Source organism: Haliotis rubra, unplaced genomic scaffold (assembly GCF_003918875.1).
Source record: "Haliotis rubra isolate DU_JTF1 unplaced genomic scaffold, ASM391887v1 Scf23, whole genome shotgun sequence".
NCBI classification, from domain to species: domain Eukaryota; kingdom Metazoa; phylum Mollusca; class Gastropoda; order Lepetellida; family Haliotidae; genus Haliotis; species Haliotis rubra.
The window spans coordinates 2,705,854-2,763,531 of NW_025766336.1; the positions used below are offsets into that span (position 1 = coordinate 2,705,854).

Here is a 57,678-nt window from a genome sequence, read left to right on the forward strand (position 1 = left end):
CTTAATACATTCACAGTGCATCTTTAGGAGGAAATAGTAAATCTGATAACCTATAACAGGAAACAACATTGTTTAATTGTCAAATGGATATCAGGATGAAGATAAGTACCCATGACAGAGTTTTTCTTGTGTTTTCCCATTACTTGGAATAGCCCATGTTGACTACATTCTCTTATTGCTGTTATGATTTTTTATCATGTTTATATTCTCGCCAGTAAGAGCATTCATAACATGCATGGTAACAGCTGAGCCTTGCCAGATGTATGATCTTGGCCATTCCTGTTACCTAACAAAACCACCTTGTGAAAATAGCAACACATAATTTATATAGTAGCGTTTCACCAGAAAAACTTAAGGACTTGTCACGGAAAAAGAAATTGCCGCAATTCACAAAGACTAGACTGTTGAGAATTAACATATGACAGCTAATTCTTAAAAATATAAAATCACAACGAATTTTAAATGAACTGCCCTTAATGTGTAACAAGATTATTCCCTACTTGAAATAGTGTCATGTGTCTTAAAGGGCAAGTGTACACGAATAAATCACATTTATTCTTATGTGAATCAAAGTGAACTGTTTTAATAAGTTAATACCAATGTTTGAAAATATACACTCATTTTTCTTACAACGTAAGTATAACCCTCAAAATAAGTGCTGAAATGTTATGCCAATATGAGGTATTTTTTTGCCGAGCTAAACAGGCCAGAGTTACCGCCCTTTGATTATGACGTATTTGGTGCCACTTGAATTTAAACTGGTCTCCTGTCTAGTCCCAAATCAAAAGATAATAATACTGATATTAATCACGTGAAAAAAAATTTCGTGAAAATACGAAGAAGCATAAGAACAGAAAATGTAAGCAGCAGGACCGGTTATCGTGTGTATTTTCATTCATAACCTCGCCTCAATGAAAATACCAAATATGTATAACAATGTTGGCGTCCATTATGACATCACTATCGAGGCGACTTTTGCAAAATGGCGTGTTCACTGACCGCGAGTTTTTGAAGGACATTTTCGTTGTTTCAAGCAACGATATGCATAAATGTGACATGTAAGTAGTCCGAAACTTCTGACAGTCTGCTGGTTGTTATTTTCTTTTTGTTTTCATTGTGACCAAGGGAAATAGTCAGAAATTAAGAGAAGTACCGTCATCGTTGTGCGCGTGAGTTCGTCAGTTATGGCGTCATGCTTTCAAAACTATAATATGTTGTGATGAATCTAGAAAATCATTGGCATACACCTGTTTTATTTAACTATAAACACTCTGATACCTTTCCCATGCATGTTCTAAAACTAATGAGCAATTGTATGCAACAAGTAGGCTGACGGATACACAGTGTAAAATCTGAGATTGGCTTTGTATACATTTCAAACAAGTATTCTTTCACAGCAGCGGCAACTCATATCTTCGATATATTTCGTTAGATTTCACTGAAACACTTCGTTATTGGTGACAAAGTCCATTTGTCAGTTTATTTTGAACTGTATGAGGAATTCAGGGATTCATGTAAGGAAGATGGTGTTGAATTTTATGGATGAAAACATAACCGACATACATGTGGCGTGATTTTATAAACACTATGTAATATGGCTGAAACTTCACTTTGGCGTTTGCGTATTTTCCAAAACATTCTCAGCGATTCTCGGTTCATTGATAATGTTTCAGAGCGAGCATTGGTGATTCGATCATACAACAACAAAACTACTGCTGATCACAATGATACATCTTTTTATTTTAAATTCAATTCTCCCAGTAAAATTTGACATTTTACCATAAATTACATAAAGCGCGGTGAATGGTGATTTAGTAATGTGTCAAAACTGGCGGATTTACGATGCATGTAATTTTCAGTAAATTTTATCTACAATCAGCGGATGCTATCATAGAAAAACGAATTTCAAACAGTGTTCAAAACTGCAAATTGCATTTATCTGCGTGATGTAGAATACTATCGATATAAAAGTGAATTAGGTGGAAGAGGAGTGACATATCGTGCGATTTATGTAAGAACTTTAGTAACAAACGTAGAATGCCGGCACATTCACCGATGGCAAGCAAGATGTAGTGCATACACGTTTTATAGGTTTCATGAAAAAAGGTACTGTTGGAAAGACGACCGACTCAGGTTGTATATGTTATACAATTTGGTTACGTGGTAACATTCTTAGTACAATGTATCGTTTTTCAAACTGCAACGTCATTACAGTGTAGAACTGACCACATAGCAAGCTGGCGGCCAAGCAACAGGTGGATTAAAACAGTAGCCTGCGCGATCGAGACACAAGAACCACACCTATACCTGCACCACGTGAAATGGGTCTAATAAGGTCTGGCGGCGTCATTCGTTTATCGTTTGGGCACCAATGACGTCATTTCCAAGGGACATAAGCCATGGTGTGTTTATTGTGGACATAGAACTCTTGGTAAATTTTGAAAATATGAATTGATATAACGCAAATAATAAATTAGTTACTTCTGATTTATGTACGGGTTTGGATATAAAACGACTTGATAAACACTTTTTATGAAGAAAACGTGCAAGACAAAAAGGTTAATTTTCGTGTACACTTGCCCTTTAAGTAAAGAAATGCATTAAAATTACATGTGTCACCAAATGAGGTAGATTCATCACATATGCAGCATATACATTTATTGTATTAATCTCATGTATTCCCAGTCTAAGTTAACTTAGGTTCAGTATTATTTGTTTTACCTGGGATTTTCTCTTCCGTGGTCGCTGACACTGATCTATCAACAAACGAAAATCTGCATAAAACACAGATATTTGACTTGCAGTATATACACTTAGGGGTTTCTAATGGCATGGTTACTATTAGCTTATATTTCTGCAAGATGACATCCTTGAATCTTGACAAAAACACTATTTTTAGCGACTGTTTACTCATTGCATCCTCCATGTGTATCACTCGGAAGCGATCGTGCGGAAAATAGCATTCGGAAGCGTATCGAGTTTTTTAGGTAAAGGTTCAAGCGTTATGTGCGAATGTTAACTCTCGCGGTTTAGTAAGCTGAGTTCTGATTGGTCAGTCCAAAAGGTTAGCTGATGCAACCTTCCACTAGGTTTGTTAGACTCAGCATAACAGTGTATCGAATAATACTGAGCCTAAGTTTACTTAGACTGGTGTATTTCCTGTCATGGATATTGTGATATTTTGTTGTGACTGAGAGAACTTTTCTGACCGATATGTAATGTTAGATGGTTGCTATTTTCGCTATTTTCGTAGTACAAGGAAGCAGTTGATACAACAAGGAGAGAATATTCTGCTGCACGTCCGAACAGCATTGTCTCGTAAATAGCTGGTTCGGTTAATATCATGTCTGGCTAGCCCGACTGCTCATGTAGATATTTTTAATGAATGCTGTTTCAAATCAGTGTATTTGTTTATTTTCATTTTTAAAAATCTTGCTCAGCGTCATCAAAGTGAGATCCTTGAATGTATGCATGTCACTGATTGAAATAGATGTTGATTGTCAATGAAAAGTTGACTATATCCCAGCTGTATATAGTCTTATCTTAACAATATCTGCAAAGCAGAATGGTTGGCTATATATCTTTCCAATTCTTAAAATTAATGAATGTTTATCATGTTAATAGCCCGATTCATTTCTTACTCATCACAAATAGTGCCAAACAACTTGTAAAGAGGGTAAACATGGAAGAGAGTTGTTTTGTTGATCTTTCATTAAGGGATCTATATTGGTAAACATCAGCCTATAATCTGATAGGGGTGGTGGGGTAGCCCAGTGGTTAAAGCGTTTGCTTGTCACACTGAAGACTCGGGTTCGATTCCACACATGGGTACAATGTGTGAAGCCCATTTCTGGTGTCTCCTGCCGTGATCTTGCTGGAATATTGCTAAAATCGTCGTAAAAGTAATCTCACTATGATCTGATAATGTCTATACCAGGAGACATTTACAAAAAGGTTCACATGGTACTGTATCTTGTCAGTGCCATACTCACCTTTTTGACTGCCTCCGTGGTGTAGTGGTTAGAGCATCCGCCCGGAGAGCGGAAGGTCGCGGGTTCGATCCCCGACTGCGTCATACCAAAAGACATTAATATATGGTACTTGTTGGTCCCTGCCTGGCTCTCGGCATTAATGGGTACAACAAGGACTGGTCGGCTCGGAGTCAGTATAATGTGTCTGAGTGGGGTATTCTCATGCTTCACTGCGGCATGGTATCTCGGCTAGCACTATAAAACCAGCTCAAGTCTGGGCTAGTCAGGGGTGGAAATAACCCATTGCCCGACGCCCCAGTCCAATGTTTTTTTCTGTCGGGGTAGCAAATTTGTATGTCACGCTGTACTGGTGTCCAGTTGACTTTCCAATGTTAATTATGTTGTTTATTTAAAAAATGAACAAGAAAATCGGCCAGTATAGTGGAAGAATTATCAGGGCAAGTGATTTTACATGTGCCACTGTACCGGAGTACACTAGCAATTTTAAAGTTATTTCCACCCCTGCTAGTAGAAGCAGCCGCACATACACATACACACACACACGCATGCACGTCATCATATGCAGTGTTCACTGAATGGTGTTTCAAAGTAACAGGACATTGGGTCCTGTAAGTTTCAGATGTCTGTCTGACCCACTGAAAAATCACAGGACCCATAGAATAAAATTAAACACACATTTCAGATTTAACATTTCTTATAATTGGTATTGAAATTATTAACAAACACAAGATATATAAACAGCGAACAAGTATCACATGTCACATATAACAACTTAAGTCAAAGTCATTGTGAAATATACAGTCAGACACTGGGGCTGGTGGGTTGTAGACTTCTATCGGACCGTTGGCGAATCTGCCGGATTTGTCAGAGGGTCAGACGCTATTTGTGAACATTGCATGTGAGTGAAATATTCTCAAGCATGAGGTTAAACCCACTTTCAACTCACCTCACTCACCTTTTTGATATGTTTGTTTACCCACATTAAGTTAACAAGCCAACTGAAATATTGTTGAAAGGAACCTAAAGCCTAACTCATTCACATAATTAAAGGAGAATACTAATGACAACAACTTTCATAGAGGTAAAGACATTCTTAAAGTCACCTTCCGTGATTAAAATTGAACAAAAAGCTTGCAAAATTGCAATTAACGCACAAAAACTTGTACTCATATTTCAGCCTATTAAAAAAGTATTACTGAAACAGCCGAAAGTTAATGAGCAGAGGAGGTATCATGTGACTTGATGTCATATGTGCCTGTTGCTCATGGTTTTCTCTTTGTTTTTACCTCACAACTTAACAGTGTCCACGGATTCTGAAGCAGTAAATGATGTTCCTGATGTCATTTCTGAAATGGATGTTAGACCGTATCAATCCGATCCGATTTTACATCTTGCAAGACAATCTTCCACTTAAGATGAAGAAGAAGGATCAAGCGAAACGAAGGCAGTCCCTGAGAAAATATTTTGTTTGAAATGTGATTGCAGTTCCTTTTGTGTCAAATGGGTGACTATAGGGTGTCTGGGAATTAAAAATAAATAATTATGCTTCACAAGGGGGTAAATAGAAATTATCTGCTACAAAAATTTCACTGGAATTATTTTGTTGAAAAAATATTAGGATCCTAGTTCTCATTAATAACGTATCAAGTCTCCATACAAGATCCAATGCAGCCTGGTCGAGCAGAGATAATATAAGCGACGCAGATAAGTTATTCCCCGAAAAATGGTGAATTATAAAATACTAGTCAGGACAATGTATGTTTTCCTAGTTTTTGCTTTAGTTATGGTGCTCGGTCATAACCTTAGAATGACATCTTGTCAGCCAATGAGACTACAGAACAAGTTTCACGACACACACTACTGAATAATAGCGAGTCTGATGCCGACGTGCGTGATTGGACAAAATGGAGAACAATGAAGGCAACAAGTACATGTACTTCATGATTTAGTTGTTGTATGTTATAGCAATTTTCTCATGTGGGAATTTGAGACTAAGCATTTAGGGTTCCACAGGTCATTGATTCTAATTTGGTCAAATTTATTTAAATGTTATATAAGCCATAAATGCATTTTTTGTCAAGCTCATATGAAATCTGATTTTGAGAATATATATCAGAAATATTACATGATAAGCTATGTATCCGGGTAAAATACTGATAGAAAAACTGCCCCAGCTACAGATGCTCCATTTAAAATGTTAGCAAATTTGGTCATTGATTCACTTCATGGTCAAAAAGACATTATTTAAAATGATTAAATAGGACAAGTGTTGTAATTGTCAGTATAGGATGAGTGATTTTTTTATGAAATCATTTCCATTATATTTAAGTTGGTTTTGATTAGGTATTCACATTATGTTCTTCTCATATAAAAGTATATACATAGTTATGAATTTACTTAACATTCAACATTTAACAGAAATATTACTTCCTAATAATATTTATATGAAGAACATAATGTGAAAGTTGACAAAACCTATGCATTTATATATTTAATCATTTTTTGACTACCCCACTGCGGCAATTTGACCAAATTTGCTGGGGCATTTGGTAGCTGGGGCAAATTGGACTGGCAATTGGACTTGAATTAATATATGTTAAAAATACCACTGACAGTAAGTTGTAACATGGAATGATGGAGTATAAATGAATCTCGTGGGTACTTCTTCCTTCTTCAGTCTAGCTTTTGGATTTTCATACCCCATGTGTACATGTCTCTTTCATATGCACCCGACTCGTTGTAATCTGAACATTTCTCTTGCCTAAATCTGTCTCTTTACTTGGAAAATGGAAGAAATGGAAGAATCTTTCCATTGTTCGATGATGCTGTGCATTGCCAGCCAACGGAATACACCATCGTACCATTTACAAGAATGACAGAAACAACACTATTTGTATTGCTGTAGCGCTTGGTCTTTGGCAATATGGCCAAATATGGTCACATGACGTCAAGAGCGGAAAGGCATAATGGCCGAAGATCAGATACCAGAAACTGTTTTCGGGATTAAAACACAATAAACCATAATTTGGAAATAAAAATTTGGGTACCTGCTTCTGATGACTATCTTTCACCCAGCAAATTATTGCAATTGTCTAGTATTCTCCTTTAACACTTTTTTGCGGGGGATATAGTATTAGGCTCCGTCTGTCCGTCCGTCCGTCAATACAAATTGGAATATCTTAAGAACTGTTCACTAGATTCTTTTCATATTTGGTACCTAGGTTCATCACAGTATAAGAAAGGCCCAAGTCAGGTTTAGTGACCTTGACCTTCATTTCAAGGTCACAAGGGGACTGCATGTTAAGCTCTCTCAAGAAGCATTCCCAGGATTTTCTTCATATTCAATGCCAAGCTTTATCTAGGGAAGGCGCGGGGCCCATTCGATTTTGGTGACCTTCACATAATTTTCAAGGTCATGATGACACTGAAGATTTCAGCGTGTAAACCTGCATGTTAAGCTATCTCAAGAAACGTTCACTGGATTTTCTTCATATTTGACACCAAGCATTATCTGAGGAAGGCGCAGGGCCCAGTCGATTTTGGTGACCTTCACTTAATTTTCAAGGTCACAGAGACACTTTGAAGATTTCAGCATATTAACTTGCATGTTATGCTTGTCAGCGAGTTGCCTGAAGAACCATTCCCTGGAGTGTCTTCATATTTGACACCAAGCTTCATCCAGGGAAGGTGCAGGGCCCAGTCGATTTTGGTGAGCTTCACATAATTTTGAGGGTCATGGCAACACTTTGAAGATTTCAGCTTGTTAACCTGAATTGTCAGCATGGTCAGCAAGATATTTCAAGAACGGTGCGCTAGATTTTCTTCATAGACTTTCAAGACTTCCCTTGAATGTTTTTCAATAAGCAATTTCTTTAGAACTATTTTTGCATATTTCAAAAACTATGACATTCATGTCAAGGTCAAAGTCAGTCTTGAAAATATGTGTGTGTTTGAACAACTAAAGAGCAAGATATCAAGAGAGGTTGACTGGTCATGTTTTTGTCGACATTTAACTTCATCTTTCATTACTTTATAAGAAAGATTTGATAATTTCGGCCGGGGGATTATGTCACCTTAGTGACAATGCTTGTTCACTAATAATTTCATATTAAATAACCTTAATACAAGCCTTTAACATCTAGATAAATTCACCTTCCAAAATATGATACTAGTGTCTAAAGCATGTTAAATATTGATGTTTATTGTCAATGTCCTTCTTTGTTCAATGTAGTTCATGTTTTAAATAGTTCCAGTCAGCAGGAGATGATTACAAGTACATATCTAAGCACGATTCCCTGGCTTAAATGTTTTTCAGCCAGTCGAAGACAAGTGGCTCTATATGTCAGTGGCAAGTGACCTTGTGGCCTTGATCTATATTAAACGAGACATTGTTGACACTTTATTTTCTCATATTGGTGAAAGTAGCTGCGTTACGCTGGTTACCACTTGAACTAGCATTGTATTTCCGAGTTAACCATACATATGTCATGTGTATATTGATTCGGTGATTTTTTGTTTGTATTTTTTTTGCATTTGAAATGTTTTTGGTATTTATACATATCTGCATCGTGTATATATCCAGGGCTTGAACTTCAGTTAACATATACCTGCCTCAGAATCCATTCCCCTGTTTGTTTATCTTGAATTACCTGCCCTTGCCTTTCGCTAATAGGTCCACTGATCAATGAAATATTGATGAGGAAATAGGTAATAGGGGTGGGGGTAGGAGGGATAACTTGTATTAATGTGTTATTGGTATTGAAAATACAGCATTGAAGCTGCTTTGTAACTCGCATTCTAATTAGTGCTTTTGAATGGGTAGCATAGCAAATGAAATTGTTGCTAGGACTGAAGAGTGGGTAGTTTGAGACTGTGATAGGGCTGGCTATCAAGATCAACATTTTTCACATCACTGGTGAGTGATGACATGTTTATGTGTGGAATTCTAAGAAAACAGTAACCTGAACGTAATCTACAAGCAGCCTCAGAATAAAGACCGAAATTTGTGCGAGTCAATCGAAACTATTCTTCATAACAATACTTTATGTACCATATGGTTGATGATACAATTCTCACTTGTGAGGATCCCGCTGGTTAGAACTGGTCTTCAGTAACCCATGCTTGTTGTAAGAGGCGACTAACGGGATCGGGTGGTCAGGCTCGCTGTCTTGGTTGACACGTATCATCGTATCCCAGCTGTGTAGAACAATGCTCATGCTGTTGATTACTGGATTGTCTGGTCCAGACTCGATTATTTACAGACCACCGCCATATAGCTGGAATATTGCTGAGTGTGGCGTAAAACTAAACTCACAATTTTCATAATGATAACTTGTGATATTGCTGGAATATTGCTAAAAGCGGCGTAAATCTAAACTCACTCACTCACTCACCCTATTTCTATGTGTTTAGCGTGCAGGATGGTATTCTGTACTCTGTGCATGATACCAATATTCCAATGCACTGACATTATCTTATACTTCAGGATTATTTACAATGGACTTCGATTGCACTAATGGACTGTCAGGTTCTGAGCATATTTGATATCAAAAGACACACCAATTAGATCTATTTATCATCACAAATCATTCTTTCAACTTTTTCTGTTTGTATTGGTTTGGTTTGGTTGTTGTATAACTCAACACTCAGCAATATGGAGGCGGTCTGTAAATAAACAAGTATTGACAATCCAGTGATCAACAGCATGAGAATCGATCTACGCAATTGGGATACCATGGTGTTTTAGTCAGTGTTTTCTGTTAGTTATCAGTAAGGATCAATGTCATTTATGTAAAAAGAACAACTGACTGGTTTCAGTGGCACCTATTCAGAAAACCTATTAAATATGTAACTAGTACCAAACTAAAACTGAAAAATGTCAAAGTTCAGTGAAATTGGTATAATTTCTATGTACTGTGGGGCGGTGGGGTAGCCTAGTGGTTAAAGCGTTGTCTCGTCACGCCAAAGACCCGGGTTCGATTCCCCACATGGGCACAATGTGTTAAGCCCATTTCTGGTGTCCCCCGCCGTGATATTGCTGGAATATTGCTAAAAACGGCGTAAAACTAAACTCAGTCAGTCAGTCTATGTACTGTGAAGCTGTAAGTTAAGAACATAAACACAAATTTATAAGAACTGTTAATTTCAAATGCATGTATCCATTGAAAGGTTATTTGTTTGTGTCTGCATGTCGTGTGTATCTGCAAAATGTCATTTTAATGGCAGTCTTGGCTATATTAGGTTTGATGTATTGGTGACATTTGATGTATTGGTATTATAAAACTTTATGGATTATTTATAACCCTGTTATTAGCCATAGTCAGGGCAAACAGTAAAGTTTAGGGCTGTGTGTTGTAGTGTTGGGAATTGGTTAAACTCTCATAATTGATGATTGGTTCATTACTACCGATCAATCATCGAAAATAATTGGTTAGTGTCATTTATGAAATTTGTAATGCACATAAAAATAAGGGAAAGAAATGTAGTTCTTTTGGTTGTTGTTTTTTTGCAAATTTTCACATCTTTAAAGGATGACTATTATGTTAGGAACATAAATTTCTTGGAATCTTTAAGATAAATTCAATCATGACTTGAAACAAGCTTGTAGTGCTTACGAAATGTAACAAAACCAACCATGTGAAAAATATTGTTAATGAAAACAAGTGTTCCAGAATTGTTTGTGTTCGATTATGAGAAATTATGATCCATTGCTTGGTTGTTTAGTCACTACGACCAATCTTCGATTATTTCAATTAATCGGACCACCACTAGTGTGTTGGCAAATAAACTGTATAGCAATTTATTGTGATTCAGGTTCCTGTATTGCCATACATATTGCAATATATTGGGAGCTGAAGTGTTTCACAGTAAGTGACACTGATTGTACTTCAGATCCTATTTTGTACTAGACTAACGCTTAGTCTCTGATTACATATAATAACAAATAAACTCATTTAAACTACAAAGGTGGCCTAGTGACATGAGAGATTCAGAATCTGAGGAAATCTAACTTGCTTCATAAAGGGCTTTAGGGTGGCAGGGCGGGCTGGGCAATAGGGAAAATAATGTGGTTCAGGGACTGTGAGACAGACTAATTTTGTACATACTTAAAAACTGTAATAAATGTTCCCTTTCTGATAACAGTTTACTAAAAATTAGGTTGGAGAGTTAGGGATTCTGTTTCTTTTTACAATATTTAGCATGTGAAATATGCTGACTTGTCGATTAATTACAATGTGACATATCAGTTGAGATCGAAAGTCTATAGATTATTTCTTAAACCACAGAGATAATTACAAAACTTCATGTATGTTTTGCCCAATATTTCGATGTGTCTTGTTTGAAATAGCATGTTGCGGTATACCGGTATACCATGCAGTCCTGGTAAAGATACCTGGCAAAAAAGTTGATCTTGGTTGTTTTAACAACAGCCGAGTGAGCATGCTGAGACTTATTGATTTTTGTTATTAACATGATTAAGCAGGTAAACATTAACTCTCCACAGCATTGACCTTTGAGTATTGTATGAGTTCTAAAATAAAATTACTTCCTTGTTTTTAAAGTAACAGAAATAGGCTTACAAAAATACACCTGCTTCTCATGTTGACGTGACCTTGAATAGCCTCATCTCATCTATATTTTCTCCGTCTTAATCATACTGTTGCATTGTGACATGCTCGTGGCCTTGTACTGATTCTGATTGCTCTAATGTTGCCATGGAGACTGATGGCATGTGTGAGAGGAGGGCAGTTATTGGATGTGTGACAGCATTGGTTGTATGTTGTGTGACCATGGTGATTGTTGGTTGTGTGATGTGTGACAGCGTTGGTTGTGTGATGTGTGACAGGGTTGGTTGTGTGATGTGTGACAGGGTTGGTGGTATGATGTGTGACAGTGTTGGTTGTATGATGTGTGACAGTGTTGGTTGTATGATGTGTGACAGACCATGTGATGTGTGACAGTGTTGGTTGTATGATGTGTGACAGTGTTGGTTGTGTGATGTGTGACAGTGTTGGTTGTGTGATGTGTGACAGTGTTGGTTGTGAGATGTGTGACAGTGTTGGTTGTGTGATGTGTGACAGTGTTGGTTGTGTGATGTGTGACAGTGTTGGTTGTGTGATGTGTGACAGTGTTGGTTGTGTGGTGTGTGTGACAGGGTTGGTTGTGTGATGTGTGACAGGGTTGGTTGTGTGATGATGTGACAGTGTTGGTTGTGTGATCTGTGACAGTGTTGGTTGTGTGATGTGTGACAGTGTTGGTTGTGTGATGTGTGACAGTGTTGGTTGTATGATCTGTGACAGTGTTGGTTGTGTGATCTGTGACAGTGTTGGTTGTATGATCTGTGACAGTGTTGGTTGTATGATCTGTGACAGTGTTGGTTGTGTGATGATGTGTGACAGTGTTGGTTGTATGATCTGTGACAGTGTTGGTTGTGTGATGTGTGACAATGTTGGTTTGGTTGTGTGATGTGTGATGATCAGTGACAGTGTTGGTTGTGTGATGTGTGACAGTGTTGGTTGTGTGATGTGACAGTGTTGGTTGTGTGATCTGTGACAGTGTTGGTTGTATGATGTGTGACAGTGTTGGTTGTGTGATGTGTGACAGTGTTGGTTGTGTGATGTGTGACAGTGTTGGTTGTGTGATATGTGACAATATTGGTTGTGACAGTTGGTTGTATGATGTGTGACAGTGTTGGTTGTGTGATGTGTGACAGTGTTGGTTGTATGATGTGTGAGTGTTGGTTGTGAGATATGTGACAGTACAGTGTTGGTTGTGTGATCTGTGACAGTGTTGGTTGTATGATCTGTGACAGTGTTGGTTGTGTGATATGTGACAGTGTTTGTTGGTTGTGTGGATATGTGACAGTGTTGGTTGTATGATGTGTGACAGTGTTGGTTGTGTGATGTGTGACAGTGTTGGTTGTATGATCTGTGACAGTGTTGGCTGTATTGTGTTGGTTGTGCGGATGTGTGACAGTGTTGGTTGTGTGATGTGTGACAGTGTTGATCTGTACCAGTGTTGGTTGTGTGATGTGTGACAGCATTGATTGTATGATCTGTGACTGTTGGTTGTGTGATATGTGACAGTGTTTGTTGTGTGATGTGTCACAGTGTTGGTTGTATGATGTGTGACAGTGTTGGTTGTGTGATGTGTGACAGTGTTGGCTGTATGATCTGTGACAGTGTTGGTTGTGAAATATGTGACAATGTTGGTTGAGTGATGTGTGACTGTTGGTTGTATGATCTGTGACAGTGTTGGTTGTATGATGTGTGACAGTGTTGGTTGTGTGATGTGTGGCAGTGTTGGTTGTATGATCTGTGACAGTGTTGGTTGTGTGATGTGTGACAATGTTGGTTGTGTGATGTGTGACAGTGTTGGTTGTATGATCTGTGACAGTGTTGGTTGTATGATCTGTGACTGTGTTGGTTGTGAGATATGTGACAATGTTGGTTGGTTCACATGCAATGCCTTCATCAGCTACTCCATCACTTTTCTACTGGTGCTTCATTACATCAGTGGGCGAAGGTGCTTTATTCCGCTGCTTCATTGCTTCTGAGTGCAGAAGTGTCTCCTTTAGGTGGTTATGATTGCTCCAGAGTGAGTTGTCACCTTAAACATCTACGTCAGTAAACTGTTGAGTCTTCAATGTCTTCAGCACCTCCCATATGTTTTGGCCCTAGTTATCTTCCAGTATAGTGCTGCCTTCTTGCAAGTTGTGTGCATCCGTCTTGTGAGTACCCTCCAGTTATGTTGCTGGGGCTGAAAATACGCTCCCTCAACTCCATCATCCTTGATAGGTTTGTCATCACCCACGCCTTCAGAGTCTGTGATGTTTTTGTGACTTACACAGATCCACTTGTGAGGACCCGTGAAATATTTTTGTACACAACTGAAATTATATAAATAATGCTCACCATGTGTCATTTAATGGAAACTGTCATAAATTTGACCAACTGAAATGATTGTTTTAAGCCGTGAAACTCGGTGCCACTCTCAGTCTCACGTACACATAGCAGGATATCCTGTTTTGGATGATAGCATAGTTTGTGGGTTAGTTTATTGATTGTGTTTAGGGAATGCAGGTTTACATGACGTTTACTGATTTATAAAACAATAAATTGAAATGACATAATTTATGTGGTGATTTAAAGGCCGTGGTGCAAACCTAAAAAAACCCATGATCCTCAGCAGTGTAGATGTTATCTGCCCATGAGTGACAGGGCTGTAACGGCTATGGGGGCCTGGCAAGGGTCTGGCGATGTCAAAGTTTAACCTTGGAATATACTACTGGAATAAACATGTGCCTTATAGTAAGTGTCCAAGAATCCTTTTACTACATATTTTAACAACTAAAGAGTTTAATTTGATTAACATATATGAAAAATTTGGTTTAATGAAAAGGTATGGGCACACTCATTTTCAAAAAGGTGTGCCCAATGGCACCCATCGAAACATTGCATGACTCCCTATCAATGTACTTCAACATGTACAGGTAACACTAACAGCTACTCAGCACATATGGATGGGTTGGTAGTTTTGGTTTTGTTTTCCAAATAAATTTTTCCATATTGTTGAATGTGTTCAACGGATGTTTTGTGTTATTGTGTAAGGACCTGACGTCAGTTGCAGTGTTCAGGGCATTTGTTAGATTCATCTATGATGGTCTGCGAAAGCTTGCAATCAGATTTTCAAAGTGTTGAAAATATTTTTCTGTTTCCAGCTGTGATGAAAACATTTGCCTTGAAGTAAGCTAGGTTACCTGAACCACAAGTAGATATTTCTCCTGCCTAAAAGGTAGGGGTGGGTATTACAGAGAATTTTCATATTGTGATATATTGCATTCCGAAAGCATATACTGTGATATGTATTGCAATATATTGTAACAACTTTTTTAACAAAAAACTACTTATAATCGAGTTAATGCTTGATTTATGAAGCAAAAACACAACAAAATCACTATGCTTGATTAAGCTTTCATAAAAACTTTTAATTTACTATACCATTGCATGTTTTACATACCGCGTTACTCTTATCAATAGTTCCATTTACCGTGAACTTTGTCAACCCCAAATGCTGCCATACTAAAGCCTTTGCCCTAGTATTTGGCACCACAATAAGTTGTTCATTGTTGGGGTTGCCATATTACAACAACTACACATGATTTCCGGTGTGAAAAATGGAAATTTCCGAATGTTATGAAGTTTTCCGAATCCATGTCAAAATACCGGTTTTCGATCAGTGTATCGCAATACGTATCGTTTTCAGTCTGAACCGGTAAATACCGGTTAACCGGTTATATTGCCCAGCCCTACTAAAAGGTATAGAAGAGATAAACCCCCTGTCATAAGTTCAGCATTTGAGTGTAAGATTTTGTTTGTTAATGGATGATTGTCACATGAAGTTTGAGACATGAAGCTGACATGTTGTAATGTATTGATTCTGGCATCAAGGTGATGAGCCAAACTAGGGCAGGAAGGAGAGCTCACTGTGTCTGTAGCTAAGCTGCCTATGTGGGAGGGAGGCTAGCAGCCTAGATACAGGATGGCATTGAGGCAAACAGATTGAATAGTCTCAGTCTCCAGACCAGTGCAGTCTCAGTAGACCGTTCACGTTAATGAAGCTATTGCCAGGGGTTAAGTTTAATAGGCCAACTTGCACACAAGGACTTCTGGCCGATGCTTCTGGGCAGGTAAGATGAGAGGGTTTAAATGCTTCCTACTAGAAAAGGTTTCTTTAAGTTAAGTGAAGTCATAAATATGTTGAATGTCGTGGTCAGGGTGTATTGTTTGTCATCTGTTTTTCATTTTGCTTTGTTTTTCTACATGATTATTTTGCAAGTTTTTTAGATTTTTCCTTTGTCATGCTTATCGCTGATTTTCTGGTTTTAATAGATGAAAAGAAAGCCATGATGAAGCTATTGATAACAAGAAGACATGGTCACCAGTATCCCCTGCCATGGTGGTCTCTGTAAAGAATCGTAACATGGTTTCCGTTTTCGAGCTCCATCAAGGCATTTGTGTCCTGAAATTTCATACCGATACCACATTTGGTTTCCCTATTTGTAACAGTTTTTGAGAAAGTCTGTCCTCATTGGGGATAGCGTGCACTAAGTAAAGTAACACATTACAATGGCCAGAACTCTGTAACAAATTGTAACACGGTTTCGGATTTCAAACTCCATCAAGGCATTCATGTCCTGAAAACACGCAATACATTTGGTTTCCCTATCTATAACGGTTTTTAAGGAAATCTGTCCCCATCATCTCCCACGGACGGAGCCCAAACCTATATCCCGCTCCCACTTCGTGGCGGGGGATAATAAATAAGACGCCATGTACAAGGGCGTTTTTTTATGTTTAAGAAACAAATATTTTAGACTTGTTTATAATCATGACAATCGTGTGATAATTATTCAAATCTCCAATAGGTAATCTGTCAATAAGATATCTTTACTATGGCTTTGTAGGCCTTGGCGGGCATATTCCTAGTTAATCAGAGTGTCTTTGTGAGTGGTGATTAACTGGTAACTAGTGTGACTTTTGTTTAGCAGTTATACCATCTGTCGCCAACACTCTATCATGCTCTGTGTTGCCATTGGTGTCATTGTAATCAATAGTTATTGAGAGTTATGTCATTCGAACATCAGTGGGTCATATTACATCATAACTGTTGCCATCTGCTTATCCATTGTTTTGTCAATTTCTTGTGTATGTTTCTGCTGTATGATGTTTGGTATTTGGTATTTTTCCTTCAGAGCAGTAGGACCAAGCTATGTCATCTCCACACAACATCCCTCAAGCTCAGGCTATGAACAATGATGTCATTTCGAAATCTTCGTACATGGCCACCGCTTCTTGATTCCAAGTCCGATACCTACCCGTCGGTCCAGGACCTTCTCAGCGTGAGTACATGCAGTTAATGGTGGGGCGGGTAGGGGTGAAATGGTATATCGTGGTATTAGTAGAACCGCGGTATTTTGCCGTCAGTTGGCATACCGTAATGCAATAAATTTTTTTCGGTATTTTCATTTTTTGTAGGGGGCGGTGGGGTAGACTAGTGGTTAAAGCGTTGGCTCGTCACGCCGAAGACCCGGGTTCGAATCCCCACATGGGTACAATTTGTGAAGCCCATTTCTGGTGTTCCCCGCCGTGATGTTGCTGGAATATTGCTAAAAGCGGCGTAAAACCAAACTCAGTCAGTCAGTCAGTCATTTTTTGTAGCGTTCATCTATCTAGTCATAAAATGACAATTTTGTTCTTTCAAAATAACAATGATTATGCTTATTTTTATTCATGTTATTAAACAATGTAAGGTTTGGCTCTTGCTGTCAATTTTCTGCATTATGATTATATCTCATATACCGAACCAAAACGGACCGAACCGAAGGCCTTGTACCGCAATATGTACCGTACCGTGGGAAGAGCGTACTGTTTCACCCCTAGGGGAGGGGTAGCCTAATGGTTCAAGCATTCGCTCGTCACGCTTAGGTTATTGCCCAGGTTAGATTCCCCACATGGGAATGTGTGAAGGGCATTTCTGGTGTCCCCTGCCGTGATGTTGCTGGAATATTGCTAAAAGCGGCTTAAACCCTAGTCACTGACTCATGGTGGGGAATTTGGATGTACCCTCCGTTCATGCTGTTCTGAAGGACGCTGTCATATATGTATGTGTTAGGTTTTTGAAACATTGTCCCGTCACGTTTCCACTTGATGTCCATGTTTCCGCTCAGCAATTTTAACATCTGCTATTAGAAAAATTACGTGGCTTGTGCAATGGTCAGTGGACTTCAATAGCAGGCCAATGAGGTGAGCAAAAACATGTGACGTCATTCCACAGTGACATGGCCACTGAGTTCATAAACATCTGAATAAAATATTATTAACCATATCAACTTTCATTACCATATTATAACTATCCTAATATTTGTTTGTATTTTATGAGCCCATGTATGTTATCTGAGTGAAAATTGATGATGCCAGGATGCTTGAAAAATAACCCTCAAGCCACAAGCAATTAATTTTTGAGAAGCAGGGGAATGACTTCTAAGTTGGTTTTGTGTGTAACTTCAATATTAATTCTAGCACGACATGGTGTGTTACTCAATTCTGATTGGCTGAGAGCTCATCAAAACCGGTATGTTTAAGACCGCTAATTAAAGTGAATACCGCGTATGAATACAACAAACTCGTTGACCCAATTGTTTGTAAACAAACATGTCAGATATTTGCAATTTCTATCTCGGCAGCATCTTTGGTGTTTTGAAGTAAAAAATCGAATGGTTTGAAGAAGAATTTCTTGACCCTTATCCAAGTGAAGAAACTAAGAAACTGGAAAATCCGTCAGCAGTGCAAAAGTGACAGTATATTCAAACCGGGTCCAGATCTACGTGTGTTGACGTCGACAACACGCGTCTGCCCACACGTCCTAACCTTACCGCTTCCATCCCGGCCATAATACCCAGTCCTTCCACTTCCACTGTCCATGTATCCCACATGAAACGTGGCATGTCAGGTCTTTTCCAAATTGGGAATAGTAGGGTGGTTATCAACAATTATTTCCGTGAATACAGTTAGTGGCGACTAAACTTAGCGAGTTCACAGCTTGAATTTGGACGAGTCGATTGTCATACAGTAGGGGGGGGGATAAAATCAAATAATTGCACTAGCTCACAGTATAAACTGTATTTTTTTTATTTATGTATGCTACTTGTTACAAATACAAGCATACTGGTTCCTGAAATAAAGCATTTATGTTGTTGAAAATGTCTTACTTTGTTCATTACAAAACCTGTCCCTCAACGGGACGATTCCAAGCGATTTCCAGGAAAAAGGCCCCTTCGCACCTTGTGTTCTTGCACGCCAAACAGTTCGGTTTTAAAACGCTTATCAGTCGTGTTAGAATGAAGAGGTTAATTTAGCGGTCTTAAATCAACGATAAAGGACAGCAAAATTGAAAACAGAGTAGCTTTATCTTCTAATTCAAGAGACAGAAATAATTTGTGATTCTGAGTTGTGTGTAGGATATTAAATTATGACTTAATGTCTTTTTTCAGTGTGAAAGATGAGTTTCAGCTCAGTTTATTCATATTCAACTTTAATATACACCAAGATGTTCATAGGTCATATGCCTCTTCACAAACAAAGAACAATAGATACAAGCTTGACAGGAATCAGAAATGATAATGCTCTAAATAAAAAATTATGGACAATAATTCTCTTATGTCCATGTCCCAGTGGGTAATATGTTTGTATAATTATAATTATTCCTGTCTTTATGTTAAAACATTTATTTTGATCAATATGTAACTACAAAGTAGCGACCATATTCCTGTTGGTGTCTTTTACGTGTGTTTTCTGACTGATATCTGTAGAATTCCATTCAAGTGCTACTGGGTTAAGCCCAGTATACATGTACAAGTCTCTAATAAGTAATATTTTTATTTTTTCCTTATCCTGACTCATGCTCTTTTGCTTGTCTTCTTCTTCTTACGAACATAGTGGAACACTTGTATCTCCTTAATTGAAGCTCCTTCAATGTAAAATCACTAATTGGTACTCACCACGAGTTGCCTCCCTTGCCCTTTTAAATCTAATTGCGGGAACAGGTGTAATGCCCACCCTCTGGCCTCATGCTTCACTCTCTCCTTCTTAGCCCAGTGAGCAGGATGTGAGGTGTAGCCTGTGTCTCCTTACACACAGTGAGCTATATCCTTTGCTTTTCTTAGTTTATTACCTCTTATAGGTTACTATAGAGGTATAGCTAGTATCCTTCATTAATTTGCATTGATATTTAATCATTATTTCTACTGTTTATTCCGTGAGTTAAGTGATTGTTCAGCTAGTATTCGTTGATGAAAATCTGTACTATTTGCAATTTCACGTTTTCAATTGCTGACCATGTATTATGCCCTAGTTGTGCTTTCGCCTTGTGCGTTTGATACGTTGCAGTTACTGCATTAATCTATCAATTCTGCTTTTCATAAATATCTTTGCGTGCGTGAGGCGTACCGCGAATAGAGTCCAGCAAACAAAGAGGGTTAGACATGGCGATACATCCAGTTCCCCTTCCAGTCAGCTGCTGTCGATAGACCCCTCCCGTCTGGTGTTTATAGAGACTCCGTCGGGAAGATGAAGCGTGGGATGCAGTCCGCCACCTCTAAGAAGCGTCCTGCCTCCCCAGGCGTCCGTCATCGCCAGATAAAGTCCAAGAGGGCCGCGGCGTCTTCCCAACGCAGACTTGGACCCCAGGGCAGCGTCGACATCAAGGGGAAGTCTGAAGTCGTCAAGAACTTTCTCAGCGAGATTGTTCCAGCCGCCCGAACTGGGCCTCTACGATGATCAGCCGATCATCATCCCTGGCGTCGCCACAAGAAGCGACCGGTGACAGCTACAGTGACATCAGCAGAGATCGCCATGCAGCCTGATGCCTCTACACTGATGTCAGGCGACTTCCCTGAGGGTCAGCAGCTGTCATCGCAGAGAGGGCACCCGACTACTTAAATCGCAGACCATCCCAGGCGAGCTGTTGCGGCAGATCATGACCATGATGGAGGCCACTACAGTCGGGGAAGCAGCCAGCCCAGGGCCGAGCAGCATGAGGCGATACCCCAGAGGCAACCCCAGTCAGCGTAGCAGCCACGGCGAAGCAGCCGAGAAGGAAGTCACAGACCACCTCAGCGAAGGGCGCAGATGTACAGTCGTCGCGAAGGCCTTCGGCGAAGGCGGGAGAGATCGTCATCATCCTCGGCCTCGTCCTCAGATGCAGACTCAGACCACCAGGCGTCCGCGGAAACCGTCCGCGGAAGTCAAGGCGCCGCTCCCCAGGTCGGGCGCAGAGGCTGCGAAGGCCGTCACACAGATCGTCATCGTCGTCCAGAAGGGCGTCGAGGGACTATTCAAGAGCTTCCGCGAAGCCGTCAACATTCTCCTCGCAGATCTAGGTCTTCCCATAGGCGCCAGATCACCTAGAGCGATCTCCGCGCCGTTCACCCGCGCCCGATCTCCACGTACATCACCTGCGCGGGGTCATCACACAAAGTCGGCACACAGGTCTACACTCAGGTCTCCCGAGTGTCACCCGACATAGAGATAGCAGCCCAGAGGTCACCATCAGAAGAGCATCAACCTCTCATCTCCGATGCTGGTACAGAAGATGATGGAGGCATCATCTTCTCAGGCGCTGAGATAAGATATTGGATGGTAAACAACCTAGATTTATCTTCACCGTCCAAGAGTGGCAACTCAAGCGCAGACATACCTGATGAAGGAAGGCGATGCAGGCGCCATCACCTTACCTCCGATCGACCCGATTGCTGCGGTGCCACATAATCTAGATACAGCCTTCATTAAAGCTCACGAAAGTGCAGACTCCACATCTGCGAACTTTCAGCTAAGAAGTTCTCCACGCACAACATGGACCCCTTCCTGAAGGCACAAGACATCGATGAAAACTACAAGCTGATCAGCGATGTTAAGAACAAGAACTACAAGATTGGCGATGCGCCAAGCTGGTGCAGATAGAAAACATGGCCGAGGCGCATGTTCTTTGGCCTAAATAGATCTAGAGCGATCAATGAGACACTTATCACCAGATTTACGTATCGACCTCTGAAGATGATAGGATGATCTACTCGGCCCTACTGATGCAAAGAAGGACCAGCAGTTCCTTACAGATCATCTCACATCTGTCTCAGCAGCACTGACCTTAGCTGCGTCGTCAAGGCCTCCTCGCTTCCTGCAGCTGGGGTGAGAACTTTACAGCTCCACTCTATACAGCCCGTGGTCATCCCCAAACATCTTTGGCGGAGGAATAGACAAAGTCTCCAAGGGAAGTCACTAAGGACTCCAGAGAAGTCCTTATGATCAAGTCGATGGACCGCTAGCAAAGCGTCATCAGGCAGACTTCACAAAGATACTCAGGGAGATCTAAGTTCGGGACTACAGAAAGCGGGATAGGAAGATAGCCAGCGCCAGGGAAAGATTCTTTTAAATTAAGCCCATATGGCAACTATAGAGGAGGGTCAGGAAGAGGCAGGACACCCAGAGGTTCCGCATAACTATAAGCTGAAAGACAGGTTGGAGCGACTGGAGTCTTCCACCCCAGCCGTTCCAGTACAACCGTCACAAGTGGGTGGGCGCCTCCAACTACACTGGGAGAACTGGGGAATGTTAAAAGACCCTTATGTCTCCAACATTCTTCAACACGGAGTTTAAATTATCCCACTACAGGCCGCGCCTCCGCTGACAGTCAACCCTTACAAGTTCGACTTACAGGCACAACAACTACCAAAGTTAAGAGAGGCGGTTACATCACTCATAACCAAGCAGGCCATAGAAGTACTAGATCAAGTAGACATCGAACCAGGCTTCTACTCCCCAGTTTTCCTAGTACCCAAGAAAAACTCCAAGGAGAAATACAGACTCATTTACAACATGAGCTTTTCAACAGGAATTATCTCGCCAAACCACCAAAGTTTAGCATGATACACCTTCCTCAGTTCACGGCAGTTGATTAAGCCCCATGGATTACATGGCCAGTATAGATCTGCAAGGCGGCTTATCTACATATCCCGATACATCCCGAATCCAGGAAATATCTAAGATTTACACTAGGCGGGCTACATTACCAATGGAAAGTACTCCCATTCGGCATATCATCAGCCCCTGGCTATTCCGAGGATAACGAAACCGATTGTCACCTATCTACATCGTCTAGGGCTACGCCAGTCGCGTTCTACCTCGACGACGGGATACAAGTAGATCAAGATCCACAGCATCTCAAACTACAGTTAAACTACATCATAAAGCTACTAACACAGCTAGGATGGTTAGTAAACTTACTCAAGTCGGACCTAGTACCATCGCCAAGATCTGCAGTTCCTAGGCATTGATTTATCACGAATCACAACCGTATCGTCGTACCAGAAGACCGTTGGCTCAAGATCCAACAGACCATTCCGTCAGCTCTACTCTCTCCGTTACCACTCTCGACAATGGCAGGCGTGTTGGGTCTCCTCACATCAGCCCAAGACATGACAGTCTCAGGCAGATTACAGTTCGCCCATTACAGGTCTTCATCAATGCACATCTCGGCGACCTACAACCATTCAGTCTACGAAGCGTCTCAGACCTCATCTACTATGGTGGACCAGGAGGTCGAATGTTTCTGCGAAGGTATTTGTTTAGAAGAGCAGGAATTCAAAACCCATCTATATGTAGGCGCGTGCAAATCTCCAAGGTTGGGGAGCTCATCTGCGCCAACCAGGACGGCATCAGGGTTATGGAATCAGCAAGAAAGCAAGCTCCATATAAACATGTTAGAGATGAAAGCTGTAATCAGCGCCATACTTCATTGGAGCAACATTCTACAGAATCGCGCCAATGATTCATACCGACAACTTCGACAGTGGCGTTCTATGTGAACAAACAAGGTTCAACAAGATCACTGAACCTATTGACTTTAAGCTTTCAACTGTTCGATCTAATACACGATCTAAACCTACATGTCAGAGCATGTCACATTCCCGAGCCAAGAATGTACTAGCAGGCGCTCTCTCGGCCCACATCAACCGTCACCGACAGAATGGATGCTCAATACAGAAATATTTGCACAGATAATCAAGCAAATAGGGCCCGCTAGTAGATCTATTAAGCAACACGCTTCAACAATCAGCTACCGACATTACGTGTCACCAGTCCCAGACCCACAAGCATGGGCAGCGGACGGCTCTAAGCATATCCTGGGAAGGCCTCAATGCGTCGCCGCGTTTCGCGCCAGCAATAATACCTCAAGTGTTACAGAAAATCAGACAAACACAGAGCCTCCAACTCACTTTGGTGGCCCTACTGGCGGCCAGAGCGTGGTTTCCCATTCTAATTCAAGAAATCGGTCAACCAACACTAGAGCTACCCAAGCTCAAATCTATTAATACATCCACACACCAAACAGGTGCGCGGAAGCCCAGAAGTATTCCAACTTCAATATGGATTGTATTAAAATGTGTTTAAACAAGAGGGTATTCTACCAGAGTGACAAAGCGGTCAACGCTTGCCTTACGCTATTCTACCGTAACTTGCAATGCGGCGACAAGTGGCACAGTTTTGAGAATTACGCGGTAAATAAAGGGATTTACAGCAAGAGATGCTACTCATCCACAAGTGGCAGATTATTTGTGTTACTTCACGGCAAAACAAACATTTAAAAGGCTCGACATTGTCAACATATCTTGCGGCGCTTAGTTCTGTCATTACCATGAGAGCGGGTGTTAGATTAACAAGAACTCCAGAGTTACTGGCCTTACTACGGGCTTTCCGATTGGAGGACCAAAGCGGAAGTTCCACGCCCAGCTTGGGATCTGAATATAGTGTTACAACACCTCACAAGTGAGGCTTATGAACCGCTGGAATCGACAAACTTTGAGTTTCTCTCTCACAGAAAACGCTTTTCCTGTTATCTCTAGCCACAGCAGCCAGGATGTCGGAAATTCACGCACTAGATTATGAGAGGATACAGTTTGATGACAATCAAAACACAGCACACCTGGGATTAAGATGGGATTTCATCGCCAAAAATCAACTACCAGGTCAACCAGACAGGTTATTTCATATCCCTGCATTATCCTCCATTCTCGGATCTCAAGATACACTGGACTTATCTCTATGCCCAGTCAGAGCTCTCAAAATCTATTTCTGACGTTCCAAAACAAAGCGAAGATTTCTCAAACGATTATTCATTCCCTTATCGGCAACAACTCAGACAGAAGTCTCTCATTACCACCATATCTATATGGATAAGAACTGTCATGCCAGCCTTACAAGGCAGCAGGACTGGACCCTCCAACAGCATCAAATCCCATGAAATCAGGGCTTAGCTTCCACTCTCCTTACTACGGTAACTGTTCTTTGAATACAATTATGGAAGGATGCTTTTGGAAATCTAACATGGTGTTTGCTAATCACTACCTGAGAGATATCACCACCGAGGGCGTCTCAGGCATTCACCATTTCGGTCCCTTGGTCCTCGCACAGCAGTTGACAGTCCCTAAGTAAGCGTTAACCGCGTAGTCTTCACGAGATTTATATGCATAATTGTTACATGCATTATCTAGCTTATAACTCTCGGGAGTTCTAGCGGTATGTATATATGTTCAGTGGTATAGCTTCTCTATCAGAGTAAACTTTGATATTGTTGTTTATAATATCTCAGTATATTATTAATGTAAATACCCCAGTATGGCATTATAACCTATGGCTTATAATAGAGGAATTATCCTAAGTCTATGCCTTTATGAAGTTCCCCGTAGGGAGTTATTACAGTTAAATCTATATAAATCACTAATTCTATAAATCCAAAGTATTCTGTTTTGCCCACCTCCGTTTCGGTAGGATTCTACAAACAAAAGAGCATGAGTCAGGATAAGGAAAAATATGTAATTTTTTGAGTAAAATTGATATTTTATACTTATCCTGACTCATGAGGTTAACCCTCCATCCTCCCCCACATAACACTTTGGATTTCCCTGTAAATTCAAGTGTTGGGCTCATAAAATCAGGAGAGAGTGAAGCATGAGGGCCAGAGGGTGGCGACACCTGTTCCGCCAAAGGGGCAAGGGAGGCAACTTCGTGGTGAGTACCAATTAGTGATTTTACATTGAAGGGGCTTCAATTAAGGAGATACAAGTGTTCCACTATGTTAGCAAAAGAAGAAGACAAGCAAAAGAGCATGAGTCAGGATAAGTATAAAATATCAATTTTACTCAAAAATTACATTTTTACAAACTGTTGAGTACAAAGAGACACCATTAGCACCAACCTTCTCACATCTCAATGTCTGCTTTCGGTAAACAAATCTTTTCATTCACAAGTGGAATATTAGGCATTTTCAATTTGCTGAATCAGTGAATAAAATAATCAGTGAGTACACAAAATGAAATGGTGCATTTAAAATATGATTTTCCCCGCACTTCCCTTATATCCACGAATCAAGGTTACGCAAGTGTACCCCTTCCAAACAAAGCCTTGACATTCTCAGGGCTACAGATAAGGGGCGTACAGGCGTAATGTACGCCTCAAAATCAATTAAGTACAACATAATATAAGATTTCAAGCGTATCGTGTACGCACATAAATACCTTTATACGTCTAACATTTAATTTCCGTGCGTATCGTTTAAATGGAAATCTATTTCGGATAAATACTTGTCAAGTTTCTTTTACGAAACACGATTTTGACACATGAGGAAACCCCGACAGTAGGAATCACTTGCGTTGCCATGCAACAATATTTGTCACTATTTTTCGATTGGCTAAAAACTACACTGTTCCTATTTATATCCAGTCGGACCTGACATTTCGCGCATCACACGGTCGCTCAGTTACTTCTCACGCGTCTTCAAATACAAATACAAATACATGGTTGGAAATAGTGATTGATGAATCGTCCAGACAAACCACATCACCAACTTGCTCACACAAAAACATGTCAGTACTCCCTTCAAAATTCTCAGTACACCTCCACTTGCAATATGATGTGTAAGTACACTCGCACCCCCAAAAGTTATCTGGAGCCCTGATTCTTCTTGTTCATTGTAGTATGGGCATGATGGCTGATGAGTCTTTGTTGTATCTGATATTGACACCTTAACCATAACAGTATAGATCAATAAGTAATGTGAATCTTCAGTGTTGAACTGAAGTGAATCATCAGTATTGGTCTCCCATTACAAATTGAATTTTACCAACTTCACATCTTCTGTTAGGTGAACAGGCTTCTCTTAATATTGAGCAAGTTGTTGGCCTGGATCCACATGCTCAAAGCGGCCTTAGTGCTAAGACGCTCGTAAGCCTATGATAAAGTATAGGAGCTGTGATTGTCTTAACGCTAAGATCGCTTTGTGCAAGCGAGCCCTGCTGTCTATTTGTGGCCTGATGTCTATTCTATTTAATGCAGGCAGTGGCAACCCACTACCTTACAGACTCCTTAATTCTACATCCATACAAAGGGTGCAGGAAATGGTCGTTGTTGATCACCAGCATATCATGGTGCTAGGTACCGGACATCTGTTAGAGACTTTGATATATATTCAACTTCCACTATTGGCAAGATGGGAGGTTATTGTGATCTACTTACAATGCTGTCAGAATGTTTCTTTTCTGTATCATTGATTTACTGGTACTCAAATTGACATGAACATTCTGGAACATTTCTCAGAAACTTCTGTTTGATACAATAGTGACAGAAAATGTTCAAACTTGTGTCAAACTAAATCTCTTTATGAATTTGGCTTTTGTATGTTGTTCTTGTATTTTTCCAACCACCTTCCATCAGTATCCTTCCTGGGACATCTAGGGGTTCTGAACATACCTGTAACATGGAGATATTTTGGATATGTATTTAACAGAAATTTAGTTGTTAGATGTTCGGATAATCTTTTCAATTTTGTGATGTCATTTAGACAAACTATCGTTAAAAAAGTCTTGGCATCAAAGAATTTGTTTAACATCTTCTTTAGGAGAGCATTTGGGAAAATCTGTTTGTGTGTTATTGGTGTGATTTTGTCTGTTATCAGCTAGACATCGTACATGCTGTGATATTGATATCGGTTCTTTGTTTGAACAAGATGACTGCAGTAGTTTGATTTCATCATGGTGGTGTGTTTTCTGTTTGTATTTCACCCACTGTTTCCTGTGTACAGTGTGTGATATAATTTCAAAATGGTACTGGCAGGGGTGAGGTGGGTGGGTGGGGGTGGGTTTGAGGACACGTTTCTATTTCTTTTACTTTACAGTGTATTAAATCCAGTTTTTGCATATCAATAAAAAGAATTATCAAATAGTAGAATTTAAAGTGTCTCTTTCTTTTATTATCTTCACAATATTGTACAAAGGTTTTCAGTAGGCTTTCCTGCCTACATGTTCTGTACAAACAACATAGTACACACTGCAGTGTTGTTGTGTGTTCAACAACAGAAGAAACAGTTGTTGTTGCAAAATATGACCATGCCAATAAATACAGAGTAAGTGTATGAAATAGCCGTCTGCCTGGTGGCACGTGGCTAGTGAACTTTCGGGCTAGAGAGAATGAGAATCTGAAATCTTTTTAGTCCGACTGATGAATATTTCATGGCGATTTCTTCCTTGCTACATACAATGGGTAACCTGTCATACTCTCTGCTTCTATGTTTCTGAAATTAAGCTACTGTCAGTTATTTACTTATTGGTGCGGTGGGGTAACCAGATGGGGAAGTGTCCGCTCGTCACGCCGAGGACCTGGGTTCGAATCCCCACATGGGCATGATGTGTGAAGTCCGTTTCTGGTGTCCCCTGCCGTGATATTGCTGGAATATTGCTAAAAGCGGCGTAAAACCATACTCACTCAGTATTTACTTGTTATCTGGACTTGTCTATGTTTACATGTGTGCAGTTTACTCTGACTCTCTGACTGCAGATCTGAATCAGTTTTGTTTCCTTGATCATTTTGTTTCCTCTATTGATAACCATTTGACACATGATTTCCAGTTTATACTTATTTCGTTGATATTGCAGCATCAACAGAATGAAATTTTAAATGCTGATTCGAAAATTCATCAAATAATGGTTAATGTACAAATTGTAACTAAACCCCAATGCCTTAACTTTAAAAAGATATTAACAGTGAACTCAGGATTCAGTGTCTCAAAATGTTAACTGGGAAATGGAGGAGCTTATGAATATTTACAATGATATAGTTGAAAATTCATGTCTAAAATTCAAAACATGAAACATGACTAATTCATGTCGCTTTTAATCTGAATTGCTCTGCAAAGTTTAATATTTATGTTATGATTTACCAGGGTTTCAAGAAGACAAAGTGAGTGCTTAAGGGACAGATTCCATGTCCATGAGCAACTATATCCCCTTAAGTGCTGACATTACTATATGCACAACAGTAGAGGAAATATACTATATGATGTTGCCTTTCTTTAATATAACTACTGGTGATGCCATATGACATAAAGCTAAAGAAAATGGAGCTATAAGAAAATTCTCATTATTCCTTGTGTCCATCTTGAAAGATGTAGATGTATATGAATTGTGTTAGTGTTCATGGTCAGTGTTGTCGCTGTCATTGTGACTGGCCATGGCTCCGATACTGTGTTTGTGTACAGATACATCATAGCGTCATGATATATTCTACCATGGCTACGTGAAATGCTCGATTTTGATTGGTCAATCAATAAAATTAGACGCTATCAATTTTGGATTGAAAATTCGTCTGATTTCATGACTGCTTCACTGCGCACGTATACAACACTGCCGCATCAGCTTGACCACCAACATGGCTAATATCAACACAACAGACGTGATGGAAATGCTGATAAAACATTTATTAAAACTTGAAAAGTACAATTATTATATGATTTTTCCTCCACAATTATTAGGGAACCTCACTATCATATAGGGGCTGTGGGGTAGCCTAATGGTTAAAGCGTTGGCTCGTCACGCCGAAGTCCCGGGTTCGAATCCCCACATGGGTACAATGTGTGAAGCCCATTTCTGGTGTCCCCCGCCGTGATGTTGCTGGAATATTGCTAAAAGCGGCGTAACACCAAACTCAGTCAGTCACTATCATATAACCTTCTATAATAAAAATATTCAAACTCAATTACAATACACAGCCCCAAACATAAACAAACAATATCTAACATGTAAATCAGAAAGCCTTGTAAATTTCATCCCTATCTATACAAAATGTGCAGCAAATCCTTACTAAACATTTACCTACCTGTTAAATGGTATATTTGTTTCCGTTTAGAATCATAAGAATGGGAAATTCGCAAGATAACGGTCAAGATAACGGTCAGGCGAAACACAGAACTTATGCCACTCACACTCAATCATGTCCCGCTGCATCGTTCAAAAAATACATGTCAAAAATTGAACCACCAGAATTCTGCTCTCTGCCAGCTTCCCCACAAGGCTGTCACTGCTGGTGATCTATGTTCGTACACTTTGAAAAAGTTCGGCCACAATCCAGTCCCAAATGATGAAACAATGTTCCAAGGAATCCCGAGTTAGTCGCATGTACACAAAGCAGCACTGTCACTCTTTTTGTCGCATGCCGGGGTGGAGGCACCTACAGCCTATGTAAGCAAAATCATGATCTACACTTGCTGGTCATACAAATCTTTGAATAGTTACAGGTCGTAGGTTGATCAGAAAAGGATCTATTCTTCCATTCTGCAGGGTTCAGATTCGACAGTCAGTGAAGTATTTTCCACTGTCACTCAAAATGTAAACACTGGCTGTCCGCCATTTCAAACTGTTACGTAACTGTCAACAACTAGATCTACAGACTGCACTTCCAAGAAAAATAAGTAGGTCAGACGATTCCATTATAGTGTGGCCAGGGGGTAAGAGTAACACGGCACGCAAAACAATAGGCTGGTTTCGGTCGTGTAGAGTTGGGATTATATAAACCAAGCTCTTAGGTATTACATTATTGCGTTGAATAAACAGTAGTTAGTTTTCTTTGGACAGAATATTATATATGTTGCAATGTTTAAAAAAATACGAACGGCACCTTCCACTCCCTTCACAGACGAGTTCAATTCGCCTCTCGCACCATGCCGGATTTCGCAGTGTCTTCCGTGGAAGGAAGGAGTTCGATTTTAATTTGGTTATGGTAGAATGGAGATAAACGTATTGTGTTGGAAAATTAGATGAATGTTAGGCAGAATTGATAGTCTCTAAATTAATCATTTGAAACCTCACGCTATACACGTTCGGTTCCAAATGAAATTTAGAGACTATCAGTTCTGCCTAACATTCATCTAATTTCCCAACACAGTACGTTTATCTCCTAAATCTGTAATCCCTTCTCCCGGAAGGTGAAACTGAAAGATGTAGAACAGTTTGTGTTGTGATGCTTAACAGCGTAATTATGGCTATTCCTGGGTATAAACCCTAAATAATATGATTGTGACGTGACAAGGTTGACTTTATATGCATATGCACTTTGGGGTAACCTAGTGGTTAAAGTATTCCCTTGTCACGCCGAAGACCTGGGTTCGATTCGCCACATGGGTACAGTGTGTGAAACCCTTTTGGTGTCTCTACCCTGATATTGCTGAAATAATGCTGAAAGAGACATAAGAGTAAACTCACTCAGTTACCTGCAGTGTAAATGTTTCAGTGCTATACCAAAAATACAATACCCTTTACTGTTCACCAAATACGTCTCCATTGTATTAACTAATTTACTTGTATTTGTATTAATACAAAATGCATTTTAATAATTCATTGCACCATCATTCAGATAATGTGCTGAGAGAAAGCTTTCATAAACATAAAAAACAACAAAATGTTTTGTGGTAAATCTGTCCAATCTTATGGCTATAATTACAAGGCTCAACAAGGAAGTTTTTCCTGAAGCAGTTTTCTTGTACCGATTTGCAAGTCCATATTGATTCCGTATTAGCGTTGATGATCTCCAGGTGAAGGTGTAAAGTGTGTAATTTAGGCCTATTGTAATCCATCAAGATGGCAGTGTTACTGTTGGCGGTTAGCTGCTTGAGATGTCTTTGCTTGACCCCAGAACAAACCTATCTGTCTTGTCTCTGGGCAAATATGTTAAGCCAGAAGAGAAGGCTCAATAATAACACAAGAGGTAGTAATTCAGCTCCAGGGACTTATGGCCTTCTATACCAGTTGAGCCGCTCATCCAGGAATTGATTAAACTGGACAGGCTTTCTCTGTTTTGTACAATTATCATATGTCAGGCTTCCATCAGATTTGACAGCACTGTCCTTATGTTTCAGTACACTTGAACTTGCTTGGACAGTTTGTGGAGGGCATGGCAGCAAAGCCCTTGAATATTTGACAGAAAAGCTCGACTGCAATTCAGGGACATGTTTGTGTCATGTGTCCTTTTGTCTATTTCCAATGGTTACCATGACATTTGCAGTAAAAGAACTTCCACGAACATATCTGGAAACACTCATTTGGTAAATTGGAAATCAGGCTGTTCAGTAAAATTACTAATGTAATACTAAAACTTGTAATGGAACAAACAGTGCGAGTCTGTGTGTGTGTATATTTGTATGAATGACTTCTTTTTGAGGCAGTAATATTCAAGCTGTATCATGATGGCTGATTAAAAATGAGTCAGGCGTATCTGTTGTTGAAATAAATATCAGTGATTAAATTTTAGAATTTTGTATACTGGTTTGTATTGCAGAATAATGCCATTAACATTTTGAAGAGTATTTTGGTATTTCTTTTGTGCAACATTACAGTGATTATGTACTGCTATGCTTTATGCCACTTCGAAACTGCCATTCTCAAAAAAACCAAAATATTGAGATACAGTGGATCAATTGCCATTAAATAGTATTAATATATAGAAAATGTCCTGTCTCTGTACTGGAGATATGCAGCATTTTGAAGAGATTTTCAATGACTTGCCTTATGATTGGATGAGATTTTGTTATGTTCTTTGCAATCAGCCAGGGTGTTATAGACATATATGTGATCAAGGATCTTAATTTGAGTCAAAAACGTTAGTTTGTAAAATAGGAAAATGTCCCGATAATATGGTTAGTGCAGAGTAGTTAATGATTTGTAGATTCAGTAAAGTTTCAATTTGTTTTGTATCAATGCATTGCTTACATGTATAAAATTAAATAACAAGGAAAATGTTCAGTCATGAGTTGATCCAAAACCATACCTAGAGTTGGTGGTTATCGGTTATAGTCCAAAAGAAAGCAAATATGGTGAGTCGGTGAAAGTCATCTTATAACCAGTTTTCTGTCTTCACATTGGATGCAGTTGCCATGGTTAATCCAGTGTATCCTATGTCCATTTGTCATGATCAGTACCCAGTGCTATCAAACAAACGTATTTATTGAAAGGTGAAGATCCTCCATGTTGCATCCCTTGTGGTGAGAGAATCACGGTCAAGCATGTACTGCTTGACTGCATTGATTTTTCCATCACAAGGGATAAATATTTCAATGTCAAAACAGTTCAGGATCTGTTTAACGTCAATTATCACTTAATTATTGCATTTTTAAAAGAAATTGAATTGTTACATAAATTTTGATAAAAGACTTGTAAATAGATACATATTTTATTAGTAGTAATTTGATTAGCAGCTGAAATTGTTAGTGTCTGTATCCTCACAGGGGGTTGAAGTATTGTAAAATGATTGTCCTCCTGTGGGGGTACGTAAGTCCCTAAACATTCTAGGTAAATATAACTTACGAATTTTTAAAGCGCAGAATTCTTGTGTTTTTAAGTTATGGCTAAATTTAACTACAATCACCAACGGCTGAAGGGATGATATAAATCCGCTTAGAGTCTATGCAGGTAGCCAAAGTACTGTAAGTCCCCATGGTCTCTAGTATGGTCATCTACCTTCAGTTGCTGGTCATCTATAGCCCGTTTCTATATTGTATTGTCTTGCATTATAGTATAAGTGTTAGTTACATGCTAGGTTTATATCTGTATCTGTGATACACTAGTAGTTTTACTGTTTATAGTAAACAGTTTTATAGCTCCTAATCTTATTGATCTTAACTGATAATTAATTGTTCTCATCACGATATGGCCGAAATATTGCCAATGTGACGATAAATATTAACTCACTCACTCACTTTAAAAAAAAAAAAATTATTCAGATCTTGTGTGAGAGAGTTTCTGGGGAAGGAACAGATATGTTTGGATGTCAGTGTCTATGTGAAGCTGTGATCATGACAACAAATTAGTCCAGTGTGTTTCAACATTATATGAGGGAGAAGTGTTTCACTTGATGATTGAGGATGAAGTAGCCCAGCATGTCAGTGATCTTGTTGGATGGTTTTGTTGATTGCATGGCACTTGAACCCTGTTGTGTGGAATGTTGCTCGGTTACTCAAGGATTTACAGAACACGAATTCCTGTGTCCTATATGCATAAATATGGATGCAACAAAATTTATTAGTGCATCCACAGGGACGCAGAAAAAGTCCAAATACTTTTTTTTAAAATTCCAATCAAGTAACAATCAGTTATTACTGAGTTTGCTACCAGCTGGGTTATGGTATCATTTGCAATTTAATTACTGTAACAATGCGATGATCATGATACACAATACAATAACAGATTTAATAATAATATTTAAGTGTCTGGGACCCCCATTTTGTTGTCCAGGACCCCCAATAATTAAGAGTATGAGTCCCAGAGACCCTCAAATACATGACTCCAGTAAATCCCTGGTTACTTGTTTGCCTCGTCCGGACAGAATTATATACCGTCCTCATGATACAGCTGGGGTATAGCTGAGTGTGGTTTTAATGAGCATTCACTTATTCACACAATGGATGCATGCTGTCAGTGACAGATTAATCTGAGTAAAACATTCTGGTACTACACTCTGCAACACAGCACATTGGCCTCAGTTATACAGGGGGCGGTGAGGTAGCCCAGTGGTTAAAGCATTTACTTGTCGCACCGAAGACCCGAGTTTGATTCCTCACATGGGTTCAGTATGTGAACCTCTTTTCTGGTGTTCCCGCCGTGATATTGCTGGAATATTGCTGAAATATTGCTGAAAGTGACATAAAACTTAACTCACTCACCCACTCACTGAAATCATGTTCCAAATTTAAGGAAATAACATGGACATGGGCATCATATATTTTAAGTTTTGCTGGAGAACTATAATATGTCAGAAAAGTCTTTCTGGGTATTGGCATCATAAGCATTCCGTTGCAGTGCTGTCCCTGCAAAAATATCTGTACACACAGACAAACTGTGGTGGACAATTCCCAGGAACTAACTCCACGTATACTAGTATCTTCTAGTAACAGATCAAAACAAGCAAGTTCGTCTATCTAGCTCCTATGTGTGTCAGTGTGATTAACAGTATTAAGTGAATTAGCTGTTTGCCGGGGAATATCAGATCCGAGGTATGGCTGAATTGGTGTGCCATTAGACACCTTGATGGTGGATCAGTGTTCTTTAATGAGCCAATCAGACAAGATTATATTTACACAGCAAGAATATTAGCTTGATCAGTCACATTGTTGATTATCTAGTGTATTAAATCTCCATTGTATAATAATGAATGCTCTTTTTTGCTGATAAACATGTTTTCTGGTGTATGAAGATAGGGTAATGGAGTTATTTATGTTTATGCTTCAAGATATATTTATATGGCTTGCAACAAGGTGACTCGTGTACTGATGTTGTTGCTGTTGGCTTTAATGGGGACAGAAATTTGATTTGATGGCTGTTCTTGTCATGTCTCAAAATAAAGCGATATCATGCAATGTGACAATTGGGTCAAGGATATATGTCACAACAGATTGTGATCCACTGCTTACTTAAGGTTGGACCGCCTCCGTGGTGTAGTGGTTAGAGCGTCCGCCCGGAGAGCGGAAGGTCGCGGGTTCGATCCCCGGCCGCGTCATACCAAAAGACATTAAAACATGGTACTTGCTGGTCCCTGCCTGGCGCTCGGCATTAATGGGTACAAGGACTGGTCGGCTCGGAGTCAGTATAATGTGTCTGAGTGAAGTATTCTTGCTTCACTGCAGCATGGTATCTCAGTGAGCTAGCACTATAAAACCAGCTTAAGTCTGGGCTAGTACAAGCAGCCGCACATACAAATACACACGCATGCACTTCGTCATATGAGCGAAATATTCTCAAGCACAACGTTAAACCCAATTTCACCTCACCTCACTTGTGGTTGGACAAAACTGTTATCTACCCTGTTGTCATTGGTGTGATGAATATCTACGGAACATGATAGTAACTGTATGTTTTTCAAGCTGCTAAATTACTAACACTGGAAATAAAGAATATGGGACTATTAATTGTAAAACTGTTTATTGTTTTAAGTCTATATGTGCGTTTTATGAATTTCAGGTCTGAGAGGGCAGAGAAAGGGCCATTATTTCATGGAACAGTGAAGACATTTTGTCGCCAGATAGGCCACGGGTTTATTCAACCGCAGGATGGATCGGAAGCCTTATTTGTACACATATCAGAGTATGTAACATATTATCTCTCATCGTTCTTCTTTCAGAGTGGGGGCGGTGGGGTAGTCTAGTGGTTAAAGCGTTGGCTCGTCACGCCGAAGACCCGGGTTCGAATCCCTACATGGGTAAACTGAGTGAAGCCCATTTCTGGTGTCCCCCACCGTGATATTGCTGGAATATTGCTAAAAGTGGCGTAAAACCAAACTCAGTCAGGCAGTCTTTCAGAGTGTATTAAATCTATTCTGCTCTGTGGTCACAATCTGAAGATCTCCTTGGTGTTTGTGATGTGTGAGCAGTAATCATGTTTGAATCATACTGCCTTGTTTTGTGTGTACATCTTCAATATTTAACTGTTTCTGTATTCACTACCATAAAGCCTGACCAGCTGATGCATTAGGTCAGCTTTTACTAAAAAAGGCAAAGTTAGTGGTCATTAAATTTAAAATGAAATCAATTGCAATAGTGTTGGATTTCGTATTTAAGACATATAGTTGTAAACGTTAAAATAGAACATTTTTTTGGTCTCCTTATTTTCTTCTGAAGCAATAACAAAAAAGATGTGAAGTTGTATTTAGGTTACTGAATTTTACAAGACATGTATTTGTTTATTATCAAGTTTACTACGGGAAATGTGGTGACAATGGAGTCAGATCAACACTGGAACTTGAAATTCCCACACAGCTTGGTTTATGAAAAAATGTTTCTCGATATATATTTTCTTTCGTGGTATTGCGGTCATCAGCAGGATCATGGACAAATGTAGTTTCTAGTGGAGCACCTTGTGGACCTACCTAACAGAAAGCAGGATTCTAAAGGTCATAGTGGATTTGCATGTAACTGAAATATTGCTCAGGTAGCTTTGAACATCAAGCATGCTCAGTCAAAGATAAACATTTCCTACAATTTCTGTTTCAGCATTGATGGTGAATATGTTCCAAAAGAGGGTGATGAGGTGACCTACAAGACAGTTCTGATTCCTCCCCGAAATGAGAAGATCCAAGCTGTGCATGTGAAGATCACTCACCTGAAGCCAGGCGTCTCTCACGAGAGATGGGACTCGCCTGCTCAGTAGAAGCATCACTGGCTTGTCAATCAGAATGGGTTGCAGCGGCCTCTGTTGCCTAAGAGACATAGTAACCAAAGAAACAAGAAGGAAACCTACTTTCCTAGAAACTGATTCCCAGTTAACACCTGATGTTATTGTGTGGAATATGCTAGAGAAGATGATGAGGATGATTACTTTGTTAGAAATGTATTGCACTGAAAATAGACGTATGTATTCATACTTTTCAGTAATAAGTCACTTGACTGAAATATATCTGATACATTAGTATTTGAATCTTTGTAAGCACTTCCTGAAGAAGGAAAATTTGAATATAATTAATAACAAAAGGATTTAGGGCGTTTGGACACAAGAATTATTGTTTATTATGTATGTTCATGAAATGAAATCAGTGATCCTCTGAACAGATCCTCCATACCCAGGACTGAGACGATAAGCTCTGAACACATTCTGTATCTTGATAGTAAGGGCATTGCATGGCAGAATTCCATACATATAGAAAGCAGGATTCACCCTCAAAATAACTACAGGGCTAGAATTTGGTACTAGCCCACCAGTCGTAGCATGTATAATGTTAAAGGTGTCAGTGATAGTAGAACTTCAGACCTATACCACAATTATGGCTTGTGTTCTTGGCAGTGAATGCCCACCACATCAGTATTTACTTCAGGTCATTAAGCTCACACAATGCCATTTAGAAAGTGGTCAAATGTAACATGAGAAAGTGTAATCCCAAATATAGCATATGTTACGTCATTAAAATCTATTGTATTCGCTATTTGAATCTAGGCACCAAACACTTGAACATTAGGTAGATATGGACATCAAGAGCTTCTGAAGAGTGATTTGACACACAACCACGGCATAGTTTGTAACTCCACTAGTGGTATCTAATGCAAACTGTCAGAATGTAGTATTTTGTTGTCCTACCCTGGAACATGTCCTTATTGTGTATATAGACATGTGATGATACATGACCAGCTGCTGCTACTGTAAGCGAGGCACATTGGAGATGTACCTCTACTTGGGTGAATTATCACACATGGCTCGATTTAACACAGGTTAATCTACTTGCACCAGGTGCAACCTAAGATAAAAACCTAGTTGCACAAGCCAAATTCCAGTTGCAACGTAGTATGTTAAAACGTCAGAGGTTTTTGTGCACATAAAAATATTTCCGTGATGTAGTACCTATGAAACCATAGCAACACAGACACACCTGATCCCTGTTTACAAGAGCTGTAATAGCTGAAACGGGTATATGAATAGCAATGTTTCAATACCATAGTTATTCAAAGTTTAGAAGAAAAATGAGCTGACATATTTGTGCTTATCATGTTAGATTTATTGTTGATTTATTTTTCAAAAAATGACTTGCACCATGTGCAAATTAAGACTCAAAACTAGGTTGCACTTTGTAATATTGTGTTGCACCAGTGCAAGTAACAAAGCACTAAATCGAGCTCTGTCACAGCTCTGTCAGCAAGAAGAGATGTTGTTATCATGGATGGGTCCAGATGGTGTTAACACACCCATTTTGAAACATAGTATTCATGTTGATGTATCAGAATTAAATGGTGACTTCATTCAGGATGTATATTGACATGTCTTCAACAAAATAATGATTGCAAGGACAACCTTTTGGGCATGAGGTGGGGAGGGTGTCTGGTATTCTGTTCACTTAATAAAACCTGCCTTTTCCAGAAAGTATTATCCACGATTGTACAATGTTTTTCCCCAGAAGAAGTCCATGATTATTACAGACTAGAGAACTCCTTATGACTTGTGATTATCTAAGTGGATCATTTAGCATCTGTTGATTCCCTGTATATCAGTTAAATGTTGTGTTTCAAACTGGAAAATATGTCTCCATTCATAATGGACAGGTGGTGCATTTAAGTACACGCCTCATGGATCCAGCCGACTGTGTCCCTTCCATGTTTCAGCCAGACCCCCTGTCCTGAACTCCAATGTTGCTTTAGTTCACAATATGGACATTATATACAACATTAGGAACATTTTTTATCCAAGATCATTTTGCTGAACCTTTTCTCAGCCTTCAATACCATTTCATTTGGAAGTTTTTACTTAGAATGCCAAGACCAATAAAGGATGTCATTGGAAAGAAACCATATTTGAATCTTGAGATGAAAGCCTAACTGCATGACATATAGCTTGGTTAATGCTAATTGCCACTGCCTCGACGTCACACACTTCCTGTGATGTCCTATAACACCTATTTCCTACCGTGTTGTACAGGGTTATTGTCCCTTCAATATCTGTATGTTTCAATGGTGTCTCTAAGCACTATTTATACCTTGTAGTTTTATACATGTACATAATTTTTGAATATTACCTGAACTCCCGTTTTGACATTTGTAGGTTTTGACTTGTCTAATACGTCACAGGGTAAGTCCCATGTTAAACTTGGTGATCAAATGCATGGTACCATTCGGGAATTTTATGACACCAACAGAACTAATCTCACACCTGATGTGGACTTATTGGCTCTTCACACACTTTGTCACTGCCGAAATGTACACTTGGAGCAGATATTGATTGAAGATTTCAAATAAGCTCTGTCACTTCCTGTGTTAGAATACATATTTGTTTCCTTGAAGAAAAATCGCTGATGTTCCTATTTGAAAGAAACACCATAAAAATATGTCAAAAAGCCTTCTGTTCCTTCATTATTTACCGTTTCCTTTGAAGCCCTGACATGAATGTAAGGGCAGCGTCTGGTTGCTAGGTGATGACATCTAACCACAATGTCTGTCAGCTGAGACAGTAGTTGAATGATTGTACATACATATTTTGTCTAATCATAATGAATAGCCATTATGGCATCAGAACTTTGACATGTTTTTCAAGAAGTACACAAATTTGTCTGAAATCTGTTAGCAGAACATCCCCCTGTCTTGTTTTGTGGTAGATCTTCAGGGTATTGTCTTTCATAAGTAATGTCTTGATTAGAGGATATGAATGGCCAAGATGTCTGGCACACATACCTCCTCCCATAGCAGTTACTTGTGTTTGTGATGGTCCCTGGGAGTACACCAGGGAATGAAGTCTCACACAGGTGTGTGAAGCCATTCTTGATGCCTCCTGCCATGATATTGTTATAGTATTGCTTTAAGAACATTATACAAAATTTATTCCCTTGCTGTTTATAGTAGTCAGTATTGTATTATTTGCATTCTGAAAAGAAATGTTCATAACCTGAAATAACGAGAAACTGAAAAATGTCCAACTGTTATCCTTCTATAAAGAATTTTGCAGTTCCATGTGGCATTAAAACAGCACATTTCAATGTAGACCCCAGAATTAGGGGACTGATACTGGCCTTGAATATTGTCACTTCACATAATTTGTGACGTGATAAATGTCCCAGTTGTGTAGAGCAATGCTCATAATGTCAATCAGTGGATTGTCTGGTCCACACTTTGTTATGTACAGTCCACTGTCATATAAATGGGACATTGTTGAGTGGGGCATTAAACAATAAACAAAAAACAGTCAATCCTGTTTTGGCCTACATTGAACAGTTTGTATTACAGAAATGAGTGAGATCTGGTGGTAAGAAAAAAATCACTGTCCCCAAACTTTGTCCTTTGTAGTACAAGTACTAGTCTATATGTAACCAGTTGTCATCCTTGGTATGTTGATCAGCACAGCCATGGATGCATTATGCATGCTTATACCAGACAGTCTGTAACCGTGGCAACATATGGCAGCCTGAGATGTCATCCTTGGTATTTTGACGGTCTTTATGTAACCATGGTAACACAGGTAGCCTGACTTGTTATCCTCAGTATGTGGATCATCACAGCCATGGATGCATTATGCATGCTAACCAGACAGTCTGTAACCATGGTAACACGGGTAGCCAGAGATGTCATCCTTGGTATGTGAATCAGCAAAGCTATGGATGCATTTTGCATCCTAACCAACCAGTCTGTATGTAACCATAGTAACACACGTAGCCTGACTTGTCCGGCATTATGCATGGCAACCCGTCTTGTAGTCACTCAATGGCAGCAGTTAGGGTAATTCCAACACTACTTACACTACAAGTTTATTACATATGGTTGGAGATTTATACAGTATGCGATGTATGATGATTGTGTTTGGTAGTTCTTGTGTAAATAGCGTAATTTGAATCTACTGTTGTTTTTTCACCCCAGTGCATTATTCCATGTCAGAAAACTCCATGTATTGTACATTAGACTAAACAATATTCCTGAGGGCTAACTGAATTTAGAAGCCCCGTAGCCACAACAGCTTCTTAAATCATAGGCATAGTCTTGAGTAATCTTTTCCTTTCTTTAATGCAGTTATTTGTGATACACATTTTTAGTGCATTACATTCAAGAAAAGTGTCTTCACTTTGCCAGGCTTCACAGAACAATACAGTAAGGCCTTGTGAATATTCATGTCAGTGTATTTTCTTAAATCCGTACTGTGTGGTCACAGAGTTATTAGATATGTTTTAGGCAATGTGTCGTGTTGTGTTTACATTTTGTTGGTCCATGACAGCATGCTGTAAATGTGTAGTTCACTGAAGACGTACTTTCTGTTCTGTCCACGTAGACACGGATCTGCTCAAAATGAGATCTTTTTCTTTAAAATGTTAAATCTGTGACCAAACCTCCAGAAGTAACTTTATTGCACTAAATTCGGCTTATCTGTGGTCATATACATGGAAGCATTCTGCATGCTAACCAGTGAGTAATCCCTTTGCCTCGTTTCTTTACCATCTTGAAATAACAGAAGTAAACACACATAAAAAGACCTGGTATGAAACAACTTGGTGTTTACAGCATCCAGAAGCACAGCTTTATTTTCTGGCTTTTGTTTTTGATGCATTGAGTTTAGATATTTTCAAACTGTTCCGAATGTTTTCTTTTAACACCGAGAAGCTCAGTGGTAACTGGCCAATGAAAGTTCACCTGATGCAACCTCCTATGGGAGAGATGTCAGATCTTAACTGAGAAAGGTATAACATCGGAGTAAAACATCTCATTTTCCTGACTAAACAGTTGTTTGTTCTTCTACAGATTTGTTCTTTATCCCACCACCATTGCGTTGTCGGTGTAAGCAGGTTGATGAAACAGATTTTCAAATTTTATTTGTACGGAAGAATATAAGCTGCACAAGTGTTTCTTAACTACTGGCTTGTGAACACAGATAATTGCTCAATATATAAACAAGGGACAATCATAGTGTCCATCAGGATTATATTTTTTCGGTTAGTACAGTAAATTTTGTGGTAATATATTTTGCCTTTCATGTTCATTATAGTTTTCATTGATCAGTTTTGTCACTAAGGGAGGGTCTTGAGTGGCTCAGTTATCTGAGCTGCCACAATTCGCTGTGCTGATTTGTGTCCCTAAGGGATGCCCGAAACCTATGATTTAATTCGCCCCGATTATATTGTTGGTTTGCCAGCACCATAGGTGCTCTTCGTGCATGTGGTTCTTACCGAGGAGGTAAATATCGGGAGACCTACATCACCTCAGGCTTTCCTCCCTAAGGGAACACACTGTAAAATAACTTGACTATTGTTGAAAGTGGTATTAAATCCAATTCACTAACTTAGTGGGTGTGGAAGAACCAGTTAAGACATTTGTTTGTGATGCCTGTGGTTTGCTGGGAAATGCCATTATAATCATTTGTTACCTTATACTGTAAACAGAAGCTGACATTGTAATCTTTGTTCTTTTAGTATTGATCAGATAAACGATGGGTGGAGAACGTCTAAGCCTGTTCATATATACTGGCATACAATGGAAATATATAATCAACTATAGCTCAAAGTCAGAAAAGATGTTTTCTTGTGTGCACAAGTCCATTCTCACACACTGAATGAGATTCTGACCTGTACAATGACTCTGTTGTTTGATTATCTTGAACCTAAATACCTAATTTGTTTTATAGGCTGTTTGCCATGTATTACAAAACTTAGAATTCGGTAAGTGTTTCAGTGTATATGGTAGATGATTTGTGAATCTAAAAGTACTGTTTTGTTGCTGTCATCTTACTCCATGTACTTGCGGAAATTCCTATTATAATAAATCTATTTATCTACAAAATAATTTGCTTTTTCTTCATAATTTGATGTAGAATTTGTGATAATAGACAGTGTTCACACATTGCACTGAAATTCTGCTTTCAGAGGAATCACAATAACACAATACTGGAGAAATCATTAATGACCAATTCATGAAGTTTTATGTTAAATTGTTACCTATTGAATGATCGTACATTTTATGTTATAGTGTAATGATCTGTATATACAGTCAAACAAGCTAGTGGTAGACTGTAGGTGCAATAAACTCTTTGTGTACTCATGGGTTTGATTTTTGCTTTAGTAGTTTCTATGGGACCCCTGGACAGAAAACATGTACATTACATTAAAAGTTTTATTGGAAGAGGAAGGACATACGTCCCTCTAGCATCTACGGGGTTAACTCCCAAATGAATGTTTTGTAATTTCCTCTACCAATAAATGACAGACAAAGGTTATGAAACAACCATTTTATTTCCCACATGTGGCCTGTCTGTGCAGACAACATAACAATATAGTAAAAGCACATATACATTCCTGGAACAGTGACGATGACCGAACTCAAGCCCCCCCATGACATTCTACAGTAATCTGGCTGGAGGATCAAGGACAGATCTTCATGGAAATTTCATGACACAAATAATCTGTTAATAATGCACTTCATGAAATGCTTGATGGATTGTTCAATAAATGTAAATTTGAGGATAAAATGAAATAGAAAGACACTATCACATTTCGTAAAAACACAAAACAAAAGAATGCAAAATAAATATCAATAAATGTCATGAGTGAACCAACAGAGAAATAATACCTGATCAGTTAAACTGAAAGGTTTCATAGCACTCATAATAATTTTTCTCAAGAGTTTCAAAAACTCAGCAGGGTTGCTTTCAAATGCTAACACCTCTGCATATTCGGCTATTGGCAGTATTTTGTCAGATTGAAAAAGAACTTATTTTCACAAGAATTTTTTCTGTTTTTCTGCCCATATGTATGCTACTTCAAGTATGTTTATACAGGCATGTTATACATCTTTTACCATAAACAGCATCGAGGCAATGTTACATGTAATAATAGACTTCATAACTAAACATGAGAACCTGCCATTTTAAAGGAGAAACCTGGGCACCAGTCCCGTTGAAATGGTGCCAACTAGCTCCCAGTTCCTCGTAGCATTTATAAATACCATTAACACATCGTTTGAAAGTAATGACTTTAACATTCACTTGCTAAACTTGTGTTCCCTTTATTCCTTCCCATCAATAAATAATGTCCCCCCGAAATAGTGTCTTTTCAGATTCATTATTACAATCTCAAAAAAGCCCTAATACTTAATTTCATTGCATCGATTTACTTGTGAAAATTTTTGTGTGTGAAAAATGTTTCAGCTTTGTCAAGACTGGACTTGCTGAAAATATTACAACTAACACATTGTTGACATGTTTTCCATTAGATCTCCAACCCCCAGGGTGTATTCCCTACATGGACATGTACAACCCAGTGCTATAGCTTTGTTTTCAACCCACCTGACTTCCACACATGACATTACTTCCATGACATCATGAGACATGACAGACACATGACCTATACATCATTTAAATATAAGTTCTGACACTTGCTTCCTTGTGTCTTCAGGGCTTGTGACAGTGTGACCGATCGTTCTGGGGTCGGAGAAGATTTCGTGGTCATTACCTCCCTTGAAAATAAAAAACAAAATTCATGATATTTTTCACATATAGAACAATCACATGATAAACATTTCCATGTAAAATAGTGAAACACAATACAGGCTACTGTTAATCAAGAGCAGAAGGAGAAGGAGAGGAATTATACAAGCACACAACATTTAGACTTAATTTGTGATGAACAGAGTGAGCTCCCTTACATAATCTGTAATGCTGTTTGTCTGTTGTTCAACACAAATCTAAATTCCTGCCAATGGATGGAAGTATGTACATAATCAAGTCTGGACCAGACAATCTAATGATCAGTATTGTGAACAGCAATTCTCTCAATGGGGGTACAATGACACACGATAAGTCACAAAGCCTGCCCACTGGTCCATTACGTCACTGTGCATGATATTCATAGGCTGCTGAAGACTTGTTCTTTCTGGAGTCCCAAAACTGTGGGGATGTCCTTGTAACACTGACATACTGAAAGTAGATAAACCAGCATGATGACGCACGTACCTTCATTGTCTTGTCTCCAAAGAAGTGAATTTCTCTAAAGTTATCCTTCTCCAGGAACTGCAGACAGAACCTCTTGTCCCAGCCCTGTGGGAACACATCGATACTGATCTGGCCTCCAATGGCAAACACCAGGCCGGAGTCCTTGAACTCTTCCCTCAGAACATCAACAAACTTCTGCCGGACATTGTTTTGCTGTCGAACAAAAGTATTGTGATTACTGGAACTGCACTGGTATACTGGTATAATAATACACTTTCTGAGAACCGGTACATTAATTAAAAAAAGTATTACAAGGTTTCATAATTACCTCTTCGGTTTAAGTTGTAATCTAAACAGACTTTAAATTTTCAACTTTTGTTTCCCTTCATAACTAATTGACAAGATTTCATACTTCACATACTCTTAATTCTATATAAAAAAACCCCAGAATTCCAAACTATTAAACCTAATACAGTGTATTGAGATAGCTGATATGACAACCATAAGAGGTATTTTTAGTTCCGCAGATGGAGACAAATGCATCTGCATGTACAATCAGTGTCACTCACTTTAAAAAAGTTAAGCTCCCTATACATCGTAATATGGGTGCCTGAATCGGAATATGTTACTAGGGATGTCACGATACTTAAGTTTCATGAATCGATATGTATCACGATACCTATTTTAGCAGCATTATTGTGTTAATGTAGTTACATTTTGAACATTAATATTTCATATTTTATAATTGTCCATGAAAAGATCAACATTTTTTATACTCAGAGATTAAAAAGTTCTAATTTCCCATCTTTGTGCATGAAAAATAATCATTTTTTACTCTCATAACAAAAAATCATGATACAATTACAAAATGTAAACGATACATAAACATATTTAAACTGATACTTTCAAAACTAAATATCGATACAGTTTTGAATGTATCGATACTTGTATCATCTGAGAAAAAGTATCAATGCATCGATGTATTGATGCATCATGGCATCCCTATATGTTACAATACTATATATTTGCTGATACACAGCCCCAGTGTTTACACATGGAGGTAGGAAGAATGGGGTGGGAGGTAAGTTTAACATCTCTCTCAATCTGAGCAAACCAGGTGTCCAACACACACTATATATCTTGCATGCCTAAGGGACACAACTCTGCTTAGCGAAGTGCCTTTGTTGACTGATTCAAGATGTCCATGAGTGACCATCATCGAAACATATCAAATCACTTGCAATATACATGTCCAATGAAAATTACAGAACAAATAACTAGTCATTGTCAATATAGATACCAATCCTTCATCAAAGAACACTAATTACAAAGTTAATCCCCTCTTGGCATGATCCAGAACTTCTCATAGCTCACAATTCTCTGAATATCCCTATTACTGATGCTTTGATGATTATTCTCTTGACATATGAGCACTGGGGGCTCCAGGTTTTATTGAGCACAAAATACTGCATCCCTTACACACATAGCGTCAGAATGAACGGGCTAACAGACAATCCAGGTAAATGCCTGGGAGTATTGAATTGCATTGACTACAATGTCCTCTGAGTAACTGTATAACTCGTGCAGCCTTGCTCACCTTGTCGAACTCGGCAAACTGTTGGCGTTCAGCCTGGGAACAGCTCCTGCCCACTGGGCACAGGTTGATCATGCTGCTGCGAAACTCCACAAACGTTCCTCTGGAGATACAAGGTACATCCATTACAGTACTTCCCTCGTTACACAAGCCATACTCAAGGCAGGCGGAGGATACGTATTTGGCAGGACTGTCACAGTACAATTGTATGATCCATATCTGTATGATTTGTCTATGTATGATCTGTACAGTATGTATATATGATCTGTACAGTATGTATATATGATCTGTACAGTATGTATATATGATCTGTACAGTATGTATATATGATCTGTACAGTATGTATGATCTGTACAGTATGTATATATGATCTCTACAGTATGTATATATGATCTTTACAGTATGTATATATGATCTGTACAATATGTATGATCTGTACAGTATGTATATATGATCTGTACAATACGTATGATCTGTACAGTATGTATATATGATCTGTACAATACGTATGATCTGTACAGTATGTATATAGGATCTGTACAATACGTATGATCTGTACAGTATGTATATATGATCTGTACAATATGTATGATCTGTACAGTATGTATATATGATCTGTACAATATGTATTATATATGATCTGTACAATACGTATGATCTGTACAGCATGTATATATGATCTGTACAATATGTATGATCTGTACAGTATGTATTATATATGATCTGTACAATATGTATGATCTGTACAGTATGTATATATGATCTGTACAATATGTATGATCTGTACAATATATATATGATCTGTACAATATGTATATGATCTGTACAGTATGTATATATGATCTGTACAATATATATATGATCTGTACAGTATGTATATATGATCTGTACAATATGTATATATGATCTGTACAATATGTATGATCTGTACAATATGTATATAGGATCTGTACAATACGTATGATCTGTACAATATGTATTATATATGATCTGTACAATATGTATGATCTGTACAATATGTATTATATAGGATCTGTACAATATGTATGATCTGTACAGTATGTATATATGATCTGTACAATATGTATGATCTGTACAGTATGTATATATGATCTGTACAATATGTATTATATATGATCTGTACAATATGTATGATCTGTACAGTATGTATATATGATCTGTACAATATGTATGATCTGTACAGTATGCATATATGATCTGTATAATATGTATGATCTGTACAGTATGTATATATGATCTGTACAATATGTATGATCTGATCTGTACAGTATATGATATGATCTGTATAATATATATGATCTGTACAATATGTATATGATGTACAGTATATATGATCTGTACAATATGTATGATCTGTACAGTATGTATATATGATCTGTACAATATGTATGATCTGTACAGTATGTATATATGATCTGTACAATATGTATGATCTGTACAGTATGTATATATGATCTGTACAATATGTATGATCTGTACAGTATGTATATATGATCTGTACAATATGTATTATATATGATCTGTACAATACGTATGATCTGTACAGCATGTATATATGTATGATCTGTACAATATGTATGATCTGTATCTGTATGTACATATGATGATCTGTACAGTATGTATATATGATCTGTACAGTATGTATATATGATCTGTACAATATGTATGATCTGTACAGTATGTATATATGATCTGTACAATATGTATGATCTGTACAGTATGTATATATATGATCTGTACAATATGTATGATCTGTACAGTATGTATATATGATCTGTACAATATGTATGATCTGTACAATATGTATGATCTGTACAATATGTATTATATATGATCTGTACAATACGTATGATCTGTACAGTATGTATATATGATCTGTACAATATATATGATCTGTACAGTATGTATATATTATCTGTACAATATGTATGATCTGTACAGTATGTATATATGATCTGTACAATATGTATGATCTGTACAGTATGCACATATGATCTGTATAATATGTATGATCTGTACAGTATATATTATATATGATCTGTACAATATGTATGATCTGTACAGTATGCACATATGATCTGTATAATTTGTATGATCTGTACAGTATGTATATATGATCTGTACAATATGTATGATCTGTAGAGTATGTATATAGGATCTGTACAGTATGTATATATGATCTGTACAATATGTATGATCTGTACAATATGTATATATAGATCTGTACAATATGTATGATCTGTACAATATGTATTATATAGGATCTGTACAATATGTATGATCTGTACAATATGTATTATATAGGATCTGTACAATATGTATTATATAGGATCTGTACAATATGTATGATCTGTACAGTATGTATATATGATCTGTACAATATGTATTATATATGATCTGTACAATACGTATGATCTGTACAGTATGTATATATGATCTGTACAATATGTATGATCTGTACAGTATGTATATATGATCTGTACAATATGTATGATCTGTACAGTATGTATATATGATCTGTACAATATGTATGATCTGTACAATATGTATGTCTGTATATATGATCTGTACAATGCACATGTGTATACATGATCTGTACAGTATGTATGTATGATCTGTACAATATGTATGATCTGTACAGTATGTATATATATGATCTGTACAATATGTATGATCTGTACAATATGTATGTATTATATATGATCTGTACAATAATATGTATGATCTGTACAGTATGTATTATATATGATCTGTACAATATGTATGATCTGTACAGTATGCACATATGATCTGTATAATATGTATGATCTGTACAGTATGTATATATGATCTGTACAATATGTATGATCTGTACAGTATGTATATATGATCTGTACAATATGTATGATCTGTACAGTATGTATATATGATCTGATCTGTATGATCTGTACAGTATGTATGATCTGTACATATGTATGATCTGTATGTATATATAATATGTATATATAGGATCTGTACAGTATGCATATATGATCTGTATAATATGTCTGTACAGTGATCTGTACAGTATGTATACAATATGTATATATAGGATCTTGTATAATATGTATGATCTGTACAGTATGTATATATGATCTGTACAATATGTATGATCTGTACAGTATGTATTATATATGATCTGTACAATATGTATGATCTGTACAGTATGTATATATGATCTGTACAATATGTATGATCTGTACAGTATGCACATATGATCTGTACAATATGTATGATCTGTACAGTATGTATTATATATGATCTGTACAATATGTATGATCTGTACACTATGCACATATGATCTGTACAATATGTATGATCTGTACAGTATGTATTATATATGATCTGTACAATATGTATGATCTGTACACTATGCACATATGATCTGTACAATATGTATGATCTGTACACTATGCACATATGATCTGTATAATATGTATGATCTGTACAGTATGTATTATATATGATCTGTACAATATGTATGATCTGTACACTATGCACATATGATCTGTACAATATGTATGATCTGTACAGTATGTATATATGATCTGTACAATATGTATGATCTGTACAGTATGCATATATGATCTGTACAATATGTATGATCTGTACAGTATGCATATATGATCTGTACAATATGTATGATCTGTACAGTATGTATATATGATCTGTATAATATGTATGATCTGTACAGTATGCATATATGATCTGTATAATATGTATGATCTGTACAGTATGTATATATGATCTGTACAATACGTATGATCCATTTGATATGTATAACAGATTTATGTTTAAAACTTGTAAGTAAATTACCATAAAAAGATATCACTACACAGTGGATGAGTGTGTGAGTTTAGTTTGATGCTAGGGACCATGGAAATACATAATGTCAAGCTAAATAATTATAAATATATTCAAATACAACAGAGAGTTTTGTAAGTGAAATGAAAAAAAAGATGAAAGTTGAAATCAATGAATCCATCAAACATGTCAAACAAAACCGTATGACCTTACTAATCTGACCTAATCTATCAACCAAATACATTTAGCTGAAACATCTGCCTTCCTGTAAATCGTGCAAGATGAGAAAGGTCAATAATTTCTGTACTGTACAAATCCAGCTGCAGCACAGGTAATCTCTCCATATACCTACTGTGACCACTCTCACAGCACCTGTCACTATGACAACAGTCCAGTGAGCGAAATAGTTTCAAAATTTTGCTAGCCAGTCGGGCTAGCTATGCCTGAAAGTTACTAGCCCACAAAATTATTCACTAACCTGAAATTAATGCAGAAGCTGAACAAAAGACTACAAATATAGACGAGATATTGCCGGCAAGACACAGATTTCATCATTTTTATCAGGCCATAATCTTGCATGATTTAAAAGTGTATTATAACTTAACAAATCGGAGAGAGAGATATATTTACAAAATGACCCCATGAAAATTCACAAGCCAGTCGGGCCAGTGACTGTGGAGATTTACTGGCCCGACTGGATTTTTACTAGCCATGGGCTAGCAGGCTAGTGGCTATTTCGCACACTGCAACAGTCATCTAACCTGTGCAAGGATCTGTTGTCATCTGTATGTACAGATAATGTCAATAAGTCTTTTGAATTATGTAACATGCAACATAATGATTGTGCAGTCATATTTTGCAAATACAGTAAACTATGGCTATTAGGTATAAGGAACACAAAGGGATCACTAATTTTAGTTCGTTATAAGTATATGTATTCCGACCAGATTTTGAAGCATGTGCCAGATAACCCTAAATTATCAAGTCCAAAGAAACCACTGACTGAGCATGACTATATGAAAGTGAGGTAAGTAAGGAGACCCGGCTGAAGACATTTCCACTGCCAACCATCCTTGATGGAGATAACAGTATCAATTACCTTTTACATGGCAATACAAGATCGGACATGTATCGTAGAGCGAAGTTAATGAGCTTTTGTAACTTTTCATCTCCAACTGCTTTTTGAATGTCCTGAAAGAGATTATTGTTTGGATTACACACACGATGAGAGACGACAAACATCAGCTTGTGTATTGTGACATGTAGTGCGATGTTAAACCAATCGGTGGACACACTACAAACTGGTCAACAATACACTGAGCATCCTGCTTATGGGGTGGACATTAAGAGACAATCACATCAACGAGTCATTTAGTCCCATAAAAGACTAGTTTCCATTTAAATGTTTCTGTTTATTTTTTGTTTGTTTGTTTGTTGTTTAACGCTGCAATCAGCAATAGTCCAGCTATATGATGTTGGTCTGTAAATAACTGAGTCTGGACCAGACAATCCAGTGATCAACAGTATGAGCATTGACCTACACAACTGGGATATGATGACATGTGTCAACCAAGTCAGCAAGCCTGACCACCTGATCCCATCAGATGCCTCTTAGATAAGGATTTGTTGCTGAAGACAATTCTAACCCGGATCTTCAAGGGTTCATGTACCCGAACAATATGTCAATATCTCCTTTAGAAATCTTTAAGAGGCTGAAGTAATCTATTAGAAAACAGTTTATCATTTAAAACAAAACAAAAGTTACTCCACCTCTTGCCCAATCTCATCTCCATTCTTAAAGGCAACTAAACCATTCTCAGCAAAGAGGTAGTCAAACTTCTTGATCACTGAAACACATTCACATCGACATAAGTACAAGGCACATGTCTTCCCAAATGGAACATAAGTGACCAGTAATTTGAGCAATATGGGCATGGGGAACCAGATAACATCCACATGGTTAACATGGTTATATATACTGGCAACAAGGGTGGCCTGTTGACAATCACTAAACAGTCATACCAGGATAGAATTCAAATTCTGGCAAGCCTTACATAACGAAATGCATTAACAAGAGTCATCAGAAGATGACATATCCCCCCGGCCCCCACATCTTTGAAAGAACAAATCATCTGAAAGATACTTAAAGTCCTGCTTGATTTTAGACTTAGTGCAAATCGTTTCCATGGAAATCATGAAAACCATAAATGACAAAAATCTGCACATAGCAAAAGGCACCACTTCAAGATCTGCCTAACATATCTGCCAAGTTTTTGAAGATATTAAGAAGCTTTCGAACGGTCTTGGAGTTATGCTCCGGAAACAAAATGATTACGGACGGATGGATGGACGAGGCGACGACTATATTCCCCAGCATGTAATTCCTCGTCCGTCCATCCGGGATAATAAACCTTACTATGCCCAAAGAATGCAAGCTTCCTATTAATACTCTTACAAGAGACATTATCAGACCATGGAGGCAAGAGAACCTGCACCAACTCACTGCACAACTCACTGTTGATAATCATTATTGTGAGTGATATAGGTATGTAGATATGCCATACATGGTTGGCTATCACATGATACAGTGTCAAGGTCTGGCCTGGATACAGACACCAGACTTGGACAGATACAGTGTCAAGATCTGACCTGGATACAGACATCAGACTTGGACTGATACAGTGTCAAGATCTGGCCTGGATACAGACATCAGACTGGGACTGATACAGTGTCAAGATCTGGCCTGGATACAGACATCAGACTGGGACTGATACAGTGTCAAGGTCTGGCCTGGATACAGACATCAGACTTGGACTGATACAGTGTCAAGGTCTGGCCTGGATACAGACATCAGACTGGGACTGATACAGTGTCAAGGTCTGGCCTGGATACAGACATCAGACTTGGACTGATACAGTGTCAAGGTCTGGCCTGGATACAGACATCAGACTTGGACTGATACAGTGTCAAGGTCTGGCCTGGATACAGACATCAGACTTGGACTGATACAGTGTCAAGATCTGGCCTGGATACAGACATCAGACTGGGATTGATACAGTGTCAAGATCTGGCCTGGATACAGACATCAGACTGGGACTGATACAGTGTCAAGGTCTGGCCTGGATACAGACATCAGACTTGGACTGATACAGTGTCAAGGTCTGGCCTGGATACAGACATCAGACTTGGACTGATACAGTGTCATGGTCTGGCCAGGATACAGACATCAGACTTGGACTGATACAGTGTCAAGGTCTGGCCTGGATACAGACATCAGACTAGGACTGATACAGTGTCATGGTCTGGCCAGGATACAGACATCAGACTGGGACTGATACAGTGTCAAGATCTGGCCTGGATACAGACATCAGACTGGGATTGATACAGTGTCAAGGTCTGGCCTGGATACAGACATCAGATTTGAAATGATACAGAGTCAAGGTTTGGCCTGGATACAGACATCAGATCTGGCCTGGATACAGACATCACTCTGGGACTGATACAGTGTCAAGATCTGACCTGGATACAAACATCAGACTGGGAATGATACAGTGTCAAGGTCTGGCCTGGATACAGACATCAGACTGGGACTGATACAGTGTCAAGGTCTGGCCTGGATACAGACATCAGACTTGGACTGATACAGTGTCAAGATCTGACCTGGATACAGACATCAGACTGGGACTGATACAGTGTCAAGATCTAACCTGGATACAGACATCAGACTGGGACAGATACAGTGTCAAGGTCTGGCCTGGATACAGACATCAGACTTGGACTGATACAGTGTCAAGGTCTGGCCTGGATACAGACATCAGACTTGGATTGATACATTTTCAAGGTCTGGCCTGGATACAGACATCAGATCTGGCCTGGATACAGACATCACTCTGGGACTGATACAGTGTCAAGATCTGACCTGGATACAGACATCAGACTTGGAATGATACAGTGTCAAGGTCTGGCCTGGATACAGACATCAGACTGGGACTGATACAGTGTCAAGGTCTGGCCTGGATACAGACATCAGACTGGGACTGATACAGTGTCAAGATCTGACCTGGATACAGACATCAGACTGGGACTGATACAGTGTCAAGATCTGACCTGGATACAGACATCAGACTGGGACTGATACAGTGTCAAGATCTGGCCTGGATACAGACATCAGACTGGGACTGATACAGTGTCAAGATCTGGCCTGGATACAGACATCAGACTGGGACTGATGCAGTGTCAAGGTCTGGCCTGGATACAAACATCAGACTGGGACTGATACAGTGTCAAGGTCTGGCCTGGATACAGACATCAGACTGGGACTGATACAGTGTCAAGATCTGGCCTGGATACAGACATCAGACTGGGACTGATACAGTGTCAAGGTCTGGCCTGGATACAGACATCAGACTTGGACTGATACAGTGTCAAGGTCTGGCCTGGATACAGACATCAGACTGGGACTGATACAGTGTCAAGATCTGGCCTGGATACAGACATCAGACTGGGACTGATACAGTGTCAAGATCTGGCCTGGATACAGACATCAGACTGGGACTGATGCAGTGTCAAGGTCTGGCCTGGATACAGACATCAGACTGGGACTGATACAGTGTCAAGGTCTGGCCTGGATACAGACATCAGACTGGGACTGATACAGTGTCAAGATCTGGCCTGGATACAGACATCAGACTGGGACTGATACAGTGTCAAGGTCTGACCTGGATACAGACATCAGACTGGGACTGATACAGTGTCAAGGTCTGGCCTGGATACAGACATCAGACTGGGACTGATACAGTGTCAAGATCTGGCCTGGATACAGACATCAGACTCGGACTGATACAGTGTCAAGGTCAGGCCTGGATACAGACATCAGACTGGGACTGAGACCAGCACGCGTAACTCACCATCAGCTGACCCGCCCATCTGTTCTGTTATCTTGGGCAAGTCAGATCCTCCCACCAGGCCAACAACAACCTTGGTTTTCAGCTTCTCCATAAATGCATCCATTTCTTCAGTGATTTTCTACAATTACAAATAAAATAAAGTACATTTAAACTAGATGGAAAATATTGCACACAATACACACACAAATTGTTCCTGGGCACAGATTATTTAACTTTACATCTCCATGTTGTAACAAAACATACAACTAATGATCCTAATACAAAGGGTGCAGGTAACATGTTATGAACAGCTCTATTCTGGCAAAAAACACTCTCTGTTTTACAGTGACATGTAGTTCTGGTATATGAAATGAAATAGATAGGATATGTAAAACAAACTATCAAACTCTACTGTAAATGAACCAAAGGAAAGCTAACCTTATACAAAGTACACTCAAACATTTTCATGTTGGTTTAATAGTGAAAATGGCCATATGTTCCATGAGACATGCTTTACCAGAGGTTATGTGACATTTTTTGTGCTGTTGTACGTTGCATGGTATGGTGTAGCCTAGCCGAGAGCGGTGATGCGGTCCTATACAGTCAAGTCATGTCTTGACTGTATAGGACCGCATCGCGGCTCTCGGCTAGGTATGGTGAAGCTAAAATGCGTATTTAACATTCCTGTTAATTTCAAAACTTCACAAACTCATTGTAATACCATAACCCTAAATGAATTAAATCTACATTTTCCACAGAAAATGCCTCTGTATCTCCTTTCAAATTTAAATGTTAATTTTCAGACTAATTATAGGTTGGAAAACTGAATATAATACTGTCAGATGTGAATTTGCAATTCAATGATGCACTGGTAAAAAAGTGACATACTTTTTTATTGATACATTTTTCCTTCTAAACTTCTTTTTTGGTAGATTGTCAATGAATGGTAAGATCATTCATTCAATAAAATCTTGTAATTTAATCTGTTGTAAAGTTTGTCGATACTCAATAAAGAAACGGTTCGTAATATCAATTAAATGAAAAAATTATTTATATGTTGAAAAATTTACAGTCAACAGTGAGTTTCAGTGAACTCTGACAAAGTGCCCAGAGACGCATTGCATCACATCCGAACCCTATATTCTCTGTTACTGTAAGAAGTTTACCGGCTCTCTGAACGGGCACCTGTCATCACTGAATATAGGAAGCTAGTACTTTAAGAACAAAACATTTCATTGTTCAACAGTTTATAACTCCAAAACATGAGACGAAAAGTCGTGACATTTCATACTTACAAGTCGAGGCATAGTGAGAGTGCCATCGACATCGAACACACAGATGATAGACGTGTCTCGCGTGGCCGCCATCTTTTCCGTAATAACAACTTCCGGTAATGGTCAGTTTCAAATAAGACAAACTACAACGATATCGCTGGTGCTGAAGTACTTCTGTGGTTTGTGAATCAGTATATGTCAGTCGAAATCACAGATAGTTATTTTACAGGGTGACACTCAAATGTTTGTCTGTGCAGTGAGAAACACGAAGTGGCGGGCTGAATCACTATAATGTGAGAGTGATGTTGGCTTTAAAGGAATACGCTATACACAAGACTTGTTGACGGAGCAACACATGCTGTGTGCTGATTGGTTAAAACCAGACACACCTCCAATCATTGCATCAACATCAATATATGGAGGTATGCATGGGTGAATGATGCAATGGCTTTCGGTAATTCAGTGACGAAATAAACATGAAAGTTGCATAGACACATGGTAAATGTGAAACCAATTATTTTTGTTCCACAAAATGCAAGGGACATATGTGTTTATTATTTGATAACAAGACATGGCGCCGGCCTGTAAATAATCGAGTCTGGTCCAGAAAATCCAGTGATCAACAGCATAAGCATCGATCTACACAATTGATAAATTGACATGTTTCAAGCAAGTCAGCGAGCCTGACCACCCGATCCCTAATTATAGTCGCCTCTTACGACAATATTTGATGACAAGATATAGTGGAAGTGAGGGTATTTTGTTTTCCTTTTAACGTCATAGTTGC

General features: G+C 38.7%; 2 protein-coding genes and 1 long non-coding RNA gene across 3 annotated transcripts; 1 reads left to right on the forward strand and 2 right to left on the reverse strand.

Annotated features, from left to right (window-relative positions):
* Positions 1 to 16,763: 16,763 nt before the first annotated feature.
* Positions 16,764 to 37,793, forward strand: LOC124277999 (calcium-regulated heat-stable protein 1-like). Its single transcript, XM_046713727.1, is given in 4 exon segments — positions 16,764 to 16,829; positions 16,832 to 16,893; positions 35,881 to 36,003; positions 36,909 to 37,793. Coding segments are annotated over 4 exon segments (408 nt in total). The 3' UTR covers positions 37,066 to 37,793.
* Positions 37,794 to 42,338: 4,545 nt separating this feature from the next.
* On the reverse strand, positions 42,339 to 42,853 carry LOC124278000. Its single transcript, XR_006898952.1, has 2 exons — positions 42,760 to 42,853; positions 42,339 to 42,585 (listed from the first exon to the last, which is right to left on the reverse strand). It is a non-coding gene; the product is annotated as an uncharacterized LOC124278000 (long non-coding RNA).
* Positions 42,854 to 44,567: 1,714 nt separating this feature from the next.
* Positions 44,568 to 57,213, reverse strand: LOC124277998 (phosphomannomutase 2-like). The gene is made up of 7 exons (XM_046713726.1): positions 56,913 to 57,213; positions 55,639 to 55,756; positions 52,502 to 52,578; positions 51,831 to 51,922; positions 46,892 to 46,991; positions 45,316 to 45,507; positions 44,568 to 44,819 (listed from the first exon to the last, which is right to left on the reverse strand). The coding sequence occupies exons 1-7, from the start codon at positions 56,982 to 56,984 to the stop codon at positions 44,715 to 44,717; spliced, it is 756 nt and encodes a 251-aa protein (XP_046569682.1). The 5' UTR covers positions 56,985 to 57,213; the 3' UTR covers positions 44,568 to 44,714.
* Positions 57,214 to 57,678: the final 465 nt, after the last annotated feature.

What these genes read in the sequence shown, in the direction of transcription:
- LOC124277998 (XM_046713726.1), bottom strand. Translation starts at nt 56,984, where the DNA reads ATGGCGGCCACGCGAGACACGTCTATCATCTGTGTGTTCGATGTCGAT. An exon ending in GATGGGCGGGTCAGCTGATG is followed by an intron (nt 52,579 to 55,638) that starts GTGAGTTACGCG and finishes AATGTGTTTCAG; the next exon opens with TGATCAAGAAGTTTGACTAC. An exon ending in AGTTTGCCGAGTTCGACAAG is followed by an intron (nt 45,508 to 46,891) that starts GTGAGCAAGGCT and finishes TTTGTTCGACAG; the next exon opens with CAAAACAATGTCCGGCAGAA.